The following is a 72,089-nucleotide window of genomic DNA, read 5'->3' as shown; positions in this document are numbered from 1 at the left end:
ACATGAAATATTTCAGTAGAACCAAGTTGCCGACAGTACACAGGAGCATTTTGCAACAAATGTTCATGGTAGCCATCCCCAAACAAAGCCATCTGCCTCTGCCACAGTATATGTCTGCACTGGCGACATATAACACTTTTTCATACATTTTGTGCCCAACAAATATCTCTAGGACTGTCTCAATAATATTTGGGATCATCGGCACTGTAAAACACATCTTCATCCTGGGAGTGCCCAAACAATATTATGAGGTCGGTCACAACTATATATGCCAATGTTGACTCTTCTCCATCAAGCTGGTTTTGCCCAAAGCATCTTGGTCACAACAATATAGGTCAGTTTTGCCCCCTTATGTTTTTTGTGCCCAAAGAATATCATGACAGTCAGAATGATGCATGCAAGTGCTGCCCCCTTATCTTACTGTGTGTACGCCCAAAGAATATCACGGCCTAAATCACTAATGCGACTTATGCACAGAGAATATTATGAGTACAGTCACAACCATGTATGCCAGGGTTCAGCCCCTTTATCATTCTGCTCGTGCCAAAAGAATATCCAGAGGCCGGTCACAAAAATAATATAGTTCCATGCGGACCCCCTTGTCTGTCATGCTTATTTTGCCCAAAGAAAACCATGATGTTTAAGTAAATGTATCCCAGCATTTGCATAGAAAATCACATTTTCAAGCTGTTTTTGCCCATTCTCTGACGCATCTGATTTTCTCTGCCAAAGTTCTAATAGGTTGGCAGTTGCCGAATGTTAGGAATCGCTGAATCCGGGATGTACTAGGAATCAGAAGTGCCTGTGGACATGTTTTCAATACAGCTCTGTAGTATTGGAGATACTGGAGGAGTCACAGAAAGGCAGAGATGACACAGGAGGCAAGTAGTTATAAAAAGGAAGTTGCTTTATTATGTTTCAGGGCTAGTGTGGGAAAGGGGGAGGAAGGAGCTATGTAATGAGCATCCTCTCAAGTTGTATCTCCCATCCTGAATAATCAACTGTCAGTCCTGGAACCCTGATGACCTGTAAGTTTCCAGGCTACCTCATAACATTCTACTGTCTGCATCGGAGCACACAACACAAGCAGATGCTACACACCCTCTCTCCTTTCAATTTCAGACAAAATACCTCATGAGTTTTTGTTCAGGACACAAATGCATATGAATGAAGAAGGGGACAGAGTATTCCCCTGGAGTTACAGGCAGCCTTAGTGTGAGGGGAATTGGCCATGGTCGAAGGTACTAATGACGAGGGCAGGCCGTGGAGAACAGTGATTGCCATTAGGGAGGGTATAGATTGACTGATTTCACTGACGAGAATATGTTTAAAGATGTTCCATCAGATGATGAAGTAGTATTTGAGATGATTATTACATACTGGATCAAGATAGAGAAAAAGAGAGCTCCTACAAGACTTGGAAAAAGTGGCAAGCTCTTTATGGACTACAGACCCCTATGACGCAGGATTATTGCAGGGGATAGGAGAGGTTAAGATTGAACTCAAGCCAGGAGCAATTATACCTTCAGCAAGACAGTACCCCATGTCTCGAGAGGCGGATAAGGGTATTTTTAAGACGTATCGGCCCTGACGGAACAAGTTATTTTTGTGACGTCAAAGTCATCCTGTAATACCGCAGTGTATCCTATTACAAAATCAAAGGGGGTGTTGTGGAGATGTATACAAGACATGAGACCGATTAACCAGATTGTAGAGGCAGAGTTTCCTTTAGTTCTGAATCCTGCGACAATACTATGTAGTATCCCAGCAGAGGCATGATATTTCACGGTGATTTGACTTGAAAAATGTGTTTTTCTCAATCCCGTTGCATAAGGACTCCCAAGACCTGACATCATTTATGTTTTGTCAAACCAAACTGAAGAGTACTCGTTTGCCCCAAGGGTAGGCTGAGTCTCCGTCAATTTTTAATAGGGTCCTCAAGATGGGCCTTGGAAATATTGATTTGAAAAGTGTTGTGATACAGCATGTAGATGACATTGTAGTGTGTAGCACAACAGAAGATGAGTGCAGACAAGACCCGATTCAGTTAATGACTATCCTAGCAGACAAAGGATATAAAGTATATAAAGAGAAATTGCAGTATTGTCAGGAAGAGGTGTTTACATAGGTCAGGTGATTTCACATGAAGGTAAGGTCACACCTGAAAGAGCTGAGGTGATTATGAAAACAGCCAAACCGCACACAGTAAAGCAAATGCAGCACTTTTTGGAATTGTGTAACTTTGTTAGATCATGGGTGTTTGATTAAAGTTCATACACAAGACCCCTTTTGCAGGCTCTAAAGCCAGCACAGACGAACAAGGAGAAAATAGAGTGGACTGAGGAAATGCAGGAAGGATTTAAAGAGTTAAAGAAAGCAATTTGTACAGCTCCAGTTTTAGAGATTGCCATCTATTCTGAGGAGTTTATTTCTGTTTTCACATATAAATGGGACAGTCATGACTACAGTCCTTACACAGAGAACCACATTAGGGTACAAACCCCCGGCATGTAACAGTGGTATTCTATATCCAGTTATGAGAGGTCACTTTCCTTGCGAAAAATCACTGGCAGCAGCCACATTAGCTATAGAGCAGTCTGCCAGTATTGTGATGGGTTGTTCTATGACCCTGTTTGTTGAGCATGGTTTGTTTGCCATTCTGGAGACACCTAAGGGTACATTGACATCTCAGAGAGCATCTGCGTATGAGATGGTTATATCGAATCCAGCTATCAAAATAGTCAGGTGTAAAATAGTGAACTCTGCCACGTTTGTAGCCAAACCTATGGTAGAGGGAGAGCATGTGCATCATTGCTCGAACTACGAAGAGTTCCATGATGACATCCCGCATGTAAAAGAAAACGCGTTGTCTGGAGGAGAGATTCTCTTTATTGACGGATCTTCGAAAATTGATCAAACTGATGGGGAAATGTATTCAGGTGCTGCCATAGTAAGGCACAGAGCAAATGGACAATTTGAAGTGGTAGCAAGTGCAAGACATCGTCTCACTTTTCTGCACACGCAGCAGAATTGGTGGCACTTATTGTCACGATTGAAAAACATGAACAGGAAGTGACAGTGTACAGTAACTCTGCCTATGTGACATCAATCGTACATGCAGGGATAGCACATTGGAAGAGGAGGGGCTACCTCCAAGTGGTTTGCACTCCAGTGCAAAACACAGCATTATTGGACAGGCTAATTAAGGCACTACAACTTCCAGTAGCCATAGAAATAGTTAAATGTGCAGCATATATTAAGCAAACTGACTTTATTTCACGCGGGAACAAAGCCACAAGCGTAGAGGCCAAAAGGGTTGCATATTCACCAGATATTTCAAGGTTTGATACTCCAGATGTAAAAGAGAAAGTGGTCATGATTATGATTGTAAATGAAGGGTTTAATCATTTGTCAAGAACACAGTTGATAGACGTTCAAGGCAGCGCTCTGCAAGAAGAGCAGGAATAGTGGACATAGAGGGGGTGTTCTTTGTCCCCCTTTGAAGCATTGTGGCGACAGGACAGCACTGGAAAGCCGGTCATGCCTGCAGCCTTGTTAAGGGTAGTGCTTGTACAGCTGCACTACCCTGCGCATGTAACTAGGGAAAGCCTTGCAGCAGCTATTGTGGAGGACTGGTTTGTACCGAACCTGCTAGAACATGTTGCATTTTATGTAGTAAATTGCATTGTATGTCAAAGGTTTACCTCTGAAAAAGAGGGTGAGGAGGGCACCACGTATTATAGTAGTTGCTTATATTAAGAGAATCATAAATTCACTATACAGTAAGTTTATCATAATATTCTCGCCTGGAGCTGCCAATCCAAAAACGGTCCTGTGGCACTAGGACTTAATCGAACAAAAAACTTCCAAGAAACAAAGTGAATCCACTTTGTTAGGAAAGGCGCCTTTCCTAACAAAGTGGATTCACTTTGTTTCTTGGAAGTTTAAAGGTTTACCTCTGGACACATACAGCAAATAATCAGAGGAGTGATCCCTCGACCGAATGGTCCATTTCAGCATTTACATATTGATTATGTTGACATGCTGCAAGTACATAGTGGATACAGGTATATGATAGTGGTGGTGTGTCCCTTTTCTAGGTGGATCGAAGCAGGTCCTTGTACACACCCTGATACCACTTGCAAAGCAAAGCTTTTAGTCTGAGAAGTCTTTCCAAGATGGGGAGTGAATAGGAGGGCCCCTGCATCCTCCATAACTCTTTGACATCAGTGGACTGAGGTACTGGAGACCAGACAAGGGGAGAGACCAGGGCTGTGTTCAAAATCATCTTTAACGCATCAGAACATACCAGGAAACAGTAATGAGCTTCCAACATCAGATCCTTATATACTTTTTTAAGACTGATGTAACATTTCTTACAATTGCACAATAACATACTGATTGGTCCTTGTAACGAAAAACAAACCCTTTCTTGGTCCTAATTGGTTGGCTTAACTGCCACTCACCAAGTCCACATGACATCATTTGGCAAGACTATTTTGGTTGTCACTTGACCTATTGGCTTGTATAAGATTCAGTCAAAACTCATTATAAATCCTTTGATGTGTAGAAAGGAGCACCCTTGGCAGACCCTCAGAGTCATTTTGGCAGGATATACTGTGCTTTTCCTGCCAAGAAATTCTAAAACTACACCTCAGACATGTCCATCTTCAGTGAACTTTCAATGTACTGCTACTGAATTGCTGCCAAAAGAATTACTCATACTACATGAATAAGCGTTATGCCACCTTCTTGTTTTATTGGCATCCATTTTAGATTTTAATTGAGTCCTTTCAGGCTTAATGTTCTGTGTAGCTACCAACGGTATTTACCTCTGTGCATAACTAATATTCTATCGAGTTCCCAAACTAAATTATCGATATCCATGATGTACATGTAATACCTGAGGCACCCTTTACTGCTTGGGGCATTCTGACCCTAAAAAATATGTCACCCTAAAAAATATATATTGCCCTAAAAAGTGCTTTTTGTCTTCAAAAGCACAATTCTGATTTTTGCAATACTAAAGCCGTTGATCAGCTTATCATGTCACCTGCATTTAGTTTGAGAGTGGGGGAGCCTAACACCTGCTTTACAGGAGTATGTGAGGTGCTGAGATCCGACAATGGGCCCCATTTTTTTAATAAAGTATTCGAACAGATTAGCTTATTGTTAAGCATAAAACATAAAACTTTTCTTCTGCTCATCACCCGCAAGCAAACGGGATATGTGAGAGACTCAACAGTCTTCTTAAAGAAAGAGTTGCAAAATTGAAATTGACACTGAAGAAGGGATGGCTGTATTGCATGCCCCTTTCATTATATGCATTAAGGAATCAGCCTGCGTCGGACCACCACCTCACACCACATGAGCTAGTGACAGGGAGACGAATGAGAACGCCATTATATCCTCCGTCAAGGAGCAGAAGTGATACCCAGAAGACTGTAGAAATGTTAGGAAATGAGGTATGTGCTTATTTGACATGAATGACCGCTAGAACATCTGTCATTTCAGATCAACTCAAGCATAAATGGGGTCGGTCTCAGGACACAGATGAAGACCATTCAGCAACCAGACTGCAAGAACTATTTCCTGTATCTAAATTATTTGTCAGAGATTTAGTCGTAGTGCGTAATTTCAGAAGGAATTGGCACGAGCCCCGTTTTAGTGGTCCTTATATTGTTGAGAATGTTACTCCATCAGTAAAAGTCCAAGAAAGATGCACATGAATACACTTAAGCAACGTGAAACCGTATACTGGTGAGACCGACGCACCCCCACCCGTTGATTCGGAAGCAAGACAAGAAGAAGAATTTCAGCACGTGCAGGCTCGATCGATGACGAGGAAGAAGGACGCTAAGGTTGCTGATGAAATAAATGCAAGTGTGCATTTGGACTGTGACTCACCCCGGACACTCTTTATAGATATTTTAGCAGGAGTGCAAAGCAAAGTTCTCAAAGTTCTCAAGTCACAGGAATCCTTTTGAATTGGACTTTAGCCAATGTTGATTTTCTAAATATGCCAAGCCTGGAGTTTGAATTTGATGACTGGAAATTTGAGCAGTTTCCAGATTCCTTCCTCACCAAGTTTCTTTTTGGTCGATCCAAGGGTTCTAACAGATACTGATGCCCACATGTTACTCCTCACAGTTTTTGTTTATATACCACAAGCTTATCCTGCTCTTGTAGGGAGCAGTACTGATGTATGTACTTTTCTGCCAGATCCTAAAAATGGCCCTGCGATTAGAAGGCTACTTACGGCGATAGTTGAACATATCTTGCAATTACCTGATCATCTAACAAGGTTGCCTGATTTAAAAGTTTTTTTCCTTCCTTAAAGCAGTATACAGGCATGATGAGGAATGTCAAGAATGATACCATTTTGGAAAGTGAGCAAACGCAACGCCGTGTGGAGAATCGTACATGATGGGGATTGATGTATTGGTGCATAATATATGCATGTTCAGCATTTATTATTATTTTCCTGATCTTGTTAGTCCATACTATCTATTGTGTTGGTTCAAAAAAAGATATAAGTTCCTTTGTTTCTTCCAACTTGTGGGATACATTTAACCCACTCAAAAGAATTCCTCTCCATCTCCAAGCTGCATTTCAGCAGCTACCAGCAGAATGGCTGCGCTGGCTCCTTTGAGCACCATTGCCTCGTATCAAAACTGCATTTTGCAGCTACAAATTGATGGCTGCACTGTCTTGCCAAACCATTATTGGGCAAGATGGAACAGGAAGCACACTGAGAATGACTATCCTACCCATTGGAAAAGGAAATATTTTACATTTAAAGGGATGCCGTTCTGATGCTCTTTTCATTTGTTCAACATAGCACTGCTTTTATCAGTGAGACCCTGCTATGCCAATCCATATTCAGATTGTGCTCTAGTAGAAGAGAGCATTATCACTGAATGACAGGCTGTGGCAGGCAAGACCTGGGAAATCACCTGAAATGGACTCTCAGCCATACGGAAAAACGCTTGACTTTTGCTATAAAGTATCAAAAATAAACTCTTCAAAAGAACCCTAGCTCTCTGTGCACATGTCAATTTCAGTGGACATTTGCCTTGAACATACTGTAACAGAAACTGACTAGGGCTGCAAACAATGTTTGGAATCCAGATGGGAGAGAATCCCGAATTTGAAGGGGACATCACAGCAGAATTCACCACGTGTAAAAATGTGCTTTTGCAAAACATAAAGATACCTGTGTAAAAGTACAATGTGATTAAGGCCCTGTCCTTGCCTAGAAGTGTAAGGGGGGGGTGAGCGGGGGGGGGGGTAAAATCTATATAATGTTTTATTTTAACAGACAAAGAGATTCTGGGACACATGCGTGTTTATTGCTGCCCTTGAAAACTTTGAAATGGCCAAGAGGAAGAATATCACACCCCCATCAGACTTCTGTCTGGGCTTCAGCTTGAGACAATAGATTCTGGGACACCTACGTGTTACTTTTGGAAGTGACACCTACCAGTCACTCAAACTGAGAAACTCCATGGCATCCCTGGACTAAACTGACATTTGGTGGTAGCCTGTAAAAGAATGGTCCCAGTTGGAGGACAAAGGCCAGCCCATTTTGGCTCAAAGTCTATTTAATGAATACATTTTAAAAACTGTTAATTCTATAACCAGACAATGCAGTAATGTAAAAGTTTTACAGTCTAAATGTAATTTTCGTGGCTTTCAAACAAGATATCGTGGCTGTCCATAGCATGTATGGGACGTAAATACCAGGAGAATGTGAATCATGGGAAAAGTACATATGATGGAACATTAAAAATTAATGGAAATGTGCCCTATGATAATATGTATACATGCTTAAAATTGTGGGATTTTGGGTGAAGCGGTTCCCACTAAAAACCATGAAAAACTATTAGAAGGGTGAAATAATGTAGTACAGACCTGGGAGTGGGAACACCATGCTCTGTATGAAATACACAATTTGCCTATGTATTTTGCAAAAGTGTTACAACTGTATAAATGTGTGATATATGTTAAGATTGATTTTAGCCAAAAATGACTGTGGGATGGCTTTGCACCTCATAAAACACAACCCCATAAACTGAGACTGCTCTTGGAGGAAGCAACCAACATAGGCTGACCTATACGGTTCTTCGGGGTAAGTCTAGCTTAGTCCTGCCCAACAATAAATCCTGTGAGTCAACCGCCTTATAAAAAGGGGAAGCTGACAGAGACAGGGACGCTCTCTTCTGAATTTTCCAGTGCCTGCGTATCCAGACATTCCAGATCCACCCTGCAGATTCCAGACTCCACTGCCAGAAAAGGAATCCAGGCAGAACCACCCTTCACAACTAAACTCCATAACAAAATCCCACTAACTCAGGGAGAAGGGGAAGAAGCTGGGGCACCCTTTTGGGAGTATCCTGTGACCAGAACGGCTTTTTGCCCACTACCTGCGTGCCAGCTGAACCCTTGTGAGCCAGTGAACAGACAGGCCCAGCTGTCGTTCTGCTAGGAGAGTCCGCCGTCTTGCTGTGACCAGAGCCTTTGAGTCGAGAACCCGGTTGACTGTCCCAAATCCCAAACTCAAGTACGGATTGTGAGTATTTCCCCATCCCATAGAACCACATAGCCTACCCCATCTTGATACTTTGTCTTTGTTCCACTCGCTAAGTAATCATATCCATATCCTGATAACTTGTTTAAAACTGTCAGAATTGTTTGTGCATCCTGTCCTTGTCATTTCTAAGCATTAGCGCCATTCTTCCATTCACTCCCGTCTTTTAGGTTCTTAGCAATATTTTGATTAAATAAATTAATTCTCCCTAAAGAAAAGAGGCACACTGTGTGAAGGGTTACAACTGCAGCATAACTTTCTATTCACAGTGGGGTTCCTCTTTTCTAGCCATTAAATTTAGTGTAAGTGAAATTTGTCTTTTTCTTTCCAAGCCGATTTTCTTTCCTAACTGCTTTATTTTACCAAAACCGAATTTCTTTCCACATTGTAAATCTCATCCAGGTATTCAGTTATAGTCACTCTTTCACTTCACTATTGTCCCTGTGATATGCATCTATCACCCAGCCGAAAAACCACATTCTGATTCTGTCTATTTCACCCAAGGGAACATTGCAGGGGGAAATCTTAACTCGGGTGCTATCAACCCGAATAGAAAAAAGTGTTCCTATTCATTTGTGCTTTGGATATGTTCTTGTAGGAGGTCAACCAAGTGTATTTCGTTTGTTTACATTGTAATTATCACCCCATTGGTGATTGCTGCCCAATATTCAAACTGTGTGATTGTCTTTGAATTCAAAATAAATAAATGTTGTATTCCCACCACCTGGCCTGGTTCATGGTCCATTCTGACCCGGGGTATTTGTAAAACGGGATGTGATACGGGTTGGGTGCCAGCTCAATTTGAATTCGGTGAAAATAAAGAAAAAGTATTATAATCGAGCGCTGCATTGTAGGCTAAGGGCAAGAGTCCGGATCCAGTGTGTGACGCCCGATTGGAATCCTTTACAAACTCCAGTGACACTCACAGATCTATCTATTACTGACAGGCCTAGGCCATTTCTGATTCTTCCAACTCCAGTAACACATGAGGTCACCTATTTTCATGACAAGTGTCCCTATGAGCCCCCCTGTAGGAAGAACTGTTTTTATATACTTCAGGAGTAATATGCATAAGCTCACCTTGCAAGGGGGAGACATAAGAGAAGCATAAGGGAAGATGATTGTGAGTTAAATAATTACCTAGACAGTACAGATAGAGGGCAGCTAGAAAATTGAGGACCAATACTACAGGGGCAGAAACTGGAGGAATACTTGTCCCACTTGTGCCACACTGCGTCGTAGCTCCTGCGAGTGGATGGGGCCCAGGAGTCCAAGATGAGCTGGGCAACTGGGCCCGAAATGCCTGGCATTGCCCATCTACCCTCACACTCTGGAGGCCATCAATGGCAGCACCTTCCTCGCTCTCTGAGGAACCAAGCAGCCGTATGTCTGATGGGAGAATCCACGAGAAATCAGAGGAAAGTTCCATCAGAGCTGGAAACCAGACTTGTGACTTCCGAACGGGCGCTATGATCACTACTGTTGCTATCTCTCTGTGCACTTTTGCTAGCAGTCTGCTCAAAATCGCGAACGGGGGAAACACATATTGTATACCCTGCCCCAGTCCTGCAGGAACGTTTCCATCCCTGCGCTGGGATCTAACCTTCAGCTGAAAAACCTTTGCATCTGAGCATTGAGCCTGGATGCAAATAGATCTATCTGAATCAGCCCTAACTTATTCAGCTTCTGGAAGACCTTCTCGTCGAGCTTCTAGTTGCTGGAGTCCGTAAAGTGACAGAAGCTCCAGTCCACTACCACGTGAGAGAGCCAAGGAGATACTCAGCCGTGACTAAAATGCCAGCTCTGCGAGGAGTTTAGACCTTGTGCCACCTAGATGGTTAATGTTTCTGACCACCGAGATGTTGTCCATCCTCAAGAGGATGCAGCAGTTTGCCCTGTCCTTCGCACACACCTTGATCCTGAAAGATCCAGCTAGTAGTTTTAAACAGTTTATATGTAGTTCTAATTCTCCAGGTGCCCATGTTTCCCCCTGTATCTAGGGTGCTGCATTGGGCTCCCCAGCCAGCTCTACTGGTTCTGATTCTATGACCAACTCCGGACTGTCTCCAAAGATGGCCTGCCCATTCCATGCTTCCATGTTCCGCAAACACCAAAGCAGTTCTGTGAACAAATCTTGATCGAGGGGAACTAACTGATGATATCTCAGACCCTGCTGAAGATGCTTGATCTTCAGCCTCTGGAGGGCCCTGTAATGCAGGGGCCCTGGGAATATTGCCTGAATGGAAGAAGCTAATAGGCCCACTATTCTTGCTAGGGAATGGAGAGGTAGGACCTCTTTGTCAAGGCATGCCTGGAGCTCCTTCTTGATATCTTGAGTCATCCTCACCGGAAGTTCTAGCATCGCCTTCCGCATGTCCACTACGAAGCCAGCAAACTCTATCCTCATTGAAGGGGACATGTCTGACTTCTCCCCATTCACCATAAATCCTAGAGGCAATAAGAGACCTTTTACTCATCATAAGGTCTCCCTGCCATCCACCATCAGGAGGATGTCATCTGCGTAAATTATTATGCGGATGCCCTTCGACCTGATGGCTGCTGCGACTGGCCTTATAAGTTTGGTAAACGCCCATGGGTCTGGTGCTAGGCCGAATGGCAGAGTTTTGAATTGCCAGAAACGCCTGTCCCACCATAATGCTAGGGAGGGGTGAGCTGCTGGCATCCCTGGGACCATCAAATATGCATCTTTCAAGTCTATCCTGGCCAACCAATCGTCCTTCCTGAGGATGTCCTGCAGCTGGTGGATGCCTTCCATCTTGAAGTGCCTGTAAATTACCCAGCGGTTGAGCTCCTTACTTTCTCTTTTCTGTGGACCAGGAACATATTGCTGACAAATCAGGGCCCCGATGGATCGCACCACTCTATTGCCTCTTTCTCCCTGAGCTGCATGAGCTCGCCTTGGAGGAGAGATTCCTCCGCTTGTGGCCTGATCATGATGTTCGGCCTTGGTTGGGATCTAAACAAACTCTATCCTGAAGCCCAGAACAGTCTGCAACAACCATGCACCACTGGACAGAGTGCACCAGTTTTGCAAAAATGGTGACGTCCTCCCTCCTACAAGGGGGTATGCGCCACGTGTCTCTCTTACCTGAGGCTGGTCCTTGAGCTCTGCCTGCTCCTCTTCCTCTACGTCCTATGGTGTTTCTCCCTCTGGAGGGGAAGGAGTCTTGTTGTCTGGACACCCAATAATGGGCCCTAACACTCTGGGGTCTTCGAGAGGATGCAAAGCGACCGGGCACGCGACCCAGATACCGGCCGGTCCCTGCAAAAATTCTGCTCGAAAGATCTTCTTAATAGATGATTGTGCCTTCTCGAGAGAGACGTGCGTCCCTACGAATCTCCCCACTTCCTTGCCGAAAGCCTCTCTGAACAGGAGGCCTTGCACGCTTGCTCGCCCGCTTCATAGGTGGCCAGGTCGCTCAACTTTGGATCGATCTTCAGTAGGAGGCTCCTACGCCTCTCCGAAGAGACGGAGCAGTTAGCCTTTCCTAGAAGTCAGACTGCTCTCTGTGCCCATCAACCTAGGGTCTCTACCTACTCCTCCTCTCCAGTGTCTCGAGCTCTTTCAGCCAGATCCATTATCTTTTTTAGCGGACCTGTGATGTCCAACAGTTTCTCCTGACAGCTCCACCAGGACCTGTCCATGCCTTTTCTGAGATCTTTGGAGGTTTTAGTGATGAACATCATCATTTTCTGATCAAGCTCAGGTGTTTAGGCTACTTTCCCAACTAGATCTGGGCGTGGGCACTCTGCTCTCATGGTACCTGCTATCTTTATCAAGGGCTTTCTGGATCCTTTGGGCCATGCATTTGGCTACCCTCAGTGAGGGCTGCCAGTCCAAAGATCTGGGGTTCCTGATGTCCTCCGGGTCGAACATGTCTGACAGGTCTGTCTCCAGAGGCTCTAGGTGCTTCTCCTTCCTGTCTCTCTTGCCTCCTACTTGGGCTTGACTACTCTCATCATCATGCGAGGAAGCTGATACTTTGGGTATTCCTCTCACTTCCTCTTCTGTATCACCCATATTGTCTTCGCCTGGGGAGGGGGTAAGAAGGTCTGGCAACGCTGGAGGAAGGCTTTCTTAAGCTTACCAAAGGTGTCAGTGACCTCTGGGGCCTTATGTTTATCTCGTAACGTGGACAAGGGGGAGAAGAAGAGGATTTCCTCTTCCCGGTCGTGGTGCTCCCCTGACGGCTCTGTTTTGTGGTGTTGTCCTTCGTGGACGTATTATCTTTGATATTCTGGGTGATTGACTTTTTCTGCCCTAGGATAGTTTCCAGAATGGCCTGCCTTTCTTGGATAGGTCTCACGCCTTCCGCCATGGCTACCACTAATGAATCCCCCAGCACCTTTTTGAGACTGAGTGCCAGATCGCTCTCCGTTTGCTCCTCCTCGCTCCATTCTTATTCCAACATGCTGGGGGCTGTTAACCAGTGCTATTGCCAATGCCTGGACCAAGCAGGCTGCGTCACACCTCTGTGGGGTTAATTCTGTGCTATTAATTATAGCTGATACACGCACACTGTCGTGAACAATCATGCTCTCAGTCCCATGTGTTATCCAGCAAAAACGTCAATTTCTTTATTTATATACTTCCTCTCATGGGTTTATGGGTGGGGGGCTCTTTCAGAAACGTTTCGCTCGATTGGCAACTAACTCTTGAAGAGCTGCCTTCTGCAGCCTGTGCGTGTCTCTGGCGGGCTACCAGATGCTCCTGTAAAACTATCCCCGAGTCCGGGCTGATGCTAATCAATATGCATGTCGGAGCTGCTTTGCTTGCCCTACATGCTTTAGAGTAAGCTGGAGCACAATGTGGTCGCTCCGAACGCTGTGAGATGCCGACAAACCTGTGAAAGCGATGCAGCTTCACTCCTCCTCCCCGAAGGAGGGGGCCGGCTCCACAATGCCGCTGAGTGGGTCCCCAGATGTGCGTGAGTGCAGCACGGGACCCGCTCGGTGCAATGAGGCACAAACGAGCGATCGCCTGCGCTGGTGCGGGCGCTGTTAGGGAGTATTCTAAAAAATATGCTAATTCCCTTCACCTTAGAGACCCCGGCAACTTTGCTGAATTTTGAGGACTTGATTTTTTTACCTGGAGAGCGTGTTACCCTTTCTCCCACTCTCTCATGTATTATGATGTGTTTTACCCTTGTGTTTCCTTTGGTTATGGAGTCTAACCAACTCCATAGGCATCATCTCTTTCATTTGTGTCACACAGCACCCTCAGTGCAGTGACACATTGAAGCCTTTCAGGCTTTCCCAAGGTTTAACTACCTTCTCTGGGATAAACTACTGTTTCCCAGAGTAAGTAAAGTGAAATTGACTTTACTAGTCTTTAAATTCCTAGGCCCAGCACACCCTATCTTACAATAGAGTGCTGAAGGGTTACTTAGTATCCCCTGTGTCTAGTTACTCATGTAGCATTCAAATGCTACCCTTTCCTCTCGGAATGGCTGGTGGCAGTGGTTTTACAACAAACTACCATGATTTTTCCGGACCGCGAACTGTATCCGCAGCTCCGGTAACGTAAAATGACGGAAGCCGTGTTTTTCAAGATGGCGTCTGAGCCTCCTTTGTTAAAACAGGTCCTGGTATTCTTTTTTCACCATTTCTTTGTGGAAATGTCCTTCTCGAGTTTTTCTCTGTGCGCCAAACCAGGTTTGGTCTCTTTCTTCATTCACCCTTGGTGGGCTTCAGGACTGAAACCCGCCTCTGGCTCCAGAGTGTCTAGGGTAGGCAGGAGGTATGGGAGGTGCTCCCTGTGCTTAGTCTCCTAGGAGATCCAAATGCACTCTGTGATGATTGGCTGGCTGACTGTCCGGCAAGGACAGCCACCCTGCTGGGTGAGTGGCAGCTAGGCTGGAATGAATGGGCGAGAACTGTATAAATGGCAAGTCTCTTGGCTTGGAAGGCAGAGTCGACCACTGGACGAAGGAACCGAAGAAGAGCTTGAAGAGGACACCTGCTGCAACTCCTGGACCGTTGGTTTGCCCGGTGAAGCTCTGCTGCAGTGCCTACTTGTGAAGTTCTAATGGACAGAGAAGGCCCTGCAAGGACGACTTCTTTCTTTGAGTTGGTGGGACCAATCAACTCCAAAGTAAGCCACCTGGACACATATCGCGGAGCTGGTTGAATTTCCTCAGAGTTGCTGCAGGAAATCGTAGAACCAGGGAGAGGGACACCAGTTTGTGGGCATTACTTTTAAGCTGGCCTAAAACATTGGGAGGATCCTCTGGACTCCCACGACGTCGGACCGACCGAGCATGACCCCCCCTCAGCCGAGTGTGGGACCTCAGAAGCAAGGACAGTACACCTTGACAGCCAGGACCAGCGTTGTTACCAGTGGGGCAGCTGAAACGCGAAACAGCCACTGAAATTGAAGTTTGCCAGTTGCAAGCTTTTGACTGTCCCAGTGCAATGCAGGAGTCTCCCGACATCCTCCCTCTTGTCCCCACGACTGAGGCCCAGGAACAGTGAGATCTACAGGAACAGAAGTCATCAGCTGCCTCTTTTTCTTCATTGTAAGGTACTGTAAAACAAGACTGAGATAACTTACCTCTCGCAGTTAAAGTGCTTAAAACTTTTGTAACTTGCAGGTCTAATCAGCTTGTGACCCAACATATGATTCTTCTTTTTGCAAACTACCTCTGAGAACTTGTGCAGAGACTTTTTCGTTTACTTACCAGAACCGCTTTTTCCTATCCAGGACTTTTAGCCCATTGACTTTGGCCTAGCCTATTGAATTGAATTGACTCTTCTGGTGAACTCAAAGTTTTGGCACTGTCTAGGAATAATTGTAGTCTTTTTATGTTCTGATAACCTTTGGCTTTTACTCCTCTTGAAAAGTATTCTGAATGCCAAAGTAAGATAGTAATGTCTCCAGCACCTGTGTTACTAAAGTCACCTATGGGTGTAGGTTGTGTCTGGGGGCCATCCCAAAAGGTTTTTTTTTCTGATTCAGAAACTTAGAGTGTACAGTATAGAAGTATATTTGTGTGTTACTATATGATTGCCTCCTTCTAATGAATGTTTTATAACTGACTGATAAATACATTAATAAGTATTTATCCTAGAAACCCTGAGTGTAAGAGTTTATTTGAACACCTGTGATTGTAGACCTCTGTGTAAGATCATTACTGCTCACATTCCCCTCTTGAGATAAGCCTGGCTGCTCAACACTCTACCAAAACTTTGTAGTACAGACTTATACCAAAGGTTGTTTTGCTTAAACCTGTAGTCATAGTTGTGTGTAGTGTTCCCAGAGGGTATTGCAAACAAACTTTGCCTAACATGCGCTTATGACACAAACGCAGGCTAATATTTGAAAAGATCCCTACAACTGAAAATACAGACAGGTCTACTGTTTGACCTGGGTATCGCGCACGCCTGCCACAATAATTAAACAAATACATGTCATGTTAGCAAGCACACAGTACATATAATACAAAATGCTCCGCTGCAAGAAAAGAAAAAAAAATATCTGGCTGAAGAGCAGCTAAAGAAGAGGTGGAGCTAGAGACAGGATGTAGTTAAGAGACTACAGACAGGAAGTTCTATGGACTACAAAAATGGACTTGAAGAAAGGGAAAGGTAGTTAGTTTTTCCACAAAAAAAGGAAAAAAATGGAAAGTTGTTTGTTTTTTCTATTTAAAGTGTTGAAACTGCTGAAGAGTAGATCAAAGACGTTGAAGCATAAGGCTTGCCTCCTATCGTGACATAGAATTGGATCTGTGACACTTCCAATAAGAAAACCGAGGCGCTCCTCTCTTAAAAATAAACACAACAGAGGGAGAAGGAGGGTTGTACAACAAAGGCATTTTAAAAATGCCTAAATGTCTTTGTTGCACAATCCCCCCACTCACCTGCCAAAATCAGCTCTCCTTCTGAGGCGCTGTGGAGCCCAGGGGCAAGGATGCTATTTTTTTTACTGGACATCTATCATAGATGTCCAGTCGAAAATACCATGATTTCCCCCTTGGAACCGCAGCGGCGTGCATACAGACAATCACACTCACACTGGCTTTACCCAACCAATCTATTCACCCACTCACGTGTATGGCCACCCACAATACATTATTTTCTCACACAATATCCAGTTGAGAATCATTGCACTCTGGTCAGGTGACTGACTGGCGATGTCCAAGTTTACAAACAACTTAACACCATATTTCCTGCCCAAACGGCCACGTGTTGAGACCCCAGAAGGCAGTCACCCCAGAAGCCTTTGTACATTGATAGATTAGGTGATTTCGATAGCATGAGTTGTGGACAGTCAACGGACTGCAGTTAGTGGCCCCTCTGCGTTGGAGCTCGGCCCTCAGCTGTACATTGTGGGTGTCATGTTCTGTGGTTCTGTGCTTCTGTGCTTTGTCGCTCACCCATTTATCCTTCAGATGGAGACAAAAGGTGTTTGGAAAGCTTACGAGGACCCCCATTCTCACATGCGCTCAAACTCCTGGATTGTGATTCTGGAAAACATATGGTACCATCTCAAAGTACAAAATAACTAAGTCCTGTTGCGGGACTATTGAATCTACGAATAGAAAGTAATATTGAATACAAGAGCGCAAGACACACCTACGTCCTCATTCCTAGATCAAGTTGCGTACCCAACATGATTTACGGTGTAGGGACTGCACCGTAATTCCCTTCTCTAGACCCCATCCACACCTTCATTATCCAACCCCTCGGATGAGAAAGAGGGCAGGTGGCTATTACTAGAAGGGGGTCAGGTAGGGAGAGGTTGACAGTTGACCTCGGGTAACACTGGTTCCACCCCTCTGAAATCATCGGCCCCCCTTTTGCCCCCCCCATCTGAGCTGGGCAGTGCTCTCTCTACGCCATAGGTATTCAAATAGTGGGGCAGGCGCAGCCGTGAGAGCCCAGCATGAAATGTAAAAAATAAAACTTTTTTTTTTTTTTAGATTGGAGGAAATGGGAAGGGGCGGCTCACATGGTCGAACTGAAGGATGGAACTGTATCAGGTAGCAATGAAAAAGTGGCCCGCATTTGTAAATGGATATTCATTCCTTTAGTCACAGACTGTTTGAATACTACTCAAGTGGGTGCTTTGTGTTAAAATGTAAGCAAATTGTGATATTTAAAGAATATTTATTCAGCAACAATGGTCAAAATTACTAACTGCATAGTGAAGTAACTCATCAAACTGGCCCACATTGGCCAAAAAGGTGGCCCATTTTGACTGGCCCACACTAGCATTTTTGGTGCAGGTATTGCCCTATTGCCCTTTAGGCCAGTCCGAGTGTTCTGGCTCATCCATAATGGCGAGGGGGCACCCACCCAGTGGCCCGCTAACCCATTATGGAGGAGCTAAGGAGCCAGCCCAGTGAAACAATGAGCACTCCCCCATCTGCTTTGTACAGCTCAGATAGTGCTCCTGGGCTGGCTGAACTGTCAAAAGGAAACACTGTTTCCCTTTGACAGTTCAGTTTAGTTCCCCAGCAGCACATGCTCACTGAGCCATGCAAGGCCGGGGCGTTTTGCTTTGCCAGCCTTGCATAGCTCATTGGAAGTGCTGGCTGGGGCACTGTATGTCTGTATGTGCGAGGGGGAGCTCCTGCGCCTCCTCGCACACACGGACAGAGCAGCTGAAGCAGGGCGTTTAAGCACCCACACGCAGGACAATGCAGAAGGTACATTTATGCTTGTGTTATTAGTGAGTTATGGTGATGGATGCTTTTGTGAATTCTAGAGTGATTGCTGTATGAATGTGTGTGTGTTAGTTTGTTTTGGTCTGTTGAACAGATTTTGGCAAGTGGTGGATAGAGGGAGAAGGAGGGTTGTACAACAAAGGCATTTTAAAAATGCCTAAATGTCTTTGTTGCACAATCCCCCCACTCACCTGCCAAAATCAGCTCTCCTTCTGAGGCGCTGTGGAGCCCAGGGGCAAGGATGCTATTTTTTTTACTGGACATCTATCATAGATGTCCAGTCGAAAATACCATGATTTCCCCCTTGGAACCGCAGCGGCGTGCATACACACAATCATGTTGATTGTGTTAAGCCCAGTGGAGCGCAGGGGACAGGAATGGTATCTTTTTACTGGACATCTATCATAGATGTTCAGTAAAAAATGTAATGCCTGCCCCTTTAGCCCCCTGGCACCAATTGCAAGCTGTGGCTATTCACCCATTTTTCTTTTTAAGTATGCTCTACAATGCAGCATTTTAACCCATTATTTACGCTCGGTCACTATGGCATTTTTGGAGGAAATATTTATGCCCCTCCACTTAAAAAATTCAACAGCCGCCACTAGCCCTCAGACTGCATTGGGGAAGCCCAGGGACTGTGGTGGGGGCAGGATGGGCGGGAGAATCATGGGATAGTGGTGGGAGCAGGGTGATATGATGGCGCTATATGAATAAACTTATTCACAATATGTTTCAAAGTGCTTCAAGGCAAGGGAGGGAACAAAGGAAAATACAATTACATTCTTACAGGCCATGAACAGTAAGGATGTGAAATTAACTATCGTACTCGGCCTGATGTCATTTCAGATAGTGCAAGGAGAGTGGGAAGGAAATGGAAACAGACAGGCGACTACGGTGCTAGGCCTGACGACATTTCTGGTAGAGACGGAAAAACAAAAGGTGAGGGAGAGGGGTGCAGAAAGGGAGGGGAGGAACAAAAAAAGCAACTATCGTACTAGGCGTGATGACATTACAGATAGTGCTGATGGGGGGGGGACAAGTAAGTGAGGGGGAGGAGACAGACGAGGTTGCTATCATACTAGGTCCAGGGACAATTCTGATAGAGTAAGTGCATAGAAGAAAGTAAGGGAGGGAGGGGAAGAGACAGGAAAAGGGAGTAAGCCGTCAAAAAGAGTGGAGAAGCAACAGGGGAGGGTGAATACAATTACAAAAGTCAGTAGTAACACATAATGTTGCAAGCCTGGATAAAAGATGGGAGCAGCATGATTCAGGGCCACCATGAGAAAGGGTGACGCACCGAGAATCAATGAAGTCCAAAAAAGTCAAATCCAGCATTGGCCACAAGACAGTGATGGTGAACCAGCAGACTCCTGCAGAAGTAGGCTGGATGGGGGAAGGGGGAACAGGGTATACGAATCAAGCAAAACAGGCAACACCTGTGTGCGAGAAGGGGGGTGCACAAGGGAACATCACTGGGGACCAGAGGGGTCGGGATGGCATGTGGGGACAGAGGAAGTAAACACATGTTGGTGCATGCTTACCTGCTGTCTGAGCAGGGGTTCAGGCCCTGGATCCTCCTGGTCCGAACAGGTCCAAACAGAAATTGCCCTTTGCTTTGGACGCCCGGGCGAAAGACACCCTTGATCTAAGAGTTAAGAGCAGGAAGGAAGAGGCAGGGCTAAGAAGGTGGACGGGGTTTAGGCCAGGTGACCAAGATCCACTTGGTGGGTGGAAAAAGGCCAGGGTCTGTGATGGGGTGGGCAGAGCCAAGGGTCTGTGATGGGGTGAGGAGAGCCCAGGGTCTGTGTTGGGTTGGGGAGAGCCCAGGGACTGGGAGGAGTGGGATGAGGGAGCCCAGCAACTGCGATGGGAGCAGGTGGAGGAGCCCAGGGACTACACTGGGAGTAGGGTGCGGTGACAGCGCTCAATAGTTCATAGCCATTTGTACATACTGTCCATTTGGCATTTTTTGGGGGCCCGGCCTGCCCAAATTTTGCACTAGGGGGGGGTCCAGGCCAAAAAAGTTTCAAGACCACTGCTCTACACTGTCTGGCACCTTGCTGACTGCAGCTGCCGTCCCTCCCCCTATGAAAGAACGAGGCTGTCGCTCGCTGACTGCAGTGCCTGCTTTACGAGATATCTCACTAACTGCAGGCAGTGGCGTCGCTAGGGGGGGCGGGACCTAGGTCTGCCCACAGCAAACACAGGGCCGCAATCAATGCTCAACAATAAAGAGCATTCAAGTTCTCTCTGCAGCCCCACCAATCAGAATGTAGCGTACATAACCGCTAATGATGTGTCATTAGTGACTTAATGGTTTTGTGCCTACAGTCTGATGGCATAGCTCCCAACTTGTAAACAGCGGACTCACCCGCCAAACCTCATGCACGCCCATTCATTTCAATGGGCCTCTCACCCGCCAAAAGTAAAATCGGGTGTTTTCACCCGCTTTTGCGACATAAATGGTTGAGAGCTATGCTGATGGGAGAGGAGGTGAGGTGGGGTGTGGTAGTTGGTGTGCACAAAAGTTCTCTGCAGGAATGCTTATGATGTCACACATTGCCCTTTTATAGGCAGCCCCCCTACTTTTGTCTGTGCTGCCCCAACTTTTGATTGTGGCCCCCTCTCTGCCCCTCCTAAATGTGATACATGCTGACACCACTGCATGTACCCTTGTGTTTGTTTGGATGACTCTCTCCACTTCGTGTGCTCTTTTATAATGTTGATGGAAAATTACCCAGGACTCCCAGAGCGAGCGACATCTATTTGTGTTGAGGTTACAGGAAAAACTCGCATCCCGCCATTCCCCCCGTGCAGGAGATCACGCGTACCCCCACGTCACCTCCTATCAAATGGCACTGCTGGTCTGTATTGGGTGGGAGCCGTGTCCCATTTCCGCGAGTCATGCTTATATAGACTCTAAAATACACAGCGTGGGGCTCGTAAGCAGCATCGCGTTTCATGTCTTGGCGGGGCCTGGTGCTTCACGCAGCTGCAATATCAGCCGGCGCGGGGCGGGCTCTTGAGGAGGAGGAAACGGACTGTTTCCCGCTTGACCTCTGGCCTTCAGCTTCAAGAGGTTCTACCTACCAAAATATGCCAATCATCATGCGCCCGGATGCACTTTATTGGGAACAGGAAAAGCACCTGCGTGGCGAGCGAACTACAAATCCCCAACCAAGACCATGCAGAGAAAAGGCCCTCCTCCACTGTCCACAGAAATTAAACACGCAAACCCTGTGTTTTTGCTGTATGTTCAACCAGTGTGTTTATTTAACGACAATTACTTTTAAACCAAACTGTTTTCTTAGGCCACATTTGCAGTCATTTTCACGTCCATACATGTGGCCATGTGTACTATCCTTTACCCTTGGCAATTATGCAGTTCTCATCTCGCAAGTCTTTCATTTCCAAAAGTGGCTTTAGAGTAGCAGGCGGGACTAGTTCAGCCACAGTGGACCCATGTTGGAGACAGTGCCACCAGAGACGTCGCTATGCGGTATGCACTGACCAACTCAGCCCACTGGGGAAATTCCTCGTCCCACTTCCACATAAGTCCAGGGCGCGCATGTCATTTGCAGTGTCGTGTCTTCCAGGACACATCACCGCCAATACAGGTTTTACGTTTCACCAATCTCTGGGAAGTGGCAATGTAAAATGAAAGTAGAACTGCTCCTATTGAGCATGAGCGTTTCTATTTGGGGCACTAAAATGCTGCCTGCAATCTGAAAAGTTTCCTGCCATCATTGCTCATTCTCCTACCCCTTGTTTCCAACAGGGGACACCAGGCATTTTGACGGTCTTGTGAAAGACCAATGGAAATCCTGGGGTGTTGATGCATGCAGGCTGGAAATACCAGAGTCCTGATGGTTGATGTGATTTTAGGTGGGTAGGAAAGGACGATCCTCTGTGGAGTTTCCTTCTAAAGCTTTGCGCTGTTTCAAAGGCTTTTTTTCCAGGATTATTATTTTATTTTTTGTTTAAAGCACGGGCCTAGCTCGAGAGCAGCGGAGCTCTGTGCAGAGTGTGGGTAGCCGGCATTTGGCCTGGCATCTTTTAACAGTAGCACAGTACTGTGAGGTCTGTGTATCGGTATGTGCATCCATTGGAATTAGTTTGTGGTCATTTGTTGTTAAAAGAGCCATGTTTTGAGAGATTTGCAAAATTGAAGAATTGTGGCGACATTCCGAGCCAACACCGGGATGAGTTTCAGAGGGTGGGTGCATGACAAGAGAAGGATTGTTTGCGGGTCCTCCCTTTGCGGATGAGCTGTTATTCAAGCTGGTTTGAAGTCTCAGGGGAAATCTAGCTATTGTGATTAGGACTCTCAGTAGCCGTTTCAGCAAGTAATTTGTCAGAACTAGGTAGAGGAATTTGGCGTAGTCTAGTCTTGAGGGTGTTAGTACGATCACTGCCATGGTTCTGTGTGTGAAGGTCAGGTAAGGCATGATGCGCCTTACAATGTGGGCCAAGTGTGAGATTGTTGTCCATCAAGGGTCAGGTTTTGGACCATTGTCATAGGCAGTGATCAGGATCTCCTTTCTTCGGTCTGTTGGATTGGTGTACGGCTTTGTAATGTGCTACCATCAATCGAAAGCTTGGTTTTGGCTGGGTTAAAGGTCTCTTTGTCGTCATGAGGCATGTGCCAAGACCCTGTTCTTTGATGGAGGGGTGTTTGTGAGCTTGCAGATGATTTTGGTATCATCTTTGTATTTGAAGCATATGAGGCCTGCCTTACACATGTTTTCCTAGAGGGGGTCCATGTAGATATTGAAAATGACAGGTGAAAGACTGGATCCTTGGAGTAGTGGACACGGAAAGTTGCAGGGACACAACCTGAAGGGAGCAATACGAGTTGCCTCCGTCTTGATGGTGAGAAAATGAGGTGACCCAGCATAAAGCAGTTCCTTTTAATCTGATGTACCCCTAATATGTTAGAGAAAATGGGGTGATCCAGTGTAAAGCATTTATTTTTAATCTGTTGTCTTCTAATCATTTTGGTAGGATCTTTGGCTGATCATATCAAAGCGACAGCGATGTCCAGTAGGATATGGTGAACTGGATGAGTTGGTATCTGCTTGTCTTTCCGGATATCCCATATAGAGCTCAGTGTGGATTCTGCTCCTCTTTTTGGTGTGAATCTGTGTTGAGAATCATGAAATAATCATGCTTTTAGCATGTTCCCATAGCTGTTGGTAAATAAGCTTTGAGGATTATAGTAGTGAATGTTCTGTAATTTGCTAGTAACAGCCATGGGTTTTTTGACGGGAGGCTTGACTGAGTTATCCCGGGTTGCTTTGTTGTTACTTTGTAGATGTTGGAAAGGTACAGGGGCTTCTGGAGACCCTTCTGGATGGCTAGTGTTGACCATCGTTAGGAAGTCCTGAATTGGGGAGGGACGAAAGGCTGTCAGTGATGAATAGGTGACTTCCTCCATGCTGCTGCTTCCATTGCTGGCAATGATCGTTGACCCTTTCTCTGGATGCTCTTAGATTTGTTGAATTTTGTTGCCAGCGTGTGCCAGAGTCGAGAATTGTTGAGATGATGTTGTTGCAGCGTTACAGGGTGCCGGGTTTTTGAATTAGTGGAGAATTTCGGAACAATCCCATTTGGTCTTGTTGACTTTATTCGGAATGCATAATGAGCGTTTTTCACTTTAAGTTTTTCCGCTCTGCAGACCCGGAGCATATGTCCGCTGGTAGGTCATTTCTTTCAAGCCTCCACATTTGCTTTTTGAGGAGATTAAATTTGGTGGTCAACCATTTGGTGGCTTGTTAGTTTTGTGAAAATGTAAAAGCGTTCTTTGGGGCCTTCATGTTGAAGGTGTTTGATATTCAATGTTAGTAGGGCTTTTCTAAATACCACTGTCATGGGGTTCAGGGAAACTGTCATCCACATCACACTAAAAATAGATACAAAACAGTAATGGTGTGCCAGGGACACAAGCAATGCTTTAAACTCAACAAAAACAGTATTAGTTGCCAACACAAAAGTGATGCACAGGTGCAGTTTGAATTAGGGGAGAATACAAAGCGGTTAAAACAGTACAGCTTTTTTAGAAGTTAAAATTCCAACTATAATCTTAATTGTCCATCTTTAGTCCCTATTCAAGTGTTCATCAGGAGTCACAGTTAAGTAATCGCTTTGAATTACTTTTAAGGTGTTTGACTCATATTCATTTTTGGGAAGATGTTCGGAACTATTACAAAGGCAATAAATAGTATGGACTGAAGTTCCAGTATTATTTATTATTATTTAAATTTTTTTAAAGCGCTACACGCCACGGACCTCAGAGCGCTAACACACAATGAACAAATCAACAAACATGAGCAAAAAAAAATCATATTCCAATATATAAACGAATTAGAATCAGAACAGAGTGAGGCATGTAGCAAGTATAAGTGGTCCTAGGAGATATTAAAGCAAAGCATTGCATGGAACGAGGGGACTTCCTACAAGTCAACTACTCGCCTTAGATTTGAAGAACCCCTTGGCAGATATTGGCACATGCTTAAGAAGAGTGGCAGATTACTAGACCCACATCCCACAAGAACACAATCCCTATTCTTCTGGGTACACCAATCATTCAGCTCAACCCTGCGTAGGTCCTTCAAGTCAGAGGTTTTAATGATTCATGGCCTAGTTCTCTGGTGAAGCCATTGGTTGGAAGGGGAACCCCCCACCCCCCGAGGGGCTTTAATGTGAGGCGAGATGCATTTGAGGCACTGTGATGGGCCAGGGAGAAGGGGGAACAGTGAAAGGGAAGCCTACCCGTTTAACAGGACCCCATTTAATATAGTCAAATATAGTCTAACTACATGGTGTGGACCAAGGTGCGAGCAGCATCGCTATTTTTGCCTAGATATTAGTAATCATAGGTAAAAGGGTAGGCCTGTGCGGTAAATGCAGCATTGCATGTACTAGGCCCAAATTCGTGAGACCACAGAAATCCCCAGCCATTCCCGAGCTCCCATAAGGACAGCTCACACCCCCAACTGCCACAACGTCTATTCATTGTTCCAAAAGTGTTGCAAATATGTGTTATTCACCCAAGAGGAAAGTGCCCTACAAGGCCGTGATCAGAGATTGGCGCCTGGTGTGCCTGTTATCTCACATTGGCCAAAGCATGACCCGGCTCACTCCCGGGTGACCATGAGTTACAGCCCATATAACTCACTAAACCGTAAGACCCCTGAATTCCATGGCACCAGGTGCCCTTTGACCACCAACCCCAAAGTAACAAGTCCTGAAATGTTCAAAGAGGGCGGACAGGGCATATCCGCAAAGTGACAATCGTGTGATTTGTAATGCGAGGTTCTGGGAGGGATACATTATAGTTCAAAATGAGGGAGGAGACCTTGGAGCCAGATGGCACGGAGGGAGTAAGTGCAATGTGTGTGTGAAGGTTAGAGTGCCCCAGAACCTCCGTTTTGTCCGTCTTAAGGCCTGCCAAGTGCACAGCATGAGTGATAAAACAAGCTGTATAGTAGGAGTATAATTAATTTGTTTTCCGACCTTCGATGTGAGAAGGAGATGAGCCCTGCAGCACCCATGTGATGGAAGACAGACGGACTGGGCTGGAACCAATAAACTGCCATCCCTTATGGACACAGGTGGTACATATAGGGTCCATTCAATCAGCCGCATATGTTTTTACTGTATGTTGTCGCGTCATCATGACGCTATGTACCTTTAAAAGTTTCTGCGTGTACCTCTCTTTGGCAGAACGTTCTTTCCTGTTGCTCTCATCTGCGTGTGAGATTAAAACTTGTTATCCTTACAAGATCAACGTGGGCCTTTCTTCCCTAGCGGGTTGTATTCTCTTTGGTGTGAGCGTTTAGGGGCATGCCTTCACCATGCCAGTACTTTATTTATTTATTTATTTATTTATATTGCGCAGCCTGCCCACGGGCATCAGGGCGCATGTTTGGAAGGGTTACAATGAGAAGTTACAGAAAGGCAGTTACAGGAAGGCAGTTACATATTACAAAGTATAAATATACATAAGGCAAAGAAATATACATATATTTACAAGGTAGTTAGTCGACCCAATATATACAGAAATGATAGGATTTATAACAGAGGGCCTCTATGGGTTCTTTCCCTTCAGTCTCCTCTAAGTTAGTGATAATATTTATTTGGTCCATGAAGACTTCTCTTGTGATTTTGTCTATTATTGAGATTTACCCACACAGAGACTTTGAAAAGTAGCAGAATTAGTCTTGCCAGTAGTGGGTCGGGAGGGACATAAATACCTTGATACTGATTTGCAAGTGACAATGGAAGAAATTGGAGTCAAAACATGTGTTTGTTCTGTAGAGGAGCAGGTGGACACGCCATCCCTAGCTCCCACCCCCTCACCTTCGTCATACTGGAATAGCAGTAGAAGAGTCATATGTGGGTCAACAGGTATCATCCCAATACCACGTCGAGTGTATAAGAGACTATATGCACCCAGGCAACCGTATCAAATGTACCCTCGCTCTGAAAGGGTGGAAGGATGTGGATGCACACCGTTGGGCATCATAGAGGTATATGGGAAATCTGACAAGGGTAGAGTGAGGTCATGAAGGAAAGATACTGAGGCGTACTGAAACGATATGCAAATACTTAATGAATAAAGATGTAACTGAAGTAACAATGGAAACATGTAATCGAATATGAAGAAATAATAAGTGTATATATGCAAAAAAGCAAGGTAGATGAGACATATAGAGGCTTGCTGCAGAAGAAAATATAACGTGGTTAGTGCAGCCATGATGGAAAGACGGACGCCAGATTTGTGCTAAAACCAATCAAGCTACCTCAGAGACAGACCAGGACTGTAGGAGACACTTGAAGAAACAGCTTTGTGTGAGGAATAAAGGGGAGTCTACTGGCCTGGGATCAAGGATGCTACTTCAAGGAATAATTGCAAGGCACAAGGGGGGGTCAAAAGGATAAGCCATGTAGATAAGACATATTTCTATTAGATTAATTAAATAGGACAACATCTGCAAGAGCCAAGTATTGGACAATTAAAGATGCGAAAAGCCTATGTAAGGTGGAGTGAGCAAGTCTCTGGAGGCCGAAGGGAGTAATGACACCCAGCACAATTGAATTAAATAGCAGTAAAAAGAAGGTCGAAATGGACACATTTGTTTCGTCACACGTGATTCAGAAAGCAGAAAACAAGGGATGTTCATTAAGCTCCAGATGAAGTTAATAGTGTACCTACACTCCCTTAAAAGACCCAGAATAAAGAACAGGCTGTAAGGTCAACTACAAAGGAGAAGCCTTGGCTTGGGGCCGGACCGATGAGAGATGACAGACTAATTGGGAAAGTGGGGAGTATTCTGACGTTACTCTAGACACCTGTTGTCCATTTTGCATATGTGCTGTTAATGAACCGAAAGTCCAAGGTTGGGAAAGCATGCCAACCAATCTGAGGGTCTATGTAGCAACATGCTATACAATGGTGCAAAGACCAATCCTCTGCCATTATTCTGTTATAATCAGTATTATACGTATTTAGAGGTGGTTCAAGGCGTGCAAAACAGCTAAGGTCCATCCAGTAATATTGTTAATACTTACATGATAACAAGGAAAGATTTCCTAATTAGGAAACCTGCGCCCCCTTGCAATTATTAAAAACGTTTTGCCTAGTTTGTAAGCAGGAACTAACATTGCTGGACAGGTATGCAGACTTATCATATTACAGGTATATATTCCCTATGATGCCAGGAATCACTCAACGCCATTCGTGCATGCGCAAAATGTTGCGAATGCGCGAATGGCGTTTTAGGTGTTATTTTTCATTAATCATGCACTCAGCGTGTTGCTGAGTAGAATTTTTAGAGTACAAAGCAATAGCAGGAATAACTTGGTTTTACAGTTGCACAAGATAACTGAGACTTAGAACCAAAGTCTATTTGTAAAGTCTGTTGGCACATTGATTAGTATAAACAAGATGCCTACAAGGTCTAAACTAGTAAGTTTGAGAAGGAGGGGCATAGAACAGTTTTTCCATTTTTAGGTCGATATTTGCAATAATTAAAAACGTAAGCAGGAACTCACATTGCTGGACAGGTATGCAAACTTATCATATTACAGATGTACATTCCCTATGATGCCAGGAATGTCTTTTCACCATCATTTCATTTAATAGCATGATAAGGTAAGACCAACAATTATACATGTTTGTCACTATCCCCAAATGAAGGGTGTACAGTCTAATCAACTAGACACAACTAAATGTATTTTTGAAAAGGTGTGCTCGGTGTTTCCTTCTCTTATTCTAATACTTACATGATATACAGGCATATATGTTCTGTTAACCAATCTCTCCCTTCAATAGGTTTTACATTTTCCCATGTAGGATGACATCATAAATGACGCAAATCGGGGTATAAAACCTTTCTATAATTAAATTTGGTTGTGCGTGTGTGGACTACAGCTTGTTGTTTGCCAGATATGCTGATAATAAAGTAGTACTTTGCCATATTCTTTGAGTTTTTCTGGTTATTTGGGTCCAAGATCATTATTGGTAATTCCATCTAGCACACGAGACGCTTCAAGGTGCTAGAGCACCTTTTGGTAACAATGGTTCTGGTGTAGAGGAGCAGTTACATGCCTCTGCAGGAAATCCGCCTCCTATATGTTAATGGCCTGAGTTTGACACTAGCAGTTGTGCCAATACCGCAGCACATATTCGAAAGAAGGTATCTACTGAGAAAACCCTATCAAATGTATCCCCAAAGAGATGACAATCTGAGGGAGGAACTCCCTGAAGGAATATGAAAAGCAGCGAAGAGAAGAAGCTAGTGATATCACAAGAAACATGCCTGACGCCCTGAGAATACTGGCTGTAGAGAATGCATGGATCTTACAGAAACTGATGATGAAGTTAAGAATCAAGTAAATTATCATATGCGAAAAGAAGATTGCACGTGTGTGAAGTGCTGCAGCAAATCAACCGTTCAATAATTGTACAGATGATGAAACAAAGTAGACTAAGGGCCTCATTACAAGTCCAGCGGTAACCCTGCCGGTACTACCGGTGGGTTGCCGCCAGACTTTCAAGATTTACTGGCGCCTTGCTTGCCAGTAACACCGGGGATTACAACCCATGCGTTCCGGGAAGTCAGGCGCCGGTAAATCGTAAATCCCCATTCCCATTTGAGTCCCACAGGACTCAATGGGAATGGGGACCAGGGAAGCACCAAACAGTGCCGGTGTTCTGTGTAACTCTGTGGGCGGGTGCCATTCCAACCGCCGGTTCTGACGCTGACGGGCGGATTGGCACCCGCCCACAGAGTCGTACTGTGCAGTCCCGGTAACAACAGTGCCAGTAGACTTACTGGCACTGTTGTTACCAGACCGGCACAGTCATAATGAGGCCCTAAATCATCATAAAACTGGCTATTTGTAGTGATTTGACTGCAGGCGAAGCCGAACATTGTATAGGAGCTGGACATCGGTGTCGTGAATTTAGTAACAACGGACCCATGGAGGGGAAAGGGCGAGAATTGTATCGTAGCAAGAATAAACTGAGATTTTGGAAGCGCCTGGCGAGGCTGTCTGGCCTGGTATCAAAACTGAAGCAGCCAAGGTTGGTTATCTATTCTTGAAAGCAGTGAATGTGCAAAGGATGAATCATCCCTTGTTAAGGTGCAACGAAAGAACACCAAGAGTGTCAAGTTTTATTAATTTTAAGACGTTTAAATGCTGCAAAATGGACCAAATTGTGGTCTCTTGTCACGTGAGCCAAGGCTGGAAATGTAATTGAGCTTGGAGTCCTAGAACAACGATAGTGAGAGCCTGCCCTTCCATATATTCCCACAGACAAGGATACTTTGCAAGGACAAAGGTTCAAAGACAATCTTCATGGCAGAAGGCATGGGCGATGAGAGATGTTGGGCTAATTGGTTGGGGAGATAAAGTCAAGTCCACCTCCTGGCACCTGGGATTGAATCTACGTTCTGCTAAGTGAACCAAATATTCCAGAAATGGCACGAGCATGCCAACCAATTGTAGAGGGCCGTAGAACGAAGGGCCTTATAGTGTGAAGACCAATGACACACTGTCTACTTAATAGTGTTAAATATGACATGTTTTTAGAGGTAGGCATAAGTTGTCCACCTGACAGTGGGCAGCCAATCACAATCCTAGTCCCTATGCAATGTATACTTAGATGTTACCCTTAAGCCTATCACAGTCTTTCATAGGTTTTCTATTATTTACCACGTAGTATGATGTTACTTCTGACATATTTTTTGCATATAAGGATGTTTTTATGAAAAAATCGTCAAGAGCCTGAGCGTACGTCCATTGATGTCCGTTGTAACCTCCCTGTTTTAGATAATTGTTAAAAAAACAGTACCTTTGCCATCTTCCTGAGTTGGTTTGATTATTTGGACTCAGATTTACTCTGCGATCCCATCCATTGCATGCGCGTTACTAAAGGCCCATATGCTCACTGGTATAGTCGACCTAGGCCCAGATCTAGACTCTCGCACTCTCGATTGCTTTCACCATTAGCCAGAAGACTGTGGAGCTTCCTGTGGAGATTGGCTTTAAAAACACATGTGTGAGAAGAATCGGTTGGCAGGCGCCCTTTGATGAAATTCCTGTCTGGTCCCCACAGGTGCCCCGTGGACTGAAGGAAAACTGGTCGATTGGGGAAGAGTCGATGCCAAGGGACTCAAGCTGAGCCACGGATGTAAGTAGGACATCGAAAGTGGCAAAATAGGGGAAGGGACTGTATTGTAAATAGATGTATAGGAGTAACAGGATTTTTGGGGATTAGAAAGAAGATAAATAGATACCTTGTCTTACTTGTTTCAAGAGAGGCGGAAGGGTACACACAAAAAAAACTCCAAGTAGGGGTATTAAGAATTCCTGAGGCAAGACCAAAAAGAAGAGAGCGTTTCAAACGCCAATATGTGGTATAAAGTGAGATGAGATACGTAAAGGAAGGCATACGCGGCAAATTAAATAGTGCACATGTGTATGGTGTTATAAATATGTCAGTATAAAACTTTTTTTGTGTCTAGATTAGGAGATATAAAATAATAGTAAAAAAAATAAGGTGATCATCAGATTTGTAGATTAAGAGATTGATGTCAATTAGGAGGATACAAATCAAAGAACAAACATAAATAAATAAGAGATTTTGAAACATCACTAATAAAACAACGAGGTGGCTAAAATTGATAGAAAGTGCAAACAAAGGGAAAAAAGAACATCATTGCATAGATTTTTAAAGTGGTTAAAAATTGTTTTTATTTGGTAATAAGCAGCAAATGAGGTGCCTGCTCAAATGAATCAGTGTGGTATACTTGATAAAATAAATAAAAGAATGAAAGAGCTGGTAAGATCAACTTGTCATCATGGGGGAAACTCCTCCTTTACACCTATTTAGGACACTGCCGAGATATACACCCAAGATAAGGCAGTTTCACGCGGATTGGGTCAGAGGCATGACTAATAAAACACTCATGCCGTGACCTCATGAGGGTTCGTTGTCAAAAACAGTATTGTAACATATGACAACATATTTGCATGCTACATATAAGGGAAAAAAGTTACAGAAAAGGTTGGCTGTTTTAGATTTGTGGAAGATGTATCCGAGTGAGAAAGATCCGCCTGAGAAGAAGTGGATGCTTAATCAGCATAAAGAGGAGAATGTAATGTGTTTGGCTCCTCTTTCGCTTTGTAGGGAAGGGGACACAGTCTTCTCACACCTCCAAGCGCTTCAGAATAAGGCAAAGACCATGGAAGGTAATGTAAGAGACCAGGGGGCGCCCTTAAAGGCTTCTGCATGATCATATTATTGCATGCGTTATAGATGTAGTGCACATGCAGGAACAAGCGCTATCTTCGATTTCGGCAGCCATATTGGAACGGAAGGCCTAGACACAGCACAGCAGCAGCATCCCAGGCGTAGGCCGCGAACATGAGGAGAGAAATAGGTTTTATCCCGGACACTAGTGAGAAAGGCCAGCGCCACAGAGATCAGCCTTCATTGTTCCAAAATGTTCCCAACCTTCATGCTCTGGGAAGAATGTGCCCTGCAAGGCTACGGGAAGAGGGCTGAGCGTCTTTGTAAGAAACAACCCCCACCAGTCCCAATTCTAAGTTATAGCACCCAAATGCCCCAGACTAAGGACCTCAGAACTCCAAGTTGCCAGCCAGACACAGACAGCTGATCATAAACCTGTTAGACCCCTAATCGCTCAAAAAGATCAGAAAGCAGGGCTATCCTGCCTTTACTCCTAGGTCACATGATTTGTGCTGCGAGGTGCAGGGAAGGATGACATTATAGCCCAGAACAAGGGTGAAAGACCTTGGAGAGGTGCCGGCCTGTCTCGGAGGGAGTGAAGCGTGTGAGTTGGAACAAGTTACTTACCTGTAACTGTTGTTCTCCAGCATGGGTCTGGCATGGATTCACATGCTCATGAATATTCCCCGTCGTCAGGCTGGGAATCCTCGGTAAAGAAAAAACCAGTATCAGTTTCGTTTCTGATCTGTCTTTCGCAGTAGTAACCAATCACTGGTCTCTGCGTCATACTGACCACAGCCAATGACTGCCCTCTACCTAAGCACCGCCTCTGGCAGCCATCTTCAGATTTGGAAGCACGTGAAGTGGCAGTATGACCAAGTGAAGAGCCGCAGAGGGGTAGGCGGGAGGGTTCGCATGTGAATCCATGCCAGACCCATGCTGGAGAACAACAGTTACAGGTAAGTAACTTGTTTCTTCTCCAGCATGGGGTCTGGCATGGATTCACATGCTCATGAATAAAGAATACATAGCAGTACACACATGCACAACCACAGGAGGTGGCAAAGGCTCAACATTAAGCATTACATCAAACTCAACATTAAGCATCTTACCTCCTCACCAGGCTCACCTCAGGCGAACAGGTTGCGCAGCACTGCTTGGCCGTCCCTGGACTCCTCCCTGGAATCCCGATCGACGCAGTAGAATTTCGTGAAGGTGTGCGTCGACCTCCACGTAGCAGCCCTGCATATGTCCAGCAGGGGGACCCCAGAAAGGAATGCCGTGGTAGCTGCGATCGCTCTGGTGGAATGGGCTCTCGGACGGCCAGGCAGCGGTCGGTTTGCCAACCGATGACAGTACATGATACAGCCGGAGAGCCATCTGGAAATGGAAGCCTTCGAGAGAGCCTTCCCCTGATTGACAGGTCCAAAGTTCACAAAGAGTTGTGACGTCTTCCGAAAACACTTCGTGCGGTCCACGTAGAACTTCAGCGCTCTAGCCACATCCAGCGAGTGCAAAGTCCTCTCAGCCGGCGACGAAGGCGACGGGAAGAACACAGGCAACACCAAGGGTTCGTTGAGATGGAAGTCCGACGGTACCTTGGGCATGAAGGAGGGGTGCGTCCTGAGCACTACCCTCGTGTCGTGAAAAGTCAAGTACGGGGCCTTGCAGGAAAGGGCCTGGATCTCTCCCACCCGTCGTGCAGAGGTGATGGCCACAAGAAACGCTGTTTTCCACGACAGAAACTTCAACGGGGCCGAGTGCAGAGGCTTGAACGGAGGTCCCATGAGCTTGGTCAGCACCACGTTGAGCTCCCACGCCGGGGCCAGAGCCTTCGCCGGCGGGAACGATCTGAACAGTCCCTTCATAAACTCTTTCACCAGATGATGAGACCACAAGGACGTCCGCCCCGTGGTTCTGGTGTATCGGGAGATCGCAGCAAGATGAATCTTGATGGACGCGTGTGCCAGTCCAGCTTTGGCCAGCGTCAGCAGGTACGGCAGTACCTGGGGAGCCGTAATCCGTAGAGGGTTAATCTTCTGAGCGTGGCACCAGACAGAGAACCTCTTCCATTTGTGTCCGTAGCATTTAAGAGTCGAGGACGCCCTGGCCTTTGCAAGAACCTCTCTGCAGTCGGCCGGTATGTCGTATCCTCCAAACTCTAGCGCTGCAAGAGCCAGGCCTGCAAGTTCAGCGATTTCGGATCGTGGTGGAGGATGGCGCCTCCTTCCCTGGAGAGTAGATCCGCGTCCACCGGCAGCTTGATTGGCGGGGACGTTGACAAGTCCAGAAGGTCCGGGAACCATATCTGCCTCGGCCACGCAGGTGCGACGAGGATCATCCTGCACCGTGACCTCTTGAGCTGGTTGACGAGCCGGATTAGCAGTGGCAAAGGAGGGAACGCGTAGAGGAACAGGCCCTCCCAGGAGAACGAGAAAGCATCGCCCATGCTCCTCGCCTGGGGAAACCTGCTGGCGAACCTCCGGCACTTGGAGTTCGTCGCCGTCGCGAACAGGTCGATCTGGGGTGTGCCCCACCGTCGGAAGAGGCGATCCACTAGATCCTGCCGTAGTTCCCACTCGTGGCACGAGCACAGCTGAGTGAGTCGGGGATGGTGTTTTTTATCCCTGCCAGATGAAACAGCACCTGTCATGATCTCTGCTTCCAAAAGGTCAGGGTTTTCCCAACTCCCTTGGAAGCAGATCCATAACCCAGGTTCCGAGTGCCAACCAGTCCCAATTGGGACCTTTTGGACCCAGTCCTGGCGCCAGTGGCACCAGGCTCATAAATATACCCAGTCCCAGCGCTGGAAGCGCCGGGCTCATAATGCTTGGGTGGACTTACCTGCAGCAGACCATGCTGCTTACTTGCCTGCCAGTTGAGCCTCTGATCCTCTTCTGTTTGGAACTACTTTTCCTGTTGGGTGGGGCAGGAGCCACTCCCTAGATTCAGAACACTGGAACTCTTCTGGAAAGCAGGAACTCTTTTCTTACCTAGGCGTGGCTGTGGAAGGAGACACCTAAGCACTACAGGAGGCTATTTAAACCACACCCGATGGATGAATCTTGCTTTGCTTTATTCTGCATCCTCTGCAGCAGAACGTTCATCGTGTCTTCTGCATCTGATCCTGGGCCTAAGGAAAAAGGCTTACCATCCTGAATCCAGTCTTCAGCAACACCTATAAAGACAAGAAAGAACAGGTTAGCATTACGGTCTTCAGTGACAGCTCTTCACTTACCTGGTCCAACCGCTGTCACCAACGCCTCGCGCTGCATTCCGGCATCTGAAAGACAAAGGCTTACCTACTCTTCGTGAGCTCCGGAGGTCTTCACACTGCATTCCGGCATCTGAAAGACAAAAGCTTTGCACGCTCCGGAGGCCTTCGGCGCTGCATCCCGCATCTGAAAGACAAAACAAGGTGCGTTTAAAGACATTGGGGAACTTTAATACTCACGTGCCATTACTCCTTTCCACATCTAACCCAGTGGGTATTCCGGCACCCTGCAGCCGCTCCGAACTTGTACCTGCAAAATAAAAAGACAGTTAGAGCGCATCGTGAAGCAGGCAACAAGCGCTTACTTACGTGCTTCCAGGCGCTTCTATTCATCACACGGGCTCCATCTTCAACTCACTTCAGCCCGTCATCCGCCATCGCCGGAACCCTGCAAAACAAGAAACATCATTACTAAAGACTTTAAAGACATTAGAATTACTCGAAACTTACCGTTCGTGCAGTAAACGACGGACAGCAATCCTCTGAAGTCAAGAGGCCTGCTCCCCTTATCCAGTGAAGAAACTGGTTACAGCACCCTGCCCCGAGGCAGATGGAGAGCACAGCGTTCACTTACCTAAGGTGAGAGCGTTAACCTTTGGGGTTCTACAGGAGAAGAGAAAGGGAAGAAGCGAGAGACATTCAATAACCCAGTTCCTTAATCCCATATTTTCTATCTGCAGACATCTTACCCTTCAAGTCAGACATACAGTGCACAGAGGTCCAGCCCAAAGAGCCAGCCGTGTGTTACACATCACCTTTGCAGATACGGTATACGCCCAGTCAAGACCGGCGCCTCTACGGGAATCAGGTGAGCGTTACAGCACCAGAAACATCCTTTGGGCGACGGCCCAATGCCACAGGTCCTGCGCCTCCTTGGACAGTGCTGGGGACCTGGTTCCGCCCTGTTTCCTGATGTAAAACATGGTGGTGGTGTTGTCGGTGAAGATCCTCACCACCTCGCCCTTGAGGGACGGAAGGAAGGACCTGAGGGCCCAGAACACTGCACGGAGCTCCAGGACGTTGATATGGAGGGACTTCTCCGTCGGGAGCCAAAGGCCTCTCGCGTGCAGGTTTTCGGTGTGCGCTCCCCACCCTTCCAGGGAGGCATCCGTGGTCACTGTCTCCTGTTGGTCTGGGGTCCAGAAGTCCATGCCCGCCGTCAGATGCGCGCGGGTGCCCCACCACCGGACCGCTCGGCGGAAACTCTCGTCGAGTGTGATCCTCTCCTCGAAGCCGCCCGTCGTTTGGATCCAGCACGCGTCCAGGAACTCCTGCAACGGGCGCATCCGGAGCCTGCACATGGGAATGAGGTAGATGCAAGAAGACATCATTCTGAGGAGGGACTTGATGGACCTCACCTTGACCGCGTCGGAAGCCAACATCCGCTGTACCTTGCCCAGGATGGACCTGGTCCTTTCCTCCGACGGGGAGGCCAGAAGGGACACTGTGTCGAGCTTCGCTCCCAGAAACAGTGCGTTTTGCGCGGGTACCAGGTGGGACTTGGTGAGAAGTTGGACGGTCCTTGCCGTGTGCTCCACGGCGAGCTCCCTCGTCTTGGCTCGGATGAGCCAGTCGTCCAGGTAGGGGTAGACGTGGATCCCCTCGCGGTGCAGCTGCGCCGCCACCGGTGCAAGGCACTTGGTGAATACTCTAGGTGCCGACCGTAGTCCAAAGGGGAGGGCTTTGAACTGGTAGTGACGCCCTTGGACCACAAACCTGAGGAATTTTCGGTGCCCCTTTAGGATGGGAATATGGAAGTAGGCATCCTCCATATCCAATGACGACAGGAAGTCTCCTTCCTCCAGCTGACCCAGGACGTGCTGGAGGGTGACCATCCGGAACTTCTGCGCCTTGATGAACTTGTTCAGACGTCGCAGGTCTAGGATGGGGCGCCATCCTCCCGTCTTCTTCTTCACGAGGAAGTATCTCGAGTAAACTCCGGAGCCCCGAAGCCTCTTTGGGACGAGTTCGATGGCGCCCTTCCTGAGCATCGCCCTTACCTCCAGGAGAAGCTGAGGGACGTGAAGCTCTTTCCTGGCCACGGGGGGGACGCGCAGGCACCTTCTTTGAAACTCGAGCGCGTGGCCCCGGGCTAAGGCGTCCAGCACCCAACGGTCGGTGGAGATGGACTCCCACACGCTGACGAAGCTCGCCAGCCGGCCTCCCACCGGGGTGCTTCGGTGGGGGCCCGACCCCACGGCCGGTTCAATCCTGTTTCGACGAGGCTTTGCCGCCTTGTCCTCCTTGGCGACGACGGCGGGGTCTGCCAGACTTGCCTCGTCCTCTGTAGGCCTCCTGAGACGACGAGCGGGCCGCTTGACGGTAGGTGGAGAAACCGCCGCCGGAACCTTTGGAGGCGCCCTTGCCTCCGCTGCTCCGAAAGGGCGTCCGTCGTTGCTGCAGAAACCCAAGGGCCCGGGCCGTCTAGTGTCCGCTTTAATGGCCTGAAGGGAGTCATCCACTGTTTTCCCAAACAGGTTGTTCCCATCGAACGGCATGTCCAGGACTCTGGTCTGTACGTCTTGACGGAAGTCCGTAGCCTTGAGCCATCCACGCCGCCTAAGGCACACGCCGTTGCCCAACTGGCGAAACCCAGTGTCGGCGATGTCCGTCGCAATAGTGATGGCGTGGTCCGACGCCACCTCACCTTCTTGTAGGATCTCCAGGGCATCCGCCCTCTTGTCGTCCGGTAGGAAGTCCAGCAGGGGAGCCAGTTTGTACCATAGCTCCCTGTCGTAGCGGGCCACGATAGCCAAGGCGTTGGCCGCTTTAATCGTCGTCGCTGCAGACGAGATGACCCTGCGTCCCATAGCGTCCAATTTCTTTCCCTCGCCGTCCGGTGGGGAAGTCGATGTGGAGGCCGCACCCCCCCCCCGCTTTCTTCCTGGCCGCCGCGGAGACGACGGACGCGTCCGGGACCCGGTACTTCTTCTCGTACCGGTCTCTTCTAGCTGGCGTCGTGGAAGGGTTCTTGAGGAGGGCGAGGCCCTCATCCCAAATGTCGTCCAGTAGAGGCACCGCGAGGACCGTCCTCCTCTTGGCCTCGCGCCGTTGATAAAGGAATCCTTCCTTTTTCTTCTCCTCAGGGCAGAGTTGGAAAAGCTCGGATGCCCTGGGGATCATGGAGTGGAACGATCCAATCTCGTCGGGCGGAGAAGCCCTGGTGGGAGGTGACGAGGGTAGATCCTCGTCGTATACCTCGTCGTCCGTGCCCGTCGCTGCCGTGTCAGTCCCCGTATCATCCCCTCGGGTGGACGGGGAGGAGGGCTGGACGGGGCGTGACGGCTGAAAAGGAGGTGGAGGGTGAATCCTTCTTTTCTTGGGCGGGGGAACACCAGAAGGTCCCGGTTCAGGATCCCCCAACGGGAGAGGTTCCTCCATCGGCAACGGTAGTCTCGTCCTTATCTCTGAGCATAAGGACTGTATAGCCAACAAAATGGCCGCCGAGTTGTCTTGCGGCGCTGGCAGAGGGGAATCCGACGGGCGATCAGGGGCCCCGTCGGCACCCTCAACGATGTCGTCGTCACCCGCGTCGGGATCCATCCCGACGGGCCGGTCTTCTTCCACGCCAAGGCCGTGGCTTAAGACCTCGATCAGCTCCTCCTCCGAGGTTGAAGCCGAATCTATGACGACGCCCTGCCCCCCCTTTTTCTTCCCCGCCGGGGATTTCACGGGGGTCCTATCGATGGGCACAAAAGAGGACTCCCTCCGAGGTGGCAGGGAGACTCTGAGCCCCGAGGTCGCCACCACTGGTGTAGCCTCCACAGGCTGAGCCAGGGTCGCCGCGACAGTATCGATAGAGGGCTTGGCCGGATGGATTAAGGCCTTCACCACCTTAGGTGCGCTCACCGCCTTATCCTTGAGGGGGGGGACACTGCCTCGCTCCCCCTCCGATGGGGCCTTCGAGCTCGACCGGGGCCTCTCCAGGAGCTTTGCCGTGTGCTCGCCCTTCCTCTTACCCGACCCAGAGCGTTGGCTCGTGGCTGAAGGTGCCGGGGAGGGTGCGCCCTGCCTGGCGCCCGTAGAGCCCGACCGTTCGGCGCTCCCGGTGCCAGCGGACTCGTGGTGCTTGGCCTTGTGTTGGACCCCCGTCGCCGGGGCGTCCTCAAAGGTCTTAGAAGACCGCTCGGATTTCTTCCTCTTCTTCTCGCCTGACGGGCTCTTCCCTTCCAGCCAGTTGGCGAGACGTTGATGGTGGTCCTTCATGGTCCGCTCCGACATGTTGCCGCAAAACGCACAGTCCTTCTCCACGTGCGTCTTGTCCTCATGTAAGCAGTAGAGACAAAAGGAGTGTTCGTCCTCCTTAAAGACGTTCTGCAGCTGGCATCCAGGGCAGACCCTGAACAGCTTTCCAGGCGTCGAGCTTCCCTTCTCCTGGGCCATGTCCGGGCCTGAGAAGCTTCTGGAGTCCTCCAAAGCGTAGCTCGACGAAATCTTCACCCTTGAGGGGCGCAGACGAATCCGACACGGGTCCCCGTTGATCGGATGGAGAGTCGGTGGAGCTTGAGGCTCTTTTGACCGAAAAAAACGAAGTTTTTGAGCAAAAAACGTGAAAAAATAGCACTAACGCTCGAGAGCAATAGCACGAGGATCCCAACACATGAACGTGCAGTAAAAATCTGAAGATGGCTGCCAGAGGCGGTGCTTAGGTAGAGGGCAGTCATTGGCTGTGGTCAGTATGACGCAGAGACCAGTAATTGGTTACTACTACGAAAGACAGATCAGAAACGAAACTGATACTGGTTTTTTCTTTACCGAGGATTCCCAGCCTGACGACGGGGAATATTCATGAGCATGTGAATCCATGCCAGACCCCATGCTGGAGAAAGTATGACCTCGACTTTCTCCCTGGGCCCCTGTCTGCTCATACCAGGTGCACTGCTACATGAATAAGGATATGTTTTTTAGCTTGCAAATAATTTGTCCATTATCCAGCTTGCTACCCATGATGGATGTAGCATCTTCCACGTGGAAGTAAATGGATAGACAGCGCTGGGATCAATGCCTGGCATCCCCTATGGAGCAGGCAGCCTATGTATAGCGTCTGACCAACAAGCCATGCAAGTTTCTACTATATGTAATGATGTCACTGATGACTCTATGTACCTTTATAATGTGCTGCTCATGCAGATTTTAGAAGAACGTTCCGCTGCAGCAGAGTTCTTTGTTGGCGCTTCCATTTATGTGTGGAAATAAACGTTGTTATTCTTGGGCCTTTTTCCCTAGTGGGTTGTATTTGTTCTGGTGTGAGCGTCTAGAGGGCTTTCCTACACCTTTCTGAAATTAAGAGCGCAGCTACTGAGGAGCAGGGGTGTTATCCTTTAAAGGAAGTGAAAGCAGTGGTGGGGTATGTTAATCCAACATATGAGCCCCCCACTTATAACTGTGAGGATAATGTGGAAGAAAGCAAAAGTAGAGAACATAAATATATGTCAACATGCAATGAAAGTAAACAGCACGATGAGAGAAAGGACAGACAGGAGAGAAAGGACAGGCAGGATAGACAGATGGAGAAGCAATGAGACAAAGGAAAGTGAAAGACAATGTTAGGCGAGTAACGATAGTACAGAATGAATGGATGGGAGGACAGATTACTCAAGCTAGATAAGGGGATTGATGGAGTTTGGGAGAGAAAAGAAAGAGAAGAGCAGGAAAAGAAAGAAAGAGAACACGAGAGAGTATGCAAAGAAGGGAAGGAAAAAGAGAGGAAGCAAAAGGAAGAAGGTAAAAGGCAAGGAAAGAAAAGGAGGGACTAGAGGAGAAGAAACAAGAGGAGAAAGAAATACAAAGATTGAAAGTACAAAGGTTGCAAAGAAGTCAAGAGGAATAAGAGTTGAGAGAGATGAAGAGAAGGGAAGAAGAGATGAACAGAAGTAGGGGACTAAAGGATGATGATATAGATTATCTATTTAATAGAAGCATAGTGCCGATTGAAACACGAGAACGATTTGTGAAAGAGAGAGGGTGACAACAGCCCCATAGGGAGTTGCAAGGAAAACCGAGAATACAAACATGGACTGACGAGCATGAAGCAGAGGACATAGGGAAGAGGGTTGGGGATTTATATAGGCAAATGAGTGATAAAGATGGGTCTAAGACCAAAGAGAATGTCAAAGGATATTTATCGATGGAAAAAAGGAGGTAGGTCAGTTGATGTCATAACAGATAAGCACAGAATGCTGTCTTTAAGTAGACTAGATCTTGATGTGGAAAGGGACAAAAGCCATACAAGCTGGGGCATACTGATGTCAGACGAAGAAAGGGAAGAAAATGAGAAAGCGCAAAGAGAGCGCAGAGGTGGTTTCTTTGAAAGATTCAAGTGTAGAAAAGGGGTAAAATGGTCAGACCTACAGGACCCTAAAGAAAAAACATAAGAACCAACACGATACACTGTGCGACCACAAGCAGCACAGTCACACAGGGGATGTATCCCACCTTATGTAAGTGGATTGAGGTAATTACCAGGACAAAGACAAATGGGCGAGACTAGCCCCACCTGGAAAACAAGAAGTGTAGGTGGGTAGGACTATGGATCAGGATTTTCACATTTCCCATTATTAGAGAAAGGGGGAGGATGACCACAATACATTCTGTGGCCACAAATGGATAAGGATCATATGAGTTATAAAGAATGGCATCAGGAATGACGTTAGCCATAGTTGACATAAAATGTCTGCTGGCAGACATTCTAGGAGAGAGGGCTGATGACATTTGGAAACAAGCAGGGTATGCAGGTGTGACTGCACAAAACATGACATACGATGGAGCGACAATTTCATAATTGCTAATTGCAGAGCAGCTGTATAGCAGGCGCTCGGAGTACAATATCCTGTTACATCATATATGGGTGCGATTATGACTAGGAAAATGGGTGAAGATCCTGTTGCCTTTATTTCAGAGAGATGGTGCCTTGAGATGAGGGAACCGTGGAATTATTTTACCACATTTTATGCCAGGGACTGCCTGAGCCAGTGCAAAGGCAGATGAAGAAACAAGTAGGGACGGAAGTGAAGCCATGGCCTGAAATATAATCGGCTATCGTGTACCATTGCCGATTGTTACAGGATAAGAATAAGAAGAAAGCTGAGAGTAGAAAGCAGGAGGAGGCGAAGTTAGTTCAGAAATTTGTTTCAAAACTAGCCATAGAGGGAGCAGTATTGACAAGTGGTAAGGGTGTAGCGACACAAGAAATGCGACCAGCGCAGCAATGTAGTGTGGTATACCCTATGGATCAGAGTGGGTACAATGCTTGGCCAAGAGGAAGAGGGAATGGACAGAGGGGAGGATGAGGTGGATTTCAGAACCCTCAGGGAGGAGGAAGATTTAATGGCGGACAGTTGGAATTGTGGAAGGTAGGACACATAGCCAGAACATGTAGAAGTAGAGGGGGCATGCAGCAAGATTGGCAGGCTGCAAGATGGGGGATGGGCTATGTCCCACAGTATAATACAGAACCAGACATGTGTGCCGCAACCACAGCAAACACAGCAAGCTCCTTTACAAATTCAATCACCACAAGAGCAACCACAGCAAGTGGCTACGCAAACACAACAGACACAAACCCAGCAAGGGCAGACACAACAGGCCATGGTACCACAATGGAACACAAATGCAGGAGTACCACAAACACCTGCACCTAAATTGGGGAGTGTGACCGTGGTAGGAGGAATCCTTTAACAGGTACAGGGATGAATTTATATCCAAAATAGGACATCCCACAGAGTGACCTGATATGTTCAGTACTACCAGTGATACCGGACCCCAAAGAGGAACCAAGGGACAAGGTAAAGATAGGAGGCACGCCATTTGCATTCCCTGTAGGCAATGGAGCAACTCATTCCTGTGTCCATGAGGGAAAGTACCCAATATCAGGCATTGCCCTGAAAGCGCAGGGCTTCTTTCGATCGATGAGCTTAGTTCCTTTCATAGACAAATTACCAATCTCTATAGGAGAACACGACATGACAATGCCGTTATATTCTCGGCAGACACCAGTTGACTTGACGACAAAACTTAACATGACGATATCTTTTACTGACAAAGGAATAGTGTGCTCTACTCCAGGGATACATTACATGAATGTGAAAGAGTTCATATTAGCCTTTACAGAACAGAAGGCATTATGAGGAGTCCCTTTAGATCCATATGTATTTTTGTATGGAGTGCCTGTTTTATTATAATGGTTACCCAAGTTGGTAGGTAAGAGATTGAGAATACCTGAAGAGTTTTTGTTTACACCAGAAATACCTATGGATGATGAAGAAGGGCAAGTTATCCCTTTAGAGCAAGAAGCAGCAGTGGTCAGAGAGGAAAGGGTGGTTGTCCATGGAACAGACAATGAGGGGAGAGGATGTAGAGCAGTGATAGCCCTCAGTGAAGGATATAGGTTGACAGACTTGACAGATGAAGAGCTTTTTAGGGATGATTATTCAGATGATGAATTAGTAGTTTTCATAAGTCTCACTTATTGTATTAAAGTGAAGAATAGAGAAATACTGCAGAGAACTGTGATGGCACAAAGGAAACTGTCATTTTTCTGGAAGATTTAGAGACAGTGCTAAATATGTTATGGACTGCCAGTCCATATGACGTGGGTCTATAGAGAGGAGTAGGAGCAGTTAATATCGAGCTTAAACCAGGAGCAATTTTGCCACGAGCAAAGCAATATCCTATGTCCGCAGAAGCGGATGAAGGTATATTCGAGACCTTTTCCGCTTTAAAGAAGCAAGTAATATTGGCGCCATCTGAGTCCCCATGTAACATGACTGTGTACCCAGTAAAGAAATCAACTGGGGGGTCATGGAGATTTATTCAGGATCTCTGCCTCCTAAACAATATTGTTGAAGCAGAGTTTCCTTTAGTCCAAAATCATAGTACAATATTATGTAATATCCCATCCGAGGCCAACTATTTTACAGCTATAGATTTTAAAAAATGTGTTCTTCTCAATTCCCCTCCATGAGGACTCACAGGATTTGACCTCATTTTCATATATAAACATCCATCTGAAACATACTTGTTTGCCTCAAGTGTACTGTGTGTCCCCCTCAAGGTTTAACAGGGTCCTCCAGATGGATTTGGGTAATGTTCAGCTCGAAAGTGTAATCATTCAATACATGGGTGGCATTGTAGTGTGCAGTGAGACAGAAGAAAGATGCAGATAAGAATCAGTCCAAACACATGACCATACTAGCAGAGAAAGGGTACAAGGTAGACAAGGAGAAGCTACAATATTGTCAGGAAGAAGTCCTGTACATAGGACAGTTAATCTCTCAAGACGGGAGACAAGTGACACCTGAAAGAGCAGAAGCTATTATGAAGACTTCAAAACCTAAAACAGTGAGGGAAATGCAACAGTTTTTTGTAGGCCTAAGTAACTATTGTAGAGCCTGGGTTTTCAATTACAGCATATATATTCAACCACTTTTGAACAGACTTAGAGAAGCACAGGTAGACAAAAGTAAAATAACAGGGACAAATGAAATGACTGAAGGATTTAAGGAATTTAAAAAGGCAATCAGTACAGCCCCTGTGTAAGGAGTTCCAGGTTATCATGAAGAATGTTATCTATTTTCTCATTCAAATGGAGAAGTCATGACAGCAGTCCTTACACAGAAATCGACATTAGGACATGGACATAAACCACTGGCATACTACAGTGAAATTTTAGATGCAGTTATGAAAGGGCATTAGCCTTGCAAACAAGCTTCAGCTGCGGCTGCATTTGCCATTGAAAAGGCTTCAAGTATTACAATGGTGTGTTTAGTAACATTATTTGTTGAGCATGCAGTATTTGCTATCCTAGAAAAACCCAAAAGTACATTAACCACACAAAGAGCATCAGGGTACGAGGTAATTATCTCTAACCCTGCAATCAAAATTGTTAGATGCAGAATAGTGAACCCAGCAACATTCGTAGCAGAAGCAGTAGGCGAGGACAATTATGTACATGACTGCACAACATATAATGAATTTTATGATGACATTCCCGTGTTAGAGAAAATGATCTCGGAGCGGGGGAAGTACTCTTTATTGATGGTTCTTCAAAAATTGACCAAGCGATGGGTTGTTAGGCATACTGGATCAGCAGTAGTAAAGCTGAACCGAGAGGGTGAATTGGAAGTAGTTACAAGCGCAAGATTGCCTTTGCATTGTTCAGCTCAGGCTGCAGAATTAGTGCCACCTATCACTGCACTCCAAAGATACAAGGATGAGGAGTGACAGAGTACTCTGACTCTGCCTATGTGAAGTCAACTGTACATGCAGGTTTGTCATGCTGGAAAAATGAGGGGCTTCGTCCAGGCAGAAGGCATGCCAGTGCAACATGCAGCCCAATTAGATAAGCTCATTGAGGCATTAAGGCTCCCATTGACTATTGCAGTCATAAAATGTGCAGCGCATACTAGAAGAACAGACATGATTTCTCAGGGTAACAAAGCTGCAGATACAGAAGCCAAAAAGGATGCATATTTCCCAAATATTTCTAATTTAAAAATAAGGAGTGTTAAACAAATGACAGGATGTTGTATGTTGGTAAAGAAGGGTTTTAACATGCTGTCTATTGTTCAGTTAATTGAGCTACAAGGTAAAGCCTCACAGGAAGAGCAAGACTTATTGAGAAAACAGAGAGTTTTTTATCGCCCACTGAGGCAATCTGGAGGCAGGATACCACTGGAAATCCAGTTATACCTCTAGCATTAGTGAGGGTGGCAATGGAGCAGCTTCAATACTCCACATACAACTAGAGAAAGTCTTGCTTCTACAACTGCAGAAGATTGGTGTTCACCAAATTGACTAGAACGTGTGGCACAGTTTATTGTTAATTGCATTGTGTGCCAGCTATTTAATGCAGGGCACACGTTGCAAACAGTGAGAGGAGCAATCCCTAGACATAACGGCCCATTTCACCATCTACATATAGATTATGTAGATATGCTGCAGTCAGGCAATGGCTATAGATATATGCTGGTCATGGTATGTCCCTTTTCTAGATGGATTAAGGCAGGTCCATGTACGCACTCTGATGCCACATGCACTGCCAAGTTCCTTATGCGTAAGTTGTTCCTAAGATGGGGTGTGTGCGAAGTCCTGCGATTTGACAATGGACCTCATTTTGTAATTGAACTATTTGAGCAGGTCACTCTTTCATTAGGGATAAAACACAAGGGGCCTCATTACGACTTTGGAGGCAGCCATGCCCTTAATAAGGGCATGGCTGACTCCAAAACTGTGTACGGGTTCCCTGAATGGAGAAATACCTGGCCATTCCGAGTATGGAGGGCCCGGTATTTCCTCCTTCAGGGAACCCAGGCCCGGTCCATCCCCATTCCCATTCGAGCCCCCATAGGGATCAATGGGAATGGGTGTGGGAGCTAACAATGGGCCGATTATGACCGGCCCGTTGTTAGCTCTCTGGTCCCCTCACGGGACCCGCGAGGGAACCTCGTAATATTGCGGAATGGGTTTAACGGTGCCGGCACCATTAGCGGCGCTGTTAAACGCATTCTGCAATAGCTGTAATGAGGCAGGTGGTCTCTTCTGTCTATCACCCACAGCAAATGGAATTTTGAACATTTAAATGGGTTACTTAAAGAGAGGATAGCCATGATTAAAATTATTTTAAAGAGGGGGTGGCTACATTGCCTGCCACTATTACTATATGCGATGCAAAATCAACCTTGCTCAGATCACCATTAAACTCCTCATGAGTTGGTGACTGGATGCCGAATAAGAACACCTCTTGCTCCTACAACTAGTTTAGAAACTGAGGCCCACAGTGTAGTAAAGAAATAAGCTGATGATATGCCTGATTATTCAGTAACTATGACTGCTAGTTTTTCTTTTATTTCTCAACAGATCAAGAACCGGAGGGAGGGGTCAAAGAGGACTGAAGGAGAAAGCCAATCAAATGATCTAGACAGCCTATTAATACAACCTAGTTTGTATCCAGGGGACCAAGTGCTGGTGCGCAAATTTGTACGCACTAAGAATAAACTCTGTTTTGAGGGACCCTACGAGGTGGAAGCAGTTACTCGCACACCTGTCAAGCTACAAGGAAGTCGAGCCTAGTTGCATCTGCATGACATCAACCCATACAAGGGAGAAACTTCAACCCCTCCTGCATCTACTGACAGTGAAGCAAGAGAAGAGGTTCCGCGCATGCAGACAAGACCAGCAACCAAGAGCAAAGAAAAAGAGTTTATGGAGTAATAATAGACCTTTGAAATAAAATCAACATTTCTTAAATCTAAAAAGGAATGAATGGATTTGCGGCTATTCTGGAACATTTTTAGATAGGAACAAGGAACAATGTGTTGATGTACCGGAGCCCAAAGAAAAGGAGCACATTGCATCTTCCATGCTACCCATCATAATAAAAGTGCACCCATTCTTGTATGGTGTTTTCACCTATATATTGCAGTCTTACTCAGCTCTGATAAGATGACACGTGGACATTATAACATTTCTTGGCAATCCTAAAAAAAATCATACTATTTTCAGAATCGTTGTGGCAGTTATTCTGCAGTTGTTGATATAAAAGTGTGATTTAGAAAAAATAACAAAATGTCCTATTGAATTAAAAACACGATGGGAAGGTTCCAAAATATAAGAGATGCATTGCCATCGAGAAAATCAATATTTTTCTGCAATATTGTCATTTCATTCTGCATTATGATTGTTCTGTTCTTTCTTATTGTTATGGCATTTCAACACATAATGATTAAAAAGGCAGATACAGAGGGGGACAATTAAACTTTCTTTATGATCCCTAATAAAAGCACAAGCAGCATTTTCCCTGACTTTACTTAACAAATTGTTTGACTTGCTGGGAGGATCATGAAAATATAAATACATATCTTGAGAATTTGGCTCATTTAAAGAATAACCTTTGGACCAACACGTGAATGAGGTGGGAGAGAGAGCACCAGATGAAAGTGTATTTTCTCTCATCCCCTATGCCATGAACGCAGCCAGAACACTTATTGCAAAAGAAATGCCTGCAAATGAAGCAAAGTGCCTAAGTCATCTAGCAGCTTGCACAACCAGAGGACAAATTGAAGGAAAATGGGCAACCCTACGCTGGTGATCAAGAAGAACATTTCCATATGAAGATACTTATGAGAAAGCACAAAGGATGGAAAAAGGGATGGGTTGGAAAAGCAAAACATTTACATATCCATCCCTGATCCGAGAATGAATAAACATTGTCGAAATGAAGAAAATGGAATGTTCAGACATAGTGAAAAGATCAGGAGTACCAGGATGCTGGGAGAGACCTCAGCTATTGGTGTATGGACGAGTTGCCACCAGTACAGGATGGGAAGAAGGAATGTTATCTTGTCCTGCACACTCATTGAAGAAGGAACCAGTAAGCATAGTGCAAATTGTAAATGACATGTGTCTATGGTCATGGGCCAACTACTCTAAGCTACCAACATGGGTTGACAATGAAGCAGGACCAGTACCTATAATAGCACTAAAAAATGTGACAACGTGTTTCAGGAATGAAGGCCTGGTTCTGGTTCGGAGAAAATAAAGGACGTGTGCAGGTGCTTGGAGTGCAAGGAATGAATGAAGAAACTGCTGTGCTGATGGATCGACATTGGGCCTGTGGTTCCAGAGCTTACATGCAGTTGCCTAAAAATTCCGGAGGAGTACGCTCCATTGTGGTCAAGCTAGTTCCTGCATTAGTGATTCCTCAAAGTGACCTCAATATTGATGAATTTCCAAAAATGAATAAAGACCAGAGGAAGAAGAGGTTGCTCGACCTCCCCCAGCTAGAGAGGGAGAACTTTTTCTCATCAAAGTCAATAGAAGCCTATACTGATATACCAGATAAATTATTCAGCAACACGGCAATAATATTGACATCTCTATTCATGTCAGAATTTCAGACTGCAGTGAATGCCGTGGCTTCAGATTACCAGTTGGGAGCTGCTACAGACGATTAATACAACAATAAAAGGATTTAATGCAATCAGAGAAGAACTGAGGGCCATTAAGCTTATGACCCTCCAGAACAGGTATGTCCTTGACTCGATTACAGCAATGGAAGGAGGCCTGTGCGCTTAGGTTGGGCCTTCTTGTTGTACCTTCACACCTTCCCATGAGGGAGAAAATGAAACCCTGACAGAAGCAATAACTTTGCTGACAACCCTGAATCCGAAGATGGAGGAGGAAGTTGATAAGACAGCAGAAGATGATTGGTTTCATCTCTGTTTTCATGGATTCCAACTTGGCTGGCAAATGCCTTCAAACTACGCGGATCAATACTAGTGTAAGTGTTGCTAGGATTCTGTCTTAAAAGGATCATTATGGGACAAATGAAGACAGTACCTGTGAGAATATAACTAAAAGTCCCCAGGCTCACCCAGGAACAAAGTTCTACTACACTAAGGATAACAAGAAATGTGTAGGACGTTGGAAATTCTGTCATTGTTGCCATATGACCTGAAGTGCGGATGAACATATAAATAATGCAGGTCACCTGAGGGAGGTGACAAAGATACGGATCCCAAAGAAACCACAGTATGAAGAGAAGATGAAGAAAATTGTAATTGTAGAGAAGGTGGTCGAGGACTCAACTAGACGGGGGAATGTAGAGGAGCAGGTGCATACATCATCACTAGCTCCCGCCTCCTACATTTGTCATACTGGAATAGCAGTAGAAAAGCCCTATGTGGGACACCAGGTATCATCCCAATACCACATCGAGAGTATGAGAGACAATATGCACTCAGACAACCATATCAAATGTACCCTAGCTCTGAAAAGGTGGAAAGATGTCGGCACACACCGTTAGACATCATAGAGCTATAAGTGAAATCTGACGAGGGCAGAGTCAGGTCATGAAGGAAAGATACTGAGGTATACTGAAATGATATGCAAATACTTAAAGAATACAGATGTAACTGAAGTAACAATAGAAACATGTAATTGAATATGAAGAAATCATATATGTCAAGAAGATAAAGTAACCTGCTGATTAATAAGTGTATATACTCAGAAAAGCAAGGTTGACTAGACATATAGAGCCTTGCTGCAGAAGAAAACATAACGTGGTTAGGGTGGCCATGATGGAAAGATTGACGCTGCACTCGTATTGAAACCAATCAAACTTCCTCAGAGACAGACCAGGGCTGTAGAGTCAGGAGATGCTGGAAAAACAGCTTTGTGTGAGGAATAAAGAGGAGTCTATTGGCCTGGGATCAAGGATGCTACTTCAAGGAATAATTGCAAGGCACAAGGGGAGTCAAAAGGATAAGCCACGTATGTAAGACATATTTCTCTTAGAATAAGTAAAGAGGAAAACATCTGCAAGACCAAAGCATTGGACAATTAAAGATGCAAAAAGCCTATGGTGCAGTGAGGAAGTCTCTAGAGGCCGAAGGGAGTAATGACATCCAGCACAATTGAATCATATAGCAGTAAATAGAAGGTCGAAATGGACAAATGTGTGTTCTCCTCACACGTGATCTAGAAGTCGAAAACAAGGGTTATTCATTAAGCTCCAGACAAAGACAATGGTGTACCTACACTCCCTTAAAAGTCCCAGAATAAAGAACAGGCTGCAAGGTCAACTACAAAGGAGAAGCCTTGTTTTAGGGTCGGAGCTGAGAGATGATGGGCTAGTTGGGAAAGTGGGGAGTAGTCTGACATTACTCTCGGCACCTGGGGTCCATTTTGCTTACATGTTGTTAACGAGCCAAAAGTCCAAGGTTGGGAAAGCATGCCAACCAATCTGAGGGTCTATGTAGCAACATGCTATACAATGTTGCAAAGACCAATCTGCTGCCATTATTCTGCTATAATCAGTATTATACATATTCAGAGGTGGATCAAGGCATGCCCATAAGATAAGGGGCATCCAGTAATAATGGTAATACTTACATGATATACAGGTATATATGTTCCCTTAACCAATCCCTCCCTTCAATAGGTTTTACAGTTTGCCATGTAGAATGACAGCATAAATTACGCACATCGAGGTATAAAACCTTTGTGTTATTAAATTTGTGTGGACTACAGCTTGTTGTTCACCAGATTGCTCTACTTTATTTTATGCTGATAATAAGTAGTACTAAGTAGTACTTTGCCATATTCTTTGAGTCTGTCCAGTGTTTTGGGTCCGAGATCATTATTGGTAATTCCATCTAGCACACGATACACTTCAAGGTGCTAGAGAACAGTTCTTTAATTCCTAAAGATGAAGGTAGACTTGTCGCAGGTAGATCCTGTATAGTTCCAAGCCCTTGGCAACAATTTCCCATTTGTAACGATTGATCAGCCCTATCGTGTTGAGGATCTGTTTGGCAGGACTTGCCCATTTTCTCCAGATGATGTTGTACTGCAATTATGGGTTATACGTCAGTTTGACAGCACTGTTCGTTTTGTCCAGATGGTAATGTGCTACACATTTATCCAACGTGTCTACCCAATTGCAGAAGTCAGAGAAACTGTTACTTATGTCTAACTCGCGTTTTATGTTAGACCTGAGTTGCACCCACTGTGCGAGGGTGATTTGTTCTTTGTGGGGCATATTCTCCTCAAGACTACTCATAGGTCTCAACAGAGGCTCTAGTGAGAGAGTGAATAATAATGGATGTATGTATGTGTAGCCATAACAGACTAAGCCAAGTAATCCTTGGTGCTATCTGATTGGATTTCAGTAATAACTGCTCCTAGGATTTCCCCAATATTTGCCTGACAGGCTAGATCAATTGTTTCCAATTTGGTACTTGTTATGGCCATATCGGAAGCCAGGCCAAAAGCAACCATGTCAATATCTGAAGTATCTATTCTCCAATCCTGCAGCCTCTGCCTCCTGCGCGTACTAAGTGCCAGGATCTCTGACAGTCGGCTGCCATTAGATGTTGGGGAGGTGGGCACGGTACCATAATCTGCAGATGCATGGTTAGGCATCCTCTTTGCAAGGTGAGTGGATAACTATTGTGATGAATGGGATTTAATAGCAGGCATATTGTACTAAAATATCGCCCTTCCCAGCATTATTCATCTAAAATTAAAGTATTGCACAATAACCTGCTGCAGTGTATGTAAGCTGCTGTTTCAGCAATAAAGGAGAAAAACACTCCTAAAAAGAGAGGGGCTAATGTGCATCACGAACTGCAGAAGTTTATACTTCTCTCCCTCTTCCGACAAAAGAAGAAAGGCAGGAAGACAGTAGGCACTAGAGCGCAACGGCGCTACGCTCCTATTATCAAGGAAGTCAGCAAACAGGCAGTCAGGGTCACACAATCTTCTTTAATACGATGAGGTGAAACAGGAACACTGCACTCTCCTACTGTGTTTCATGCTAGGATACAGCAATGCAGCATGGATGCTAGAGTAAGGGACCCAGCAATGGCCCTATCAAGACAAACAGCTGCTTCCAAGCCGCACTAACAACCATGGTTGCAGCCATAACCTGGGAATTTGTCCATCCTTGCACCAACACTCTTGATCATTGTATTTGCCCCTTTCGATATCCGCCCAGGAAAGGTGCAGAATGAGACATGCTTTCTTTGTTGGCATAAAAAGACTGCAGATTTATTTTCACAACATAATCAACTCAAAACACTGCAAACTTTGTGAAAATAGTTCTGAAGGTGCAGAGACCTGCCGACTCTGCCATTGTCCAAATCCTGCTTCCCCCTTTCCTAACCAAGTCCACTGTAGGAAAAAGCCCCCCAACCCATTCCTGGGCTGGGTGGGGGTGCTGTTTGGTCATGGAAAGCAGAGCCCTCCTTGTTACCTCCAGCGCCCCTGTCGCTTAGGCCCCCAAGGAGCGCTGGTCCAGAGAAGAGCGAAACCCCTTCCGGCTTTCCCACGGCTCATTAGCAGCTCGTATCTTGCCACTGGTTGCCAAAACACTGCTATGCCAAAGGTGGGTCCATGCCCACAGTGGCTCCCCCCTTCCTTCTCTTATAATTACTGCAGCTTCCAACCTCTTTGTACTAAGACCTTTACTCCAAATTGCGCTTTGACCACTTATTACTCCTTGGTTCCAACTTCCAACTGCGATACAAGCCCTCTCCTTCACATGCTCCTCTTCAGCTTTTAATAGGCACAACTCCCCCACCACCATTCTCGATGTTCTGCCTGCCCTTGCAGGAGTTACCAGGCAGGAGGAGCACCATTCTTGGCGGGGGAAACTGAGCTTTTGTTTCTTTTGCTCCTAATGTGATACAACCCCTCTCCTTAAGAGGTGACCCGCCGCCTTATTCCCAGTTTTTAATATCTCCTTCACATGCTCCTCTTCAGCTTTTAATGGGCACAACTTCCACCACCATTCTCACAGTTCTGCCCGCCCTTTCAGAAGTTACCCGGCTAGGGGAGTGCCGTTCCTGACGGGGAAGCTGAGCTTTTATTCTTTTGTTAGATTTTAAAACACAGTTGTCTTCCCACCCCCTTGCATTGCTCCCCTCTATAATTTCTGAAGCTAACTCTAACCACATGAGTCTTCATCTTTAATTGGGCCCAACTCCCCAACCACCAGAATCTGACCTCTTCCCTCTAGAGTCCCTTGTTAGAAACCTGAGCCTGCAGCCCCCTTTAAACCTATAAAACTAGAGCCCTGCACCAATATTAAATTTGTTCATCACCGACCTCTGAGTTAACCTCCCGCATTCTTACCCCTGATTTTAACTTGTTGGATTCCCTGCTCCCCACTGCACTGTCTTCAGTTCCTCAGGAGCACGAGCGTGGGCCAGTGAGTTTCAACTATGTTTAGCTTTCTCTCTTGGTTTTGCGCTACCCCTCTGCTTTTCTTCCCCTGACGACATGCTGTTGTTCCCTGCAGTATTTCCACCTGTCTGTTTAAATCTGCAGGTTCTGCCAATGGGCAATACCCCTCCTCAAACTTCCAACAGACATCCTGCTCCCCCTGCTGATAGCTGGGTCGACTATTCCAGGAAGGACGCCCGCCCCAGAACCCCCTCCACCTGTCCCCATCAGACCATCTATACCTCTCATAACATGGCTTCTCGTCCGGCGCCTTGTTCCCCGTCCCCCTTTGCGGCATCATTTTCGCAGCATACCCCCTAACATCCACCTCATCCCAAGAAATAGCAGGCCAAACCTGCATTTTTAGTCTAATAACATGGTCATATCTCAACCAAGCAAATCCGCCATCAGTCAGGTATAGGGTATGAATGTACTGCTCGTATGCAAACAAAGTCCCCACATCCTGTGGGAATGTTTCTATCATGATGGATGCCAGCATCCTGAAAGCCACCAATCAATTGTGGATGTTCTCTTCTACCTTGGCCCTCTCCCTGTCCTTCTTCTCCCTCTCTTTCTCTGATAATTCACGTAAGCCCATCCCCACCGGCTCCATATCTAACAGAGAAAAGATCTCGAAAAACTCCTTCTGCCAAATCCTCTCCTTGTAGGCCCCAGGAATGTGCCAAACCAAAGAGTTCCCAGCTGCCCGTACTGGGACAAAGCCCGGCATCGCCCTCCCATACTGAGTGGCATCACCCCACACCATCCCCTGCCCGAGGCTCGCTGCCTGCCACGCTACTGGCTGCTGCGGCTGGTTGACTCCCCCCGCAGGAGTCTCCCTGGGCAGTGCGGAGGTTTGATTACCCCAAACAATCCCTATCCCCTGCTGTAGCTGACTGCCTCCCCCAGGCGGGGTTCTCCTGGGTAGTGAAGAGGCTTGACCCATCACCTGATTGAATGCATTTACATTACCGCACAGCATTTCACCATTGCCCCCACTGCCCCATTCCTGTGAGCACTGCAGGAACATACCTTTAACCTGCTCCAAGGAAGCAGGTCCCTCCGCTGACACTGCAGCCGCGCTGGCCACAGGCGTGCTGGGTTCACTGCCGCTATCCCTTGGAGCCTCCGCAGGTAAGGCAGCCAGATTGGCAACAGGCCCCTGCTCTCTTGCCCTGTCTTTTGCCACCGCTACCTTTCTCTTCTTAGCTTCCTCCGCCTGCTGCCTACTGGCTTTCGCCTTAGCGGTCGGCATCCACTTCCTCTTGGCTGCAGGTTCCTCTTCCTCGCTGTGCCTGCCTTCCTATTCAATGACCTGGATCTCCTGCAGCGCCTCTTCTGCTGCAAAGTTAGGGAACAGTACTGGAGATTCTGGCCTTTGGCTTGGCCCTGCTGCTTCATCGCCCAGATGTGTTGCCACCAAATGCAATCAATTTGGCCCATGCTTGGCAGCTGCCATCTATGCCATTGATACAAACTGCTCTAGATCTTTATCCGGGCAGCAAAGCCCTGGCATGCCCTGCGCCTGTGTGGACATCTTCCTTGCTGCAGTGGCTTCCTGGCACATGCACTGCACTAGCTTGTCTCTTAGCTGCAGCCTCCTGACACAAGCACTGCAAGGCTTGTCTCTTAGCAGCGGCCTCCAGGCACATGCACTGCAATGGCTTGTCTTTCGCAGCAGCCTCCGGGCACATGCAGTGGAGAAGGTTTTTCTTTGGCAGCTGCCTTCAAGCACATGCACTGCAGAAGACTTTTCTTTAGCAGCACCCTTCCAGGCACATGTACTGCAGAGGATTTGGCTTGCGTTTGGCAGCAGCCTCCAGGCACCGGTACTACACAGAAAAGTTTGTCTTCAACAGCCTCCTAACGGCACGTGCAACTGCTTTTCTGTTAATGCCAACTTCACCGTAACCGCTGTTCCCCTTGTCCTTCTTAAATGCTGCACCACTGAAAATGCTGATGATCAAATTGTATAAATCCAAGGCAACTGCAGTCCCAGATAAGTCTGATCTGCCTCTGTCTGACTAATTTCCCCTACTCGCAGCCCATATGCAAGGCGTTAAATGCGGTTAAGCTTTCCTCCGAACGGCAGCCCGGATACAAAACGTCTCTCCCTCCTTTGATGCTACTATGCAATTTCACCATTCGGCGGCCCGGCTAAACATAGTTCAATGATTCCGATTTCGTCCAAAACTTCCCTTTCACCCAAATGCAGCCCAGGCTTAAAGATTTCGCTGCACATGGTAGAATTGCAGCGTTTCACCTGCTCGTGCAAATTATGGGTTGCCCCGCCACCATGGTAGAGTTGGCACGCTTTATACCCACGTGTGAGCTAGTCTCTGCGTTTCACCCAGCGGCGGCCCGGACACAAATAGTCAACAACCTTGCTCCCTCCAAAAGTCTTGACTGCTGTACTTTCACCCAAATGCAGCTTCCGGGTCCACAAAGTTAACAGTAGCGTACTTCAATGCAATTTCACCCCCATGCAACCCGGTCTTTAATGTACACTCCGCCTCAGTGGGTCGCAGTGGCCCACCTCCTATTAAGATCTCTCAGCCAACTTATGGTCCCTCGCTGCCCGCTCGGCCTCCTCTGACGCTGTTCCTCGTTCTCCGCTTTCCCGCTGCACATGGCAGCCCCAGGGCACACTCACCGCAGCTGAGTTCGGGCTTCTTCTCTGCTCCAGCGTCTTCTTTCATGCGGCTCCACGCAAACTCCTGGCTCTTCCTCAACAACACGCAGGTCCTCTGTGTCGCGGGCATCCTTCTGCTGGGGCTGCAATTTCCTCAAGACGGAGACCCGGCGGCTTATAAGCCACCTACCCCGCCCCTTCCCATTCTGCATTTTCACGGGCATTTAGCCCGGTTTCGTGGGCTCTTCGCCCCTCAGGATACCTCCCCCTTACCCAGGGGGGAGGGAGGAGAGGACGTGGCCAAGTCTGGTGGTGGGTCCATGTTATCGTAGTGTCCCCTCGCCATGACATTGACTGAGGCCCCGTGTCCACCTGCCCCGGAACCTGCGAGTGGTTCACCTCCACCACACACCTTGGCTGCCTCCTGCTCTTCCCTTTCAGAATCCCCACACTCGAAACAAAGAAAATGTTCTCTTCCTCGCCTTCCTCTGCATCATCCACCTGGGCCTCCTCCTCACCTTGGTCTACCTGGGCCACATTTGGTGGTCGGCTCTGGCGCGGAGTCCACGTCCGGGCCGGACCTCTCGGTACCAACACTGGCAGATGCGCTCTGCACACCCGTGAGAAGTGGTCTGGCAGGCCGCACCGGCCACAAACCTTCCCCGCTGCCGGGCACTCTGTTGGGTGGGGGAGGTCATAGCCACACTTCTGGCATGACTCCCCTGATCTTCCTGCCCTGTCCCGGGGTCCTCCACCAGGTCTTCTTGTTCCTCTGCCACCCCGCCAGACCGCACACACCTCCTCCGACTTCATCGAGCGTGACCCTGCTTCCATCTTGTTGGCGCAAGCCTCGGCCGCCTCATGGCACCGGCCTAGTTCCAATATGCAGGGTAGAGTGAGGCCCGGCTCTCTCAGGACCTGCCTCCTGAGTTTGCCGGAGGAGCATGCCTGAATCAGCATTGTGCGCATCATATCCTCCGCATCCCCCCATGCGCATCCTTGGGAGAGGCGGCGCAGGCGACCATAAAAGGTGTCCAGAGTCTCATCGTCCTTTTGCTTGGCCGACAACATGACAAACCTTTCGTAGTCCACATTGGCAAGGGGCAGAAAGTGAGCAAGCAGGGCTGCCTTGTCCGCATCATAAGACTGGTCCACCGGGGTGAGCGACTCGAAGATCTCCTGGACCGCAGGCCCCGCTGAATACAACATTGTGGCCACCATGCTGTCATTGTCTGTCACCTGAGCAGCTCTGAAGTACATGTCCAGGCGGGAAACCCACCTCCTCCACCGAGGCCCCATGCTGGAAGGTGGGCCCGATGTATCGAATTCAGGGATGGGCTGCAGGGCAGCTTCGGCAGCCTGGGCTCTAGCCTGAGCCATGACGGGAGGTCCTTGAGGAGCACCTAACTGTGTCCCGGGTAAAGCCTGGGGTGCAGGCGTCTGACCCCCTCCTTGCGGGGGCTGCTGTGGGGCCTGTTGAGGCTGTGGCGCTGGTTGCTGTCCTAGAGGCACTGGAGGCTGTAGGGCCTGCTGAGGCTGTGCCACCTGGTCACCGTCTTGAGGATCTTCAGCAGCTGCGGCGGCCCCACCCTCCTGATCACCAGAGTCACTCATGAGCTTGAGCGCACAGGCACCCCCACCTTGTGTCCTGGGGGCCACAACTCAATTGCCCCTCAGCACCACACCAACAGACCTCCTCCCCCTCTCCAGGCACAATGGCAGTCCAAACTGGGGGAGAGGTGATGATGACTAGTCCCCAAGCTCACCTGGGATCGCTTCCAACCACGAGCCATCAGACGAGAAGAAGAGCATTCACTGCAGCCAACCTCGTGATGATGAAGGAGACAAAGAAGAAGCCACAGCGTCCTGATGATGAAGGGAACAAAGAAGAGCCGTGTCTCCACCTTGCTGCAGGCCACAGTGGTGTGGATGTCCCAAAAATTAAGCTAAAATGGTGGAGTGGACTAATCTGGCCCAGCCATATTAGTCCTTCCCCTAGCTTTCACTCGATGTAGGAATCCCAAAACTGGAGTAAAATACACAAATCAGGCATGGGCATGCAGGTTATGCTGCCTGCAATCAGAATATCCAAAAATTGGACCTGGATCGCTTTCACCCTCCAAACCGGAGCCTGGTGAAGTTCCACGGCCTCATAAACAAAATGGCCGCCAGCCGCGTGTACGGTTCGCACCCACGGCGTGAAACGAAACACTCACGAACGTTCCGTATCATGGAGAAAAAATTCGGAATGCCTTTCACCGCCGGGCCCGGGCATCCGTCTGCACTCGTCGCCACTGTTGGGGGTGGTGACCTGGCCCCCATGCCTGCCCGTGAGCCCCCACACTGAACAGACCACACACGACACACGTCTGTCCAGTTCGGGCTCCCCGGTCGCTCTGTGGCGTCCGGGAACGCCCCGTTTATTTAACTTGCACGCGGCGACGTGCAACGTCACGCCACCGCGTGCGTGTCCCACATGAGGCAACGCCACATCAAGGCGCCTCCTCAATTACATTCACGTCGTCACCTCCACTTCTGACGCTTCCAGGCTCTACTGGCTCTGGAGGTACACCAACAATACATACTTACAGATTTCCAATGAAGAAAGAAAGCAACCACCCTCTTGAGAAGTCCTGGGGACCCAATAGAAGATTCCCAAGTCCATGATCCAACACCAAATACTAGAGGACGGATAACTATAGACACATTCTAAGGGGAAGTCCTCGATCGAGGAGTGAGAGCAGCAAAAGGCCTATGCAAGCTTTCCGCAGAAGCCCTTTAGACTAACAACTTTGTACAGGTCTGAGCACTCGTGAATGACCACACCCACCAAAGAATACTGCAGAGAAAGCCCAAGGGTCATGGTGCAGAGCTTTGTTTTCAGGTCAGAGTTGGGCTCGGTTGGCATTGATTCGGGTCTCCGCTTGTTGACTCACAGTCACAGAGGATGACTGGAGCTGCACCTCTGGATTTCCAAATAAAGAAAGACCACATTCCTGCAAACCATGACGATGATATGGCCCAGCAGATGCAGCAGTTGGTGTGCAGTCTTCAGAGCGAGCCAGAGAGGATCTGCAGTTATTTAATACGAAAGGAACAAAGACCATGGCTCTATCAGCTAACTCTCCCCAATGGCTAAGAGCAGCAGCAGAGTCACGAGTGAAGATATCTACAGAAAATGTCACACAGCAAGTGAACAGCAATGAAGGCTAGCTCAGTGTCCAAATGTGGAAAGCACCTCCTCTCAGGATGCAGTGACATGTGGACTGGAGAAGGTTTTGTTGGACCACGAGTTTCAGGGAACACCAAGGTGATGTGGAGGACAGTGAACCAGCTGTTAATGCTGGCAGTAGGGTGGGAATCACCTCAACAAGCTTCCTGGGCTCAAGAGTGGCAGCACTATAAATGATGGTATTTGGCTTTGGCAATAAAGGCTTCAAGAAGAGTCCCGGCATCCATTTTGGTTCTCTCTGCTGCTTCGGATCAGGTTCCAGGGCTTGAACAAAGAATGGCTCCCAAGTCCACCGAGATGCATACACATGATAGGCATGATGTTACCCCCAGCCTATTAATTGGAGGGCTTGCAGCCTTGAAACCCTTGGTAGCCATTCAATCCTGGATGGCTGGCCAAACTCAATTTGTGACATCACTGAAGAAGTGGATTTGGATTCCAGTCAAAACAGGTTCATATTCACACAGCGGCACCTTTTTGGGCTATGTCTAGAACCTGAAAAAGGGAATGACCGATATTGCCCATTCTTACTGCCAAACAGCTGGTAGGACATAAAACAATGAGGTAGCCATCTTTGCTACTACACAGTCAAATATGCCAATCTTACAATAGAAAAATAAAGGCGAAGAGTAGTTCACCATAAAAAGGTCGCACTGCCACCAGCCTTCCCTAATTGCACTGACTGGATGATATCCACCCTGGTGAAGAGAATGTTCGGAAGACATGGCACGTTGTTCTGGCGGCCATAGGGGCTAGACGTACGGGCCAAAACACAGAATGAGAGTCAGGGTCCTCCTACACTGACAACCATCAGGACTGGTTACTACTCCCAAATTCATGAGTTGCAGTGGAAAAGAATATTGAAAAAGAGCCTCACCCACTCAAAAATAAGTCAAGTACACTGAACCAGCTAGAAAATTCACTCGCGGTACCATAGAATGATGCTCAAAAGCAGCAAAAAGTAAACCTTCCTATCATCCAGGTATGAATGAGATCTAGTTTGTCTGTTGTTCTCGTCTGGTTTACGATGGTGGGATGTGGTTTGGAGGCTTCAAGTTTTTCAAGGAACATTTCCAGCTTGATCTCCCTTTCAGGGCTGGACTGATGTTGGGGGTCTTCTATCGACTCATGGAAGAGATGCCCGAGTGAAGATGCTGAAAAGGATAGAGAGGTGGTCCCCGCAAAGTTAAGGGACCTGTGGGGGAAATGGTTCAATGTGTGTCTGCATGGATAGCTCCTTAAACTAGTTGCTTGAAGTGGAAGGCGCCAAAGTTTGTACAGTAATTTTGTAGCGTTGCTGATCTCCTTTTCAAGCCAGAGTTTTAAACCTTCCAATATGTTCAGGTGTTGGCAATGTACTGCAAGGTTAGCAACCGCATCTGACGGGTTATCTGTGAAAGATGGAATGTACCAGGGAGGACCATATGAGAAAGGCGCTCAGAGTTGATGTGCACGAGAAGAACAGTCTGTTCACGGATTGGTAAAATCTAACATCGGAGTCTGTGTGTAGGAGTGAAATTACTCCTCCCCTCTTAATCATTCGGTTGGCGAGTTACATCTTATAGCCTGTTGGGAAGGCTTTGTGAAGAATATCAAGCAAGAGGTGTGAGTACAAGAGAGTTTGGAGGAGGACAATATCAAGCAAGAGGTGTGAGTACAAAAGAGGTTGGAGGAGAATATCAAAGAGGAGGGAAGAGCACAGGGTAGGTTAGAGGACAGACTGTTTTGAGAACTGTCTTTGTGCAGACAGAATAAGAAATCACCTGGAATTGGACTGAGACCTTGTTTTGCACTGCTGTCCCATTTGGGCTGAAGGCAGATGGTGATCATTGGACCCTACTGCCGGTAAGGAAGCCTAGCAAGGGTCTCAGGGAGCCTGGCATATAACCAATGCCATGTCCATGCCTGTCAGTGGGAGAGAGATCCTGGGAGAATATCTTTAAAGTATCCTCACCAGAGACTTGTGTGGGTCATACAAAAACCACTGCTAGGGAGACCCTTCCTTAGGGCTCTTTGTTGACTTTGGGCCTCAATACAATCCTCCCGGTCCGGTAACAATGGTGCCGGTAGGCTTACCAGCACCATTGTTACCGGGCCGGCAGAGTACAAATTTGCGGGCCAGGTGGCTTTCCCCCCACCAGTTCTGACCTGACCTGACAGGCATAAAGGCACCCGCTTGCAGATTTTGACGGTAGCACCCGCTTGCAGATTTTGGTGCCGGTGCTACCGTCCTCCCAATTCCCATTGAGTCCAATGGGACTCGAATGGGAATGGGGAGTTCCTTTTTCCGGCGCTTTGCTTCAGGGACCGCCGGGGCTGTAATGCCCTGGTGTTTCCCCATTGCTACGCGTCGGGGGAAAAAACACGACTCCGGCGGCAGCTGTGCTGTTTTTACCGACACAGCTGTGCCATGTGACCTGCAAGTACATCATTTAGTTGGTGGCCCTCTGTTGGGGTAAGCTTATATTGATGGGGACCATATGTGTTATATACAGCTAGTCCTCCAGGACTTTTGTCGCCCTCTCCACACCAGTTGGAAGAGTCCAGCATGACGTGACGTTGGTAGAAATGGTTGGTCCAAATTAGACGTTTTTTAAGCATGGGCAACGGTGATGCCATGCGGTTTTTAGCCTAGTGTTCTTGCACTTCAAAGCAACCAACAACACAAGATTTGGCTATCCACGTGTTGCTTCAGGATGTATGAATGTGGAGATGACGACGTGTCTGGAGCAAGGAAGAACGAACGCTCTGCTCTCCCACAGTGTCCTTTTAGACGGCAGTCAAAGGACTCCCATATGCTCTCAGGTAAGTCAACATCCTTTGTGTCCCTCGTGTTTCAATGTGAATGATCACAGAGTGCCAATGGCAACACGCTTCGCCCCCTGCAGGTGGCCTTTTGACAGTAGTGAGCAGTGGGTGACATGGCACGTATAGGTCTTTGGTGGAACATTATGATTTTGTCCTAGGCTTTTTATGGTCACATTGGGTCTTTCCACAATGCCAGAATGTGTGACATTGTTTACATTGTTTCTGTTATGTTATGTTACTTGCCATTCATATAGCGCCTTATATATCATTTGTATGACCTCAAAGCGGGAACCGTATTTCAAGTCAGTAGAGAGAGATAGTGTTGTATGGCGCGTGGGCGCACCGGATATGTGTGCAGCTGATGTAGTTGTCGGATGAGAGCTGCTTTCTAGCGATAGGTGAAGATATCAGTTGGATGTGTGCAGTCTGGTGGGTGGACACTCAAGACTGGGTTCTGGCTGCGTTAGGCCAGAGGAACGCCTATGTGAACAGCTGGCCGGAATGTGCTCAGCTAGCTGCGTTTCATTAGGGTGATGAGGTGTTCATGGGGTTGTATTCGTATGTGAACAGCTAGGCCGAATGATCAGGGGTATAGCTGTGTTCTAGTTGAATGATGGTGTGTAGTAGAGAGTAAGTGTAGTGGTGTGATATGGTGGCTATCAGTAAAAGCGCCTGAGACCAGGCACATGAACAGGCAATGGGGACGTACATAGCGACATACAGATATAGCAACAGCGTGGATACAGGTTTATATGGAGGGAGGCGGGGTGGGTCTGCGCAGGCGCGTGGGTAGTTCGGTGAAGGGATGGGGCGCGGACTCTGAGGTAAAGGGCGTGAGAGGGGAGGTATGATTGCAGAGGTCTGGGGGAAGGGATGGAAGAAACGGAGGCTTTCGGATGGTTGTTTAATACTGAAGAGAAATTCCTTTTCCAACTTTTCCAAACCAAGGCACCTTTTATCGTGTAACTCAAAATAAAAACAGCCAAGTGCTAAACCAACATTTCTGTGCCCGGTTGTGTTTCCTGTGTCTTTGTTGCATTGGGTTGTTAGGAATACCACTACTGACTGGCGGCGATGGGTGTATTAGTGTCTTGAAAGAAGACTCCTTAGCTTTTCATGCCCCTCTCTTCCACTCCTATCCCGCTATATTTACGCCGCTTGCCCAGGGGGTGGGTTTGCTGTGTGGCAACCAGGCATTCTATTTTTAAGTTCGGAAATGTAAAGTGTTATGATGGTTGCAGGTTGCGAGGGCTGTTGCCTAACCTTTGAGGGCTTGCTCCAGGGCAGGAGGGGGCCTGTGCTCACAGTAGCATAGAAGGAAGCAAAATCACACCATGCCAGTACCTAACATGGGTCACCATGGAACAGAGTCACAGAAGCAGGCGATCATGGGGTACACCGGGAGCACAGTCGCAGAAGGCCACCAGAGAGCAAAACCACAGTATTAAATTAATAAATATCTGGCAACACAACAGGTTGGGGAATGATACATGTGGGGCACAGGGAGCACTAATAGCACATTAGGGCAGTCATTAATGTGGTAGACTGGGAGCAGAGTCACAGAACGACACCGGGTAGCCAAATCACACTGGTGAAGTAACACATGAGGGTCACCAAGGAGCAAAATTATAGGACAGTAAGTAATGTGGGACTCCAGGAAGCAAAATCACATTAGTGAGCAAGATCACAATGGAGCAGCAAATAATGTGAGACACCAAGAAGGACAAATCAGAGAACGACAACAGCGAGGAAAATCGCAATTAGGATAAAATAATGTAGGACACCAGGGAGCAGAATCACAGTAGAAAACCAGGAAGTAAAATCACAATATGTTAACAATTAATGTAGGACACCAGGGAGCAGAATCACAGTAGAAAACCAGGAAGTAAAATCACAATATGTTAACAATTAATGTAGGACACCAGGGAGCTGAATCGCGGTGGGGGAATAATTCAAATGTTATTAAAACGTTGGTGAAATTTCCTCGCGTTTGGTAACACCCTTATAGCATATGCTACAGCAGTATGCATGCATTAATAAACATTAATAAACAGATTCTGGGTGCAGCATCTTTACTGGTATTGTTCGTATACACCAAATACAAATATCAGACATACCATTGAAACGGTTTTTGATCTATTGGTGGTGCAGATTACATTAGTCATTAAAAGTTGACATTAGGGGGCAAAGTCACAGCACAGCAAAATCACAGTGAGTAAAAAGTAATGTGGGACACCTGGGAGCTATATCACATTGGGGCAACAATGAGGGTGTAACACAAGGGAGCAGTATCACAGTGTGAGAAAAAATAATGTGAGGAAACAATTAATGTGGGGCATCAGGAAACAAAAGCACAGCAGGGCAACGATTAATGTGTGAAGCCAGGGAGGAAAATCAGAGTGGGTCAATAAGTAATGCGGCAACAATCTGGAACATCAGAAAGTAAAATCACAGCAGAACACCAGGGAGCATAGTCACAGGGGCAGATTCATGGAATTATGTGCAGAAATCATGCAAAAGCCGCACACCGAAAAGGCCACTGCGCAAGCTTGCACAATTAAGCAAATCTGCACTCGACGTGTATTAATGGAATTGTTTGGGCAAAGTAACCATATTTGCAAGTCCCGGCTGGAACGCCCCTGACACGCCCACAGGCAAAGCAGGAAACTGCCAGATCAGCTGCCTTTGCGCGGTACCCCAGGCGCGAATACACACACCCTTCAGACAGTGAGTGGGGTCCCTCGTAAGCAGGCCTGCGATTCAGGCAACATGTGCGGTGTCCCCGTAACTGTATCCGGCACCCTGACAACATGCGTATGAAAAATCGTAACACGCCAATAACTAGTGAAAAATGCATGCAAACCCACGTAAAACGTTCCTGCACCCCGCAACACAGCGTACATGCACCCAACATTACATCGGAACCCTGATTGAGTACACACACTACAAAATGTGATCCCACCTGCGCGCTGAAAATCTTACCCACAAGTGTACTTACGCTAGTCTTTGGGTGCTGGATCTTATGAAGGACATGTGTGGCCATTACCCAGCTGAGATGTTGCGCAATCGATTTCATGAATAAGTCTCTTGCCACGCGATAGTGGGCGTGCGAGGGACTGCCTGCAGGATGTCCCTCGGAAATGCCCACTTCTTTGCAAGTTATTTCCCATTTCAGGTGTTCAGCCCCCTTGCCAGCCCTCTGCACAGACAACGCCCACCCACTGCTCGGAGTCTCGCGCAAGGCCCTCGGCTCGCATAGGTGTGCCAGGCCTGCGCGAAATCCACGGAAGTCCAAGAAAAGTCCTGTGCATTCGATTCCATGAATCGACAAACAGAGTTGCGCCCGCAGATTGGGCGCAAGTAGCTATTTTCTGCGTGAAAAATTCCATGAATCGGCCCACAGAGTGGTACTTTTAATGTGCCGTGGCATAGGGTTCCACCTGAGACTAAGAATTATCCCAAGATCATACATTGAAGTTAAGTAGCTTTCTTTAGAGACTTACTACAAGAAATGGCATCATAAATGAAAATGGGATTTTTCCAAACAAAACAATAGTCAGGATGGTCTCGATGGAATGGGGTTGCTTCCCCCTCCTACACACTCCCCCTTGTACAATGTCTGTTGCACTATCTGCGGGTTCCAGAGCCTTCCTGGCCTTTGGACCAATGGTCCCAGATCAAAAACTTCAAAGGTGGGGTTTCTTACCCCCTGCTGCCATTGCAAGCCTCAGGATCACTGACGTAACGGGGGCCCCTACAGCCTCCGCAGTGCAGGGGATTCCACCACCACATGTCCTGGGAGGGCCCCCCCTTGGAGGTAAAAAAAAAAATCAAAATGTCTTTTTTTGCAAAAAACATGAAAACAAACACATTTGTTTTTTAAATCACTCTGCCTTCATAAAGAAATTATTTCTGTAATTGAAATCATTTCTTTATGAAGGCGAGTGACTACAAAAAGACACTTTCTTTTTGAAGTCTGAGCCCACCCCCTTCCCCATGACATGGAAGCCTCTAGACGGGAGGCATCCATGTCATGGGGTGGGGGAGCCCTATGACTTCAAAAAGAAATAGTTTATTTTTGAAGTCACTCTGCCTTCATGAAGAAATGTTTTCCGTTATGGTTCGGTCCTTAACGGAAATAATTTATTTATGAAGTCAGAGTGACTTAAAAAAGAAACTATGGGCCTCATTACAAGGTTGCCGGTCCGGCATACTCCGAGTTGTGCAGCGGGTGCCTTTCATGCTGCCAGGTCTGCCTTGGCGGAATGAAAGGCACCCGCGAGCACAGCATGCCTGTAGCACCGGCACCGCTATAAACAGTGCAGTGCTACAGGCATCCCCAAGGCTACCTCCAACCTCGTAATGAGGCCCCATTTCTTTTTGAAGTAATAGGGCTCCTCTCAACCCCATGACGTGTGCGTGTGTGAGTGTATGGTGAAAGGGTGCACACTTAAATGTGTAGGTGGCTGCCTGTGTGAGTTTCTGGTGAAAGGGTGCACACTTAAATGTATGGGTGGCTTTGTGTGCGTGTATGATGTAAGGGCACACACCTGAATGTATGGCTGGCTGCCTGGGTGTGTCTGTATGGTGAAAGGGTGCACACTCAAATGTCAAGGTGGCTGCCTGTGTGAGTGTATGGTGAAAGAGTGCACACTTAAAAGTATGGATGGCTGGGGGTGCGTGTGTGTATATGGCATGTGTGCTTGTGTTCAGGGACGCAACAAAACCTACATTTCCGGGGAGCTAACCCTCCTAATGTTGGGAGAGGCGTTAACTTCAAGGGCGGTGGGAGAGGGGCAAACTTATTTGTGTGGGCCCATATAACTTTACACATTTTAATGAGATTATTCTAGTGCAGCTTTAATGTTATTAGCAGTTAACTCTCTCCTTTAAGTCTGAAAGCACCCACGCATGGACTGCTGCGAGAATGAGCTGTTTCTTGCTCCCTCTCTTCCCTTCCAATCACTCCCCTGGCATGCAAGTACTAAACCCCCATCACGATTTCAATTGCCTAAAAAATTATGCATTTTTAATAGCAAAGCATTAATGTTCCTGTGCACTGTTGGTGACTTGCATATATTGGATTTTTGGATCGGTGTTACGCTACAAAATAATTGCAAACACTGTGGCTTTTTAGCCAATTTTTCTCAGCAAGTGTGCTGTATATTGCATTAAAACACATATTGCATGCGGCATACCCCTGCAGCAGCACATTCGTGCGTATTGTGCAAGTGTGGTAATCTAGGCTGACCCAGAGTGTGGCGGGATCCGTGATTTGTTGCTGGGTTGAGGGGTGGGGCCTCAGCATTGCTCGCAGGGGGTCCCCCAAATTTTGTGTTACGCCACTGCTTATGATTACCAGAACCCTTTAGCTCTACTGGACCTAGATGCAGATTTTCTGGGGATCCGTACCCTAAGACTCACTTGGGCACAGTCTTTCCAGTAGACTGGTCGTTAGATGCAGCCAGCAGGGAGAGTTAGAGAGGGGTCCCTGGATCGTGATTTTGTTTGGGATTCGCCCCGATTCCTCTACTCTCACCTTTCAGATCTCACAATACTCTCTCAGACCCAATTTCATTTCTTCTCTCACTGTCTTGTCCTGTCAAGGGATGATCGGGCCCTCTGGAGCCTTTATGCTGTAACAGGCAGCTCTCGGTCTCCTCCTTCGCTAGCTGATGTTCTCCTGTCTCCCTCCCCTCTGGCTGTTACCAGGCCCATCCTGGTTTCTTTGTCTGCTGTTACAGCCACCAGCCCCCTTCTCCTATGGGCATGACGCTCTCTGCAATATCCTCTTCTCCAGTCACTTTAACACTCCTGCCTTCCTCCCTGCCACATTCAGTACCACCTGCACCTCATTCCGTTCCTTCCTCCTCTGCCTCCTCCATGTCACTCTTTCCCCATGATGTTATCTTCTCTGTGTCACTCTCGCGCTCTATTGTTACCACCACCTCCTTCCCTGTCAGTTTCATCACCTCCTTCTGTGCCCTGCTTCTCCCCTCTTGGCTGCTACCTCCTTTTCCTGATGTTATCATCTTCTCCTGAAACTGTTCTCCTTCTGTTGTTGCCACCTACTTGGTCCCCGCCTGGACTCTCACCATTTACTTCTGTCATTTCTTTCTCTCTGATCTTACCGCCGCCTCCTGTCCTTGCTCTCCCTCTAATTTTACAGTTTCCACCTTCACCCTTTTGGTTTTCACCAACTCCTCCTCTCCATTCCTGTACCGTGCCACTCTCCTCTGTCTCTCCAGCCTCTCCTCCTTTCATGGTCTCCAATCTACAGTCTTCTCAAAACATGGGCCTCCTGCAACTGACACTGAGCAACTGGGGTGGGTGACTTTATACTGAGCTCCCACTGCCTCACTTGGTGAGACTCTCAGCAAGGATCTGCAGCTGGTGAGGGCTAGGACATGGTGCTGGCCCTGAGCGCTCTTGGGCTGCCTTGGACTTTTGTGGGTTGCACAATACCTCAACCTTTTTTGGAATACTCTCTTCTTCCCTCATTGAAACACTCTCAACCTCCATTTTACCACCTCTACCTCATCAGTTTCCTTCCTCCTCCCTGTCACTCTTTCCCCATGATGTTGCCTTCTCTCTGTCACTCCTGCTCTTTAATGTTACCAGCACCTCCTTCCCCTTGGGGTTTACCACCTCCTCCTGTACCATGTTTCTCACTTAAATTTCTTGATTTCTACCCTCCTTTCCTGATGTTATCCCCTTCTACTACAACTGCCCTCCTGTTGTTCCCACCTGCTCAGTCGCCCCCTTAATTCTCACCAATTCCCTTTCTGTCCTCTCTGCCCTTTGATTTTATCACTGCCTCCTGTCCTTGCCCTCACTCTTATGTTATCACGTCTGCCTTAACCCTCTTGGTTTTCACCAATTGCTTCTGCTTTCCGCTGCCATTCTCCTCTGTCACTCCAGCCTACCAGCAGCTAGAATTTCTTTGGTCATGGATGTTACAGTAAGTTAATGTCCATTATTACAGAATGTTTTTCCAGCACCCCTGTTGGTGAGTAGTGACACTTCTCTGCTTTCAAACTTCACTCACAGCCCTTAATCAAGTTACCATGAGGGAACTATACATGCATGGAGTTTTAGGTGAATCAACGTATGCCCAACACGTGACCGTGATATGTGTAACTGGCACTTCTCTGCAATAGAAGACAGAGAAATTCGATGGGACTTTCCCTGCTGCGCCCCCCGTAATTCTTATCCAGTCGTCTCATGACTTCTCAATTCTCAAAATCAAATTCCCTCCCCTCATTTGGCACCCTCCTATTCGTCTACATCACTTTTAGCCTGTACACATTTGTGTACCAAACTGCACCCCTTATGTTCAGATTTCCCTGTGTCCCTCATATTTGTACCCCTAGTTTGAGCCCCTCCTTGTGTCTTTTCCGCCGTCCACGCGCGTTCCTTTCCGTTGTGCCCCCATCAAAAACCTCTTCACTGTGATCCCCAAATCGACTCTCCTCGATTCCACACCTCCTATTCCTTTGGCTCAATTGTGCCCCTTAAATTAATGTGTCCATAGTACCCCAAATATCCCTCCTCCGCTGTTGCACTCACTCCTCGGGTACGCGTAGTGATCTGGGGCAATATAACAGCATAGTAACGAAGCATAACATAGCACCCCCCCTCCTGCCTTGTGCCCCATATCTTGCTTCCACTCTTTAGCAGCCCCTCAATGTCCACTCCTTTACTGTACCTGTCTCATTCATTTAACCTCCTTCTCAGCTGTGCCTCTCGTGTGCATCCCCCAATTGGCTGGGCCCCCCGTCCTTCCCACTCACCGTGGCCCTCAAATGCCTTTCTATTCTTCATTTTCCTCATACAACTTTGCAACTGTCCACCTCATAATTCTGAAATTGTATGTTTCCCCTTGTGTTCTTACTCCTCCTCCAGCATAACCCTCAAGTATGGTGTGCCTCGCTGCTCAGGCCCTAGACACGGTAAAGTACTGGCCCACGTACTGGCCCACCGTGTGCCATGTGACCTGCAAGTACATCATTTAGTTGGTGGCCCTCTGTTGGGGTAAGCTTATAGTAATGGGGACCATATGTGGTATATACAGCTGGTCCTCCAGGACTTTTGTCGCCCTTTCCACACCAGTTGGAAGAGTCCAGCATGACGTGACGTTGGTAGAAATGGTTGGTCCAAATGAGACGTTTTTTAAGCATGGGCAACGGTGATACCATGCGGTTTTTAGCCTAGTATTCTTGCACTTCAAAGCAACCAACAACACACGATTTGGCTATCCACGTGTTGCTTCAGGATGTATGAATGTGGAGATGACGACGTGTCTGGAGCAAGGAAGAACGAACGCTCTGCTCTCCCACAGTGTCCTTTTAGACGGCCCTCAAAGGACTCCCATATGCTCTCAGGTAAGTCGACATCCTTTGTGTCCCTCGTGTTTCAATGTGAATGATCACAGAGTGCCAATGGCAACACGCTTCGCCCCCTGCAGGTGGCCTTTTGACAGTAGTGAGCAGTGGGTGACATGGCACGTATAGGTCTTTGGTCGAACATTACGATTTCGTCCTAAGCTTTTTATGGTCACATTGGGTCTTTCCACAATGCCAGAATGTGTGACATTGTTTACATGGTTTCTGTTATGTTATGTTACTTGGCATTTATATAGCACCTTATATATCATTTGTATGACCTCAAAGCAGGAACCGTAGTTCAAGTCAGTAGAGAGAGATAGTGTCGTATGGCGCGTGGGCGCACCGGATATGTGTGCAGCTGGTGTAGTTGTCGGATGAGAGCTGCTTTCTAGCGATAGGTGAAGATATCAGTTGGATGTGTGCAGTCTGGTGGGTGGACACTCAAGACTGGGTTCTGGCTGCGTTAGGCCTGAGGAACGCCTATGTGAGCAGCTGGCCGGAATGTGCTCAGCTAGCTGCGTTTTATTAGGGTGATGAGGTGTTCATGGGGTTGTATTCGTATGTGAACAGCCAGGCCGAATTATCAGGGGTATAGCTGTGTTCTAGTTGAATGATGGTGTATAGTAGAGAGTAAGTGTAGTGGTGTGATATGGTGGCTATCAGTAAAAGCGCCTGAGACCAGGCAATGGGGACGTACATAGCGACATACAGATATATAGCGACAGGGTGGATACAGGTTTATATGGGGGAGGTGGGGTGGGTCTGCGCAGGCGCGTGGGTAGATCAGTGAAGGGATGGGGCGCGGACTCTGAGGTAAAGGGTGTGAGAGGGGAGGTATGATTGCAGGGGTGTGGGGGAAGGGATGGAAGAAACGGAGGCTTTCGGATGGTTGGAGCGCCGTCAGGCTCAACTGGCTTGGGAATTGGATAGTGGTCGGGGTGGTACAGTGAGGGTCTGTCTTTTTCTTTCCATGTTCAGCCATCTTGCCA

Source organism: Ambystoma mexicanum, chromosome 1q (assembly GCF_040938575.1).
Source record: "Ambystoma mexicanum isolate Mex_15411 chromosome 1q, UKY_AmexF1_1, whole genome shotgun sequence".
Taxonomy (NCBI): Eukaryota; Metazoa; Chordata; class Amphibia; order Caudata; family Ambystomatidae; genus Ambystoma; species Ambystoma mexicanum.
The sequence above is the reverse complement of the archived record's forward strand: the minus strand, read 5'-3'. Positions refer to the sequence as shown.